This window comes from Capricornis sumatraensis, chromosome 16 (genome assembly GCF_032405125.1).
Source record: "Capricornis sumatraensis isolate serow.1 chromosome 16, serow.2, whole genome shotgun sequence".
Classification (NCBI taxonomy): Eukaryota; Metazoa; Chordata; class Mammalia; order Artiodactyla; family Bovidae; genus Capricornis; species Capricornis sumatraensis.
The window spans coordinates 24,485,773-24,557,861 of NC_091084.1; the positions used below are offsets into that span (position 1 = coordinate 24,485,773).

The window sequence follows — 72,089 nt, forward strand, 5'->3', positions numbered from 1 at the left end:
TCGAGGATTGGTATCTTGTGTAATAGGTTGAAGGTGTAAGGGTTTACAAGTAGAGCAATTATTAATGAGTTTTTTAGCTTGGTGATATGGAATTTTTCATATATGGTGTAAGGAGCCAGCATTATTGTGTAAAAAGCGTGTTGTTTTTTGGGAGTAGCAAAAGAAACAAATTTATCAGCTTGTTCATTATCATGAGTCATAGGGCCGGGGAGGCAAGAATGTGTTCGAATATGTGTAATATAAATGGGAGAAGTGCGTTTTGTAATAATAGATTGTAGTTTGAAAAAAAGTTGTTGAATAACAGGTTGATTGGAGTTTATAGTGGAGGTTTTTATATTTTTTAATACAAAAACTGAATATAAGGAATCAGAGATTATATTAATGGGGTAAGGATGTAGGTGGATAACTTGAATAAGAGCATATAATTTATTTTGTTGAGCAGAATGAAATTTAGTATAAAAGACTTTGCATTCTTTAAGAGACTAGAATGAGGCTTTGGTGTTGTTAGTCCCATCTATATAGAAAACATCAACTTGAGGTATAGGCTATGAGCTGACGATGTGGGAGATAATAAATTCAGTATTTTTGTAGAAATTCTAGAGCTTGTTAGAAGGATAATGAAATGAAATTTTTCTAAAATATTCCAGAAAAGCTATTTGGAAATCAGTAGAAGTTTGTAATGTGTTTTTGAATTGAGATTTATTAATAGGTACAACAATTTTATGTGGATCAGAGCCAATTAATGTCTTAGTTTTATTTCTTTCATTGATAATGATTAAAGTGATTAAATCAAGATAAAGTGTAAGTGATTTTGTCCCTCTAAAATGGGAATAGATCCATTCTATTTGGTGTTTTAGTTGGGCAAGAAGTCTTGTGGGGGAATGAAGAGAGGGGAGTATAAATAATTTTAGAGGTAAATCAAGTCTAATATGTGTAAGAAATTGCTTTTGCAGTTTATTTTGTATTAAATAGAGTTCTACTTGTGTCTCTCATGAAAGTGAATGAGGACTATTTAAATTGGGATCTCCTTTTAAAGTATTAAACAGATTAGTCAGTTGATAATTAGCAATGTCTAAGGAGGATCTCGGAGAAGGCGATGGCACCCCACTCCAGTACTCTTGCCTGGAAAATCCAATGGATGGAGGAGCCTGGTGGGCTGCAATCCATGGGGTCGGGAAGAGTTCGACACAACTGAGCAACTTCACTTTCACTTTTCACTTTCATACATTGGAGAAAGAAATGGCAACCCACCCTAGTGTTCTTGCCTGGAGAATCCCAGGGACGGGGGAGCCTGGTGGGCTGCACAGAGCCAGACACGACTGAAGGGAATTAGCAGCAGCAGCAGCAGCAGCAAGGAGGATCTAATCCAATTTATATCGTCTAAAAGTTTTTGAAAATTATTTAAGGTTGATAATTTATCAGTATGAATCTGTGTCAGTTGAAGAGTAATGTGTTGTCTATTAATAACAAACCCTAAGTAATGGTAAGGTACAGAGGTTTAGATTTTTTCAGGGGCAATAATTAATCCAGTCTTTCAAGCATTGTTGAGCTATGTTAAACATGTGTTGAGTTTTTAAATCAGATGGAGCTGAAAACAATACGTCATCTATATAATGAATAACAAGAAAGTCACGAAATTGTTTTCTTATATGTTTAAGGGCTTTGGCTACATAATATTGACATATGGTAGGAGAATTCATCATTCCTTGAGGTAGTATAGTTCATTGGTATCATTTATGAGGTCCGGTGTGATTAAGGATAAGGAAGAGAGAAAGCAAATTTCTCTCAGTCTAGAGTGTGTAAAGGTATATTAAAAAAGCAATCCCATAAATTTATAATAATAATATGCCAGTTTGGAGGAATAGTGGTAGGTGATGGAATTCCTGGTTGCAATGCATTTATAGGTTTAATAGATGCATTAACTTTTTTAAGGTCTGTTAAGGGATGTCATTTGTTAGATTTCTTTTTTATAACAAAAATGGGAGAGTTCCAAGGGGAATAAGATTCCTCAATATGTTTTCATTTCAGTTGTGGTGTTATGAGTTTCTTAGTAGTCTCCAATTTCTCTTTTGTAAGCGGCCATTGCTCTGTGATCATTTTTCCAAGTTATTTTAATAATTGTATTGTTTGTTAAATGAGCGGTGGCCCTTAGGAAAAATGTGGAATGTATATTTGAGTTTGTCATAGCATAAGTAAATCTTTTTAATTAGATTAAGGGGTGCATTTGTCACATAAGGTTGTAATGTTGCAGGCTGGCCTTTTGGTTCTTCACAAGGATAAATTTGAATGTTTCGATAGACTTCTTGTATTTTGGTTTGAGAAATTTCTGTAATTTGGTAAGAAATTTTCTGTATAGGCCAAGATTTAGGCCATAAGTGTTTAGAAATAATAGTGATATTGGATCTAGTATTGAGGAGACCAGAAAATCTTTTATCATTAATTTTGATATTTATATTTGGTCAGGCATATTTAGATATCAATGATATCCATAAGGATTGTTTTTGATCTTTATTTTTTAATTCATTTGTCTGTATGTCATTAGAGGAGTTAATAGAAATGTAAGGTAAAAGAAGTAATTGGGCAGTTTTGTCTCTCTCTTTTTTTTGAATTGTCATAGTATCTGAGATGACATCATAATTTGAATTTTTTTTTTGTAATCTGAATCAATTATTTTAGGGTGAACAGTAATTGTTTTAGAAGTCAAGCTAGATTGGCCAAGTAAAAGGCCGAAGGTTTGTGGAGGTAGGGGTCTAAAAAGTCTGGTAGGTGTTTTAGAAGGGACTGTTTAAGGAAAAAGAAGAAAATCATTTAGGGCTGGTATATTGATGGCAGCACTGTTGGATGTTGAGGGTTTGAAGGAAAAGATGGAGTTTGTCTCTGTTTTTTGTTGATGGGGACCTGGGGAGTCCCCAGCTTGGAGTTTTTTGAAATAGGCATTTTTTTTTAACATCATATTTAGATTGATATTTTTTGGCCCAATATATCTCTTTATGGCAATGATGGCAGATTTTTGGAGGCTTTTTAATAGTTTTAATTTTTGTTTTAAGTAGTAGCCATTGTTTTAGTTAATATCTGTATTTTTTGAGTTTTTGTTTGTTTTTGTTTATTTTTGTTTTTTTTTTTGATCCTAAATGGTGATAAGCCTTCAAATAATCAATAATAGTCCCAGTCGCATGAATTGAAGTGATAGCTCTTTGACATTCCTGATTTGTATTTTCATAAGTAAGTGGGTTTTTTTTTTTTTGTATTTAACCTCTTTTTTGATAACATTACGGGAAATAGCAGTTTCTAGTCTAGCTAAAAAATCAGCATAGGCTTCATTAGGCCCTTTCTCAAGACACGTATTTTGAGATAACCTTGGTACAAGATTAGCCAGGGAGAACAGGTTCCAGATGTCTTTGGGCAAGATATACTGTTGCTGTGTAATCAGGGGTACAAGTCTTCAGATACAAGTTCCCAGGCAAGGTTTGTTACAATTATAATTATTAACATAGAGCCTAAGAAAAGCATTTCCATGAGTATTGCTGTGTATTAGTTCTGGACCTAAAGAAAGGTCAGTTTTCCGGCAAGATACATTGTTGCACAAGGTTTAAGGAAAGCATGAGTGAGAATGTTAGCTTTCTCTTTATAGGGCCCTGGACTGTCTGTTTAAGCTTTAACTCTTTGATTTCCTCCTGCTTTTAGGAGAATATGATTGTTAGGGAAAGGGGTGGAGAAATCATTCCATAACTTTTCCCTGTTGGAAAGGGGTGTAGACCCTAACTTGTTGAGACAATATATTTTCTTTATCCTCATATTGAAGATCTTTGATCTAAGGGCCCCAAGTAATAGTTGGAAGAGCCTGTGGCAATCATAGGAGCTTGAATAATCATTTGTAACTTAAATGCCTCAAACCTCTTAGATATAAAATTCATTATATAGTTATATATAAAAAGCAAACAGCAAGAATAAGATGATTACAGTTATTACAGTCAAGATAGTTTTCCACCATTTGGAGATAAGCCTCTATTTGCTGATGTCAAACTGAAATTCTTTGAACTTTAAATAAATGATGAAGTAAATTACAAAAATGGTAGGGCTTTCCAGCCGTTTGTCCCATAACCCTGCACTTACCTGACCTCAACAGGTCCCAGTCACTCTGTCCTGAATACCGTGAATTCCAGGTCCCTGTTTGGGTACTACTTGTGGTCTTCTTTACAGACCGGGGCCTGGTGGACCCGAGTTGACAAAAAGAAAGGGAAATGGAGACAGAGAGAGCAGTATCCCTTGGGTTACGTGGAAAACCAATAAAACCCATGCACAGGACTTATACCGCTCACGAAGGCACAGCGTGTCCTCTCAAGGAGATCAAAAGCCCAGGTGAGAAAGTGAGCTCGGCAGGCTTCCATGCTCCAAAGAGAATGTAGACAGAAAGAAGGATGCGGGGGACCCAGGTCTCTAGTGGAGCAAGGGTATTTTATTAGCAGAAATGTGGGCTTATATATCTTTAGTAAAATGATTACTCAGCTATTACAAAGAATGAAATTCCATCAATTGCAACAAAATGGATAGTCTAATACATACAAGGTCACTGACGCTGAAAAGAGTCACTAAAGGGAGTTACTGAAAGGAATCCAAGCAGGTACCCTTTCCCATGATCTCAGTCCTGATAACTGCATGCAGCTCTACTTGTTCCCAGAATAGGAACTGATAAGGAACAGAGAATCCTTGAGAAATGGCACACAAAGGAAGAAAAGTGCAACATATTGGATTCCTTAAAGTTGAACGTCCCCTGACAGTGGATGAAACTGGAGCCGATTATACAGAGTGAAGTAAGCCAGAAAGGAAAACACCAATACAGTATACTAACACATATATATGGAATTTAGAAAGATGGTAATGATAACTCTATATGTGAGACAGTAAAAGAGACACAGATGTATAGAACTGTCTTTTGGACTCTGTGGGAGAGGGCAAGGGTGGGATGATTTGGGAGAATGGCATTGAAACATGTATATTATCATATGTGAAATGAATTGCCAGTCCAGGCTCGATGCATGAGATGGGGTGCTTGGGGTTGGCGCACTGGGATGACCCAGAGGGATGGGCTGGGGAGGGTGGTGGGAGGGGGGTTCAGGATGGGGAACACATGTACACCCATGGCAGATTCATGTCAATGTATGGCAAAACCACTACAATATTGCAAAGTAATTAGCCTCCAATTAAAATAAATAAATTTATATTAAAAAATAAATTATATCCTGTCACTTCCTTCTGGCCTAAAGAGTTTCTTTTGAAAGATTAGCTGTTAGCCTTATGGGCATCCCCTTGTATCTTATTTGTTGCTTTCCCCTTGCCGCTTTTAATATTTGTTCTTGGTGTTTAATTTTCATTAGTTTGATTAATATGTGCCTTGGTGTGCTTCTCTTTGGGTTTATCTTACATTGGATTCTCTGGGTTTCCTGGATTTAGGTGGCTATTCCTTTCCCTTGTTAGGGAAGTTTTAGACTTCAGTTCAGTTCAGTTCAGTTCAGTTGCTCAGTCATGTCGGACTCTTTGTGACCCCATGAATCGCAGCACGCCAGGCCTCCCTGTCCATCACCATCTCCCGGAGTTCACTCAGACTCACGTCCATTGAGTCAGTGATGCCATCCAGCCATCTCATTCTCTGTGGTCCCCTTCTCCTCCTGCCCTCAATCCCTCCCAGCATCAGAGTCTTTTCCAATGAGTCAACTCTTCGCATGAGGTGGCCAAAGTACTGGAGTTTCAGCTTTAGCATCATTCCGTCCAAAGAAATCCCAGGGCTGATCTCCTTCAGAATGGACTGGTTGGATCTCCTTGCAGTCCAAGGGACTCTCAAGAGTCTTCTCCAGCACCACAGTTCAAAAGCATTAATTCTTTGGCGCTCAGCTTTCTTCACAGTCCAACTCTCACATCCATACATGACCCCTGGAAAAACCATAGCCTTGACTAGATGGACCTTTATGGGCAATGTCTCTACTTTTCTATATGCTATCTAGGTTGGTCATAACTTTCCTTCCAAGGAGTAAGTGTCTTTTAATTTAATGGCTGCAGTCACCATCTGCAGTGATTTTGGAGCCCTCCAAAATAAAGTCTGACACTGTTTCCACTGTTTCCCATCTATTTGCCATGAAGTGATGGGACCAGATGCCATGATCTTCGTTTTCTGAATGTGGAGCTTTAAGCCAACCTTTTCACTCTCCTCTTTCACTTTCGTCAAGAGGCTTTTGAGTTCCTCTTCACTTTCTGCCATAAGGGTGGTGTCATCTGCATATCTGAGGTTATTGATATTTCTCCCAGCAATCTTGATTCCAGCTTGTGTTTCTTCCAGCCCAGCGTTTCTCATCATGTACTCTGCATAGAAGTTAAATAAGCAGGGTGACAATATACAGCCTTGATATACTCCTTTTCCTATTTGGAACCAGTCTCTTGTTCCATGTCCAGTTGTAACTGTTGCTTCCTAACCTGCATACAGATTTCTCAAGAGGCAGGTGAGGTGGTCTGGTATTCCCATCTCTTTCAGAATTTTCCACGGTTGATTGTGATCCACACAGTCAAAGGCTTTGGCATAGTCAATAAGGCAGAAATAGATGTTTTTCTGGAACTCTCTTCCTTTTTCCATGATCCAGCGGATGTTGGCAATTTGATCTCTGGTTCCTCTGCCTTTTCTAAAACCAGCTTGAACATCAAGAAGTTCATGGTTCATGTATTGCTGAAGCCTGGCTTGCAGAATTTTGAGCATTACTTTACTAGTGTGTGAGATGAGTGCAATTGTGCAGTAGTTTGAGCATTTTTTGGCATTTCCTTTCTTTGGGATTGGAATGAAAACGGACCTTTTCCAGTCCTGTGGCCACTGCTGAGTTTTCCAAATTTGCTGGCATATTGAGTGCAGCACTTTCACAGCATCATCTTTTAGGATTTCAAATAGCTCAACTGGACTTCCATCGCCTCCACTAGCTTTGTTCGTAGTGATGCTTTCTAAGGCCTACTTGACTTCACATTCCAGGATGTCTGGCTCTAGGTGTGTGATCATACCATCATGATTATCTTGGTCGTGAAGATCTTTTTTGCACAGTTCTTCTGTGTATTCCTGCCACCTCTTCTTAATATCTTCTGCTTCTGTTAGGTCCAGACCATTTCTGTCCTTTATCAAGCCCATCTTTGCATGAAATGTTCCCTTGGTATCTCTAATTTTTTTGAAGAGATCTCTAGTTTTTCCCATTCTGTTCTTTTCCTCTATTTCTTTGCATTGATTGCTGAGGAAGGCTTTCTTATCTCTTCTTGCTATTCTTTGGAACTCTGCATTCAGATGCTTATCAAATATTTTCTCATACCTTTTTTTTCTTCTCCTTCTGAAACTCCTATAATTCGAATGTTTGTATTATTCCAGAGGTCTCTGAGACTGTCCTAATTTGTCTTTATTCTTTTTTCTTTATTCTGCTCTGCTTCAGTTACTTCCAGCATTCTATTTTCCAGCTCATTTATCCAGTCTTCTGCCTCAGTTATTCTGCTATTGGTTCCCTCTGCTGCTGTTGCTAAGTCGCTTTAGTCGTGTCCGACTCTGTGCGACCCCATAGACGGCAGCCCACCAGGCTCCCCCGTCCCTGGGACTCTCCAGGCAAGAACACTGGAGTGGGTTGCCATTTCCTTCTCCAATGGATGAAAGTGAAACGTGAAAGTCAAGTTGCTCAGTCGTGTCTGACTCTTTGCGACCCCATGGACGGCAGCCCACCAGCCTCCTCCGTCCATGGGATTTGCCAGGCAAGAGTACTGGAGTGGGGTGCCATCTAGTGTATTTTTAATCTCAGTTATTGTGTTGTTCTTTGCTGATTGTTCAGTCTTTAATTCATTTAGGTTCTTGTTAAGCATTTCTTGTATCTTCTCGATCCCTGCCTCCAGTCTCTTTATCTGTGCCTCTGTCGTATTTCCAAGACTTTGGATCACCTTTACTACCATTACTTAGAGTTCTTTTTCAGGTAGAATGCTTATTTCCTCTTCATTCGTTTAATCTTTTGGATTTTTACTATGTTCCTTCATCTGCTGCATGTTTGTCTGTTTTTTTCATTTTGTTTAATGTACTGTGTTTGGTGTCTCCCTTCTGCAGGCTGGAAGGTTTTAGTTCCTCTCAATTGTGGAGTCTGCCCTCCATGAGTGGGCTTGGACCAATGCCTTGTGAAAGTCTCCTTGTTTGGGGGACTTGTACCTGTGGTCTGATGAATGGAATTGGATGTGTCTCTCTGAAGGGCAGTGCTGTGTCCAGTAGTATGTTTGGGGTTGTCTGGACTTGATGTGGCTTTGGGCAGCTTTTCTGCTAATGGGCAGGGTTGGGTTACTGTTTTGCTAAAGATTTGGCATGAGACATCCGGCCCTGGAGCTTGTTGGCCTTTGGGTGGGGCTTGTTCTTAGTGTTGAAATGGAGCCCTTTGGGAGAGCTCTCTCCCAGTGGGGTCGGGACTTCTCTCGTGGTCCAAAGTCCTGGACTTGGGTCTCTTACCTCGGGGTTCAGGCCTGACCCCTTACTGTAGCACCAAGACTTCACAGGCCACACAGCACAGAAGAAAAACTCCAAGACTGATGGAGAGAGCAACACCCAACAGCCAAGAACACCCCAAAAAACTCAGACACTTATAAAGAAAAAAGAGGGGGAAAAAGAATAAAAACAGGAGTCAAAAAAGAAGAGAGGAATCAAGTCAATAAACAAATCCCTAAGTGAAAATGAGTACTAAAAACTAGACTAGCAAATATACAAAATCAAAAACATTTAAAAAATGCAATATAACTAAGTGATACTGTAAAAGTAGGAAAAAATGAATTTAAAAAGAAGATGGTTTAAAAATGGGAAAAGTAGGTTATGAAAAATAAAGGAATAATATAGAGAGAATAAAATGAGAATATGAAAAAGAAAAAAGAAGAAATGGGAATGTATATATAGAGAGAGTGGTAGTGAAATAATGATCTTGTGATTCTTTCATTTCCTCTCCACACAGGTTTCTCCAGTCCCTCTGCCTACTCAGAAAGTCCTCCAATATTTCTAGGAAGGTCCTGCTGTTGGCAGTGTGGAATTAGCTCAGACTCAGATCTTACCTTACTCCAGCTTGTGGTGGTGGTGATCTTTAGTCTCTAAGTTGTGTCTGAATCTGTGACCCCATGGACTGTAGCCCACCAGGCTCCTCTGTCCATGGGATTTTCCAGGCAAGAATAGTGGAGTGGGTTGCCATTTCCTCCTCTGAGGGATCTTCCCAACCTAGGGATCTTCCGAAACCCAGAGTCTCCTGCATTGGCAGGCAGAGTCTTTACCACTGAGCCACCAGGGAAGCCCCCACTCCAGCTTGTACTTGCTCCTAAGGTCTACAGTTGCCCCTGAAGCCCACAGTCTCAGGCTGATTGTGGGGATATCATCCCCTGCACCTGTGGCTGCAGGGGCGCTTTTCCCTTCTCTCTTTGGCTCAAGCTTCCCCTGGTGTTCAGTTTTGGTTTGGGGTTCGCCTCTGCCTGTAGGTGGCCCTCAAGACACAGTTAGGGTGTGTGGGGAGCGGGCGGGACCTGGGAGGTCGTCCCAGGCAGAGGCAGATGTGCACTTCCCCAGGGCGGTGGTGTCGGGCTGTGGGCCTCTGGGCAGTGCCAGGCTGCTCAGGAGGATGTGGGCAGTGACCCCTGTGCCTGCTCACAGCTCGTTGGTGGAGACGGTAGGGTCCTCCTGACCTCTGGCACTGGCGGCGGCTTTTCTATCTCTGGAGCTACAGGCTGCAGCCGGCTTGTCCCCCGATGGCTCTCCCAAGGGCACGGGTCCTGCGTCCTGCACCCGCGCAGAGCTAGAGCGTTCCCACAGCAGTGATGCATGTGCCTCTCTGGGAGGCCCGGGCTTTCTCCTGGACTCCCCCAGCTGTGTCGTACCAGCCCTTTGAGACGATCTTCACAGCAGCCAGCCCTGGTCCTCTCCCGGGGGTCCGACCCTTGAAGCCTGAGCCTGAGTACCCAGCCCCCACTCTCTGCCGCGAGGCTGTGTAAGCCGCTTCTCAGCTGGGACGTGCTGCTCGGCAGCGATCTCTGGGCTGAATTCTCTCCATTCTGCCTTCTGAGCACCTGTTGTTGCGCTCCCCTCTGAGGTTCTGAGGCTCCCTCTCCCGTGTCCCCGCCTGTGAGGGAGTTCCCGATTGTGCAGAAACTTTTCCTCCTTCACGTCTCCTTGCCCCGAGGCACAGGTCCCCACCCTGAAATCCTTTCTCTCTCTCTCTCTCTCTTTAATCTTTATCTTTTGCCTTACTTCATTTTGAGGAGATTGGCTTGCCTTTTTGGAAGTCTGAGATCTTCTGTCCGTGTTCAGGTGGTGTTCTGTAGCAGCTGTTCTACGTGCTGAGGAATTCTTGCTGCATCTGTGGAGGGGAAGTTGCTCTCCCCACCTTACTCCTCCGCTATCCTAAGTTTGTCTCCAAATAGGTTAATCTTGATGGAATGGCGATGCAGTGTGAGAGGGTCATGGGAAGTCAGCTTGGAGATACAAAATGCGGACAACTGGAGGAGCCTTGAATATCAGTTTGATTTTTATTCTTTAAGGGCGTTGATTAAAATAGTCAATCAGTTCAGTTCAGTTCAGTTCAGTTGCTCAGTCGTGTCCGACTCTTTGCTACCCCATGAATTGCAGCACACCAGGCCTCCCTGTCCATCACCAACTCCCGGAGTTCACTCAGACTCATGTCCATCGAGTCAGTGATGCCGTCCAGCCATCTCATCCTCTGTCCTCCCCTTCTCCTCCTGCCCCCAATCCCTCCCAGCATCAGAGTCTTTTCCAATGAGTCAACTCTTTGCATGAGGCGGCCAAAGTACTGGAGCTTCAGCTTTAGCATCATTCCATCCAAAGAAATCCCAGGGCTGATCTCCTTCAGAATGGACTGGTTGGATCTCCTTGCAGTCCAAGGGACTCTCAAGAGTCTTCTCCAACACCACAGTTCAAAAGCATCAATTCTTCGGTGCTCAGCCTTCTTCACAGACAATCCATAATAGGAATATGAAAAAATTTCATTTGAGCCAAACTGAGGACCATAGTCCAGAAGACTGCCTCTAGATAACTCTGAGGAACTGTTCCAGAAAAGCACGGTTTTTGGCACAGTTTTATGTCTTGTCAGAATAAAAAACACCAAATAAGTCAGGGGTACATTCCTTCATGGCTTCAAAAAAACCAGATCAGCACATACACAGTGAGTCAGTATGACCTTGGCACCTGGGAAGGGATCTTATCATTGAGGGAGGATCAGCATTGGTGTCCCAGGAAGGGAGATATCTAATCTTTATTTTTAATATGGATATTCTTGTGATCACTACACCCTTTTCTTCAGCAATTAAAGCAGATGTACAATATATATCAGAGAAGGCAATGGCACCCCACTCCAGTACTCTTGCCTGGAAAATCCCATGGACAGAGGAGCCTGGAAGGCTGCAATCCATGGGGCCGCTGAGGGTCGGACACGACTGAGAGACTTCACTTTCACTTTTCACTTTCATGCATTGGAGAAGGAAATGGCAACCCACTGCGGTGTTCTTGCCTGGAGAATCCCAGGGACGGGGGAGCCTGGTGGGCTGCCGTCTATGGGGTCGCCCAGAGTCGGACATGATTGAAGTGACTTAGCAACAATATATATATGAGAAGCCACAAACAGGCTATTTTGGTTATGAGGTGACAGTGTCTTGAGTGTGACGGTGGCCGTGGAAATGGAGTGGCTGGAGAAGTTTGGAACTGACGTGTGTGCTTACTGTGGTGTCAGGCATTTTGCTAATACTTACCTTACCTCTGTTTCCCCTTATAACCACCTTGACCATACTAGTTATTAACTGCTGCATAACACATTACTCCAAACATCGGAGCTTACCAGCAGACATTTATTATCTCACATTGTTCACGCGCCAGAAACCTGGATGTGGCTTAGCTAGGACCCCTGGCTCAGAGTCACTCATAAGGCTGCAGGCATTTCAAAGCTTGACTGGGAAAGATCAGCCTCCTTGCATACTCACATGTTGTTGGCAGGATTCAGTTCCTTTGGACTCAGGTCTCCATTCCTCCCTCCCTTTCTTGCCCTGTAGGCCTCTTCACAGAGCACCTTGCCTCATCAAGGTGAGCAAGTGAGAAGGCAGGGGAGAGTACCAGCGAGAGTGAGAAGAGGGGGTGAGAAGCGAATTAGGGATGGAGCCAAGTGGGGGGAGTGTGAGTGAGAGAGTGAGCACCAGCAGGATGGAAGCCAGAGTCTTGTAACCTAATCACTTTTATGTGTTTTTGTTCCTTAGAAGCAAGTCCCCAGACCCATGTCACACTCATGGGGAGCGGGGTATTAAACATCATCTAGTGTGTAACGTGTTACCAAGACTAGCAGGAGGTGAGGCTGGGCAGGTTGGCAGGGAGTGTGTAGCATGCCCTGTTTGATCCCAAGGGAGTAAAGTACATTTCACTTCGCAAGAGTGAAAAAAGATCTGTGATAAGTGTCCTTTTTATTTTTTAAACCGCAAACTTTTACATTCTTCCTGGAAATGGAATTGTCTTAAAGATGGGAAGCAGACTGTGCTCATTTTGCTTTTGTTACGTCTGGGATATTCCTAGTCTCCCTTGCATATAGAAAAATCCTTGTTAGTTTCACACAATTTAACTATATAACATGATTCTGTTGCAAGACAGACATTTTGGAAAGTGCCCCACATAAACACTTATCTCTCTGGAGAGAACTGCTTTTACCACAAAAGTAGGGTAAAGTGATTCTTGCACTGGAAGATTTTTCAAAGCAGCAGTTATCCTTTCATCAGTTAGTTTTACATCCTTCAAAATCCACCCACTTGCTGCTCCCAATATTCTGTCATCATCTAGACAGAAGTATTAATCATTAGAAAAGAGAATTAGAATTCCTTTCCCCTTCTTTTTCCTTTCCTGGTTGTTGGCTAAAGAAATGACATCTCAGGCATGTATTCTGGTTTTTTTTTTTTTTCTTTTGCTACTTTATTTTTTTAATTGCAGAATAATTGCTTTACAGAATTTTGTGGTTTTCTGTCAAATATCAACAAGAATCAGTCAGGCATGTATTCTTAAAGATACTCAAGAAACAAGTCCTCAGTACGGAAGCCCAAGTTCAGCATCATACAACCATTTACTAGTCAATGAAAATTCCCAATTTTGTATGATAATAAGTTTGGAGATTTCCCTGGTGGTCCAGTGGTTAGACTCCACACTTCCACTGCAGGGGACACAGATTTGATCCCTGTTCAGGGAACTAAGGTCCTATAGCTGTGCTGCTGCTGCTGCTGCTAAGTCGCTTCAGTCGTGTCCGACTCTGTGCGACCCCATAGATGGCAGCCCACCAGGCTCCCCCGTCCCTGGGATTCTCCAGGCAGAAACACTGGAGCGGGTTGCCACAGCCAAAAAACAAAAACAAAAAACAAAAATTAAATTAAAAAACCCTTTTTCACTTTGCACAAATGTCTTAATAAATGTGAGCACTGTCCTGGGGACAGCCTGAAGAAATAGAGCTAGTGTGGGCTTTTACTTTTTAAAGTTTTTATTTCCACAGATAGAACCACATATGGGTAGTTGGATGTCTTGTGGACATCTCAAACTTACATTTCCAAAAGTGAATTTTTAATTTCTCCTTCAGAGTCCCCTCTTTTCCTCCGAATTTGTTTATATGGCTAACTTTGTCTTCCTGGGGATTTTCCATTTCCATTTGTGGGTTAACATTTGTTTTAGTCCTCAGCTACTGATTTAAGTACAGAGAAGCTAGAATTCTGAATCAAAGGTCTTTTAGTAAATTACTTAGCACCCTTCACTCAGGGGATCACCAGGGTATTCCCTTTATGGTAGGATAGACAGTGAAGATTGGTGGGTAGTTATCATCCTGGCTAGTGGAGAGTGGGCTTACTTGTAGGCAGTGAGGTCTCAGCTCGTTTTGCAAAGAATGCCTTTTATCATTTCATCTGTTTAGCCCCTAGGAACAGGGTTCCTTGTGAAGTATAGAGCTAACAGATCCATGGCAACACTGAGGCAATATGTGTCTTTCGGCAAACGAGCTCAATTTGTTGCCACAATAACTTTCAGTAATTCCCTAAAATCAGTGCTGGGGGAACATCAAGGCTCCTCTCGTGAAGGAGAAAACTATGTTTAGAAAAGGAAAAATGCAACCTAACCAGATTGTGGGGTATAACATCGTCCATCCATTCATTTGAGGTTGTGTTGGTGTCTGTGTGGTTAACTAACAGGTTTTTTGTGTTGATTGATTTATTGTGAATTAGCATTATGTCAGCCACAATGTGTCCAGTGTCTCACTCATCAGGCCCTTTAAGGTAGGAGTCAGCCCCAATTTACTGTGAGGAATCTGAGGTTTAAATAGATCGAGTCTTGTTCAAAGACTATTTTATCTCCATAACAACTAAGTAAGTAGAAGGGCTGGGATTTGAACCTAGATTGATTTGGATTGAAAAAAAAAAAAAGGAAAAACTGATTCAACAACTTTCAAAAAGAATCCCAAACTCTTTGCATGTGCTTTATCTACACATTTTATTTTAGCCAAAGACTTTTTGAGTTTGTTGGACTCAAGCATCTGATTCTAAAGTTATTTTTACATATAGGTTATATATGTATGCATCGATAAATATGCAGATATTTTTGCATATGTTAAATTACTTCCCAGTTATATCAGGTATATACATTTAACTTTATTTATATATATATATGGATGTAACTTACATAAAAGCAGGGTTGGGGGTGGTCCTTATGTCCTGATTTCACTGCTGTGCCACATTTAAACAAACAGTCCAGCAATCAGAAGTAAAGTATTTCTGATTTTCACTTGTATCTCTTGAAGGACATTACTAGAACCACTTTGTAACCAAGAGTGTGATGCCGGGGACATATCCCCTAGCCTCTACTTTTAGTCCATAGAGGCTCCAAAGCTTTCTGTCTCAGGCCCTACAATACTTGACCTAAATTTGCCTTTGCTTTCTCTTCCCCCACCCTCTCCCTTGATCCAGATCTCTATTATTTAGGATAATTTAACTCCTTTAGCCATTATTTGGATTCTTTACAAGAAGAGAGAGCCTAGGAGCTGATCCAGAAAGCCAGAAGACATTCTACATAGAAGCCTGGGTGGGGGTGGGGGGTAGGTGTGGAGGTGAAGATGAGGCTGAAGGCAGAAAGATGGTAAAAAGTCAGACATTAGCCATATCTTTTAATAGTTACAAATTAGAAATTTTAGTCCTTGTTATGGGCACCATTTTCACATATTATATTGTTATAATACTTGGCTTTCTTGTACACCAATGTATTATTTGTGATACCCTTTGTGGCATTAAATAATTATATAGTACTTGCTTTGTGCCAGATGCTATTCTGGGTGCTTTATATATATTAACTGATTTAATCTCCATAAGAACCAGTAGGCAGCTACTATTTTTCTCTCTATTTTAGAAATGAAGAAACCAAGGTACAGAAAAGTAACTTACATGAAGTCCCACAACTAATAAGTGGCAAAATGAAATTGAGTCATGCAGTCTGGCTTCAGAATTTATCCTTTAAGACAATTGCCAAAACAACCTCTCTTATGAAATAATATAATTTTACTTAATAATATTTTCAACATTTACTTTAAAAAATAATGTGGGGTTGATAGACAATAAGATACTGTCTAAATTTCCTCACTGTTCTAATCTTTTTCTTGCTTGATGGTTGATATTATAGTTGGACTGTTAACTAGATCTGGGACTTTTCTCATGTGTGGAGGTCTCAGAGGTAATGGGCTTTGAAAGACATTAATTTTCTTTCCTGGGCTTTCCAGGTGGCTCAGTGATAGAGAATCCACTGCCAGTGCAGGAGACGCAGGAGATGCAGGTTCGATCCCTAGTCCAGAAAGATCCCCTGGAGTAGGGAATGGCAACCCACGCCAGTATTCTTGCCTGGAAAATTCTGTGGATGGAGAAGCCTGGCAGGCGGAAGTCCATAGGGTTGCAAAGAGTCAGACATGACTGAGCGCAGCACAGCACAATTTTCTTTCTACTACTTTCTCAGAATGAATAATCACTTCCCTTAAATGCGGAGGCAGTTACTGTTTCTGACACCGGATGAGAATGCACTGAATTTACAAAACATGAAGCTGCAAACAAAGCACGCACATGGAAGAACAGGGTTGGGCAAGGGAGGGTGGGAGCGATAAACTGTCCATCTCTTTCTGTGCATTAAGTGCAGCCTGTGGGCTTCCTTGTCATTGCCTGTGTTTTTTTTTTTCTTTTTGGTGTATCACTTTCCCATTAGTGAGGATCAGGAGTAGCTATTTCTGAGACCGTGAGTGTACATACTCCTTTAATCTTCTGCTGCTTGCGACGTGCTGACCACTTATTGGATTCTCTTAAGGAGTGACCAAGAATGGCAAATACTTGGAGCCTGTTCTGCTTCAATCCCTGCCTCCTGAACCCCAGGAAGATATCACTAGTTGAATATGAAGAATTTTTGATCCTAGATTTTGCTTTGGAATCCTCCACAGTGTTCCCAGCAGCCTCTGCCAATCAGTCAGGTATGACATAAGGTACACCTACTTGGCATCTCTGACTAGACCCTTAGAACTAGTCTGGGTGTGACCAAGAAATCAAAATTGACACTTGGAGGAGGACTGAGATATCACCTGGGGGCCAGCCTTGTATCTAACAGATAAAAAATCTGAGGCAGAAGAAGGTAAAGTGATTTCTTTAAGGTCACATTTCTACTTAGCGGCAGAAGTGGAAATTAATAGGTTTCTTGCCTCCTAATCCAGTGCTCAGATACGTCTGTATTGCTTGTCTGAATTCATCTACACCAGATTTCTTTGAGTCTAAACATTTCCCAGTTTCAGATAGTGTCTTTGCTGAGGCTCCAGTATTTGTCACCTTTCACAGTGAATCTGAGCTGAGGCATCAGGTTGGGCGATGAATGACAAATGTGAAATTCATTCCTAGCTTGTTGGGTTAGGGTTCTACTCACTGCAACTTCTCTTGGAGATGGTGGCAGAGAAGTGGAGGCTCGGAGGGGCACTGCTGGAGCACGCAGCCTGCTTGTTGTGATAGCGAGACACACCCATACCCTCTCCTTGTCATTTGACCCAGGGAAGCTGGTTATTCTGGGGGATCCCAGGTGATGTAGGAGCTGCTCAGGGAGCCCTTAGGGTGTTCTAGGTAAAGGTGCAGGCTCTGAAGTGGGTGTAGCCCACTCTTCAACACCCAGCTTCACTACCTGTTCACTGAGTTACTTTGGGAAAGTTATTTCTCTCTCTCTCTCTGCCTGAGTGTCCTCCTCTGTAGAATGGCTATATCTTATAGGGTTGTTGTGAGGGTTAAGAGAGAAGATGCCACATAAAGTGCATAGTACAGTGCCTGGCAAATACTCATAGTGGCTACCAAGTGGCATCATAGGAAATGGTAGAGGAAGGACCTTGCAGAATTGGTCCCTCCACTGAGAGACCTTCCTTAAGCTAGCAAAATCTGTCAGGGTCAACTTGTTCTGAACTCCAGTTGTTAGGGGAATGCTTAATGAGGAAAGAGGCTGCTAGATTTTGACATAGATGAAAATCTGTCAGGTCACTGGCTGGCCACTGAGATAACAGAAAAGAGACTTCAGTGACCACATTCAGTGACCACATTCAACTGATTTGCAAAATCAGTTTAGAAGACTTACTAGACAAATGGATAATTGCAGCCCTTAACAGCATTCCCTGATAGGCAGAATCTGGCTTCCAGAGTTACTACATTATAATATTCAAAATGTTGTTTTTGACAAAAATTAAAGACATACAAAATGGTAAAGTATGCCCTATTCATAGGGAAAAAGAAGAGATTGACAGAAGCTGTCCCTGAGAAAGGCCAGCTGGAAGCTGGCACCCAGTCACTGAATGTTGGCATCCTGGAATTTAGCATAACTTTTAAAAGAAAATGTGGTTGCTTTTTATTGGAAATGCCATGCTTTTTTTTTTTTTTTTTGGCTTTATATTACATTATGAGTATTATAAACATTTTGCCCTTTTGTCTTAGTGGAAATTACCATGAGGGGAAAAGATGACCAATTTGCACCTGAGAAAAATTAAAATTTTACTCTTTTATCTGGCCTTAAAAACACACATTCTCACCATTCCACTGGGTTTTTAAAAAAATTTTTTATTGGAGTATAGTTGATTTAAAATGTGTTAGTTTCAGGTGTATAGCAAAGTGAATCAGTTTTACATATACATATATCCACTCTGTAAGATTCTTTCCCCATATAGGTCACTGTGGTGTATTGAGTAGGGCTACCTATGCTATACAACCGGTCTTTATTAGTTATCTATTTTAAATCCATTGATTTCCTCTTAATGCTCACATAAGTGAATAAAATTAGATGACATTTTCTGTATTTTCAGTGAATCACTCATTAAAGACATATTTGAATTTAACACATTCATTATTCTTGTTTGAGGTACAGTCTATTTGGTATGACAGAAAAGAATGCCTTTCTATTATCCTTGGCTACTCAGACATGGTACTTTGTTATTTTCTTGCCCTTTAGATGCTACTGGTGTTACATCTAAATAGAAATTTAGATTGGCTAGGGAACTGGCTGCCAGCACGTTTAATGAGGAGCCAGAATTCCAAGTTATACCTAGATCAGGTCTAGGTGACCCTCAGGTCTCCATTTGGATCTGAAGCAGTGGCAGGAGAGTTTTACATCTGAGAGCGCAAATCATTCACAGAGGTCATTCACACAGGTCAGAGCCCTGGGTTGGGACTGAACATAGAAGGGTGCAGCGGAGCCAGGAGCAGTCATTCCCTCCGCTTGCTTCTAGAAGAGGAGTGTGCTGGTGAGAAAGATGAGCAGGATCTGGATGGCCTCTCTCACGGGGCTGAGGAAGGCTCTGTTGGCTGAGCTTTTGTGGGTTGTGGTTAGTTTGGGGTGGAGCGTGTGCTGGGTTGTGGTTGTCTTGGGGAGGGTATTGGTTGTCTTGGGGTGGGTTGTGTTTGTTTTCTCCTGGGCTGTGGTTGGTTTCAGGTGGGGTGGGGTCGGTTTCGGGTGGGGCAGGGTTGGTTTGTGGGTTGCAGTCGTTATGATGTGTTTGGTTGAGACCTGCTTGATGGTCACAGGTGAGGGTGTCCCTGGGGAAAAAAAAAAAAACAACAACAGTGGCATCAGAATCTCTTTTTAGTGATGAGTGGGCCCTAGAGAAAGGAGGCTAATGTGACGGAATGCTGGGACCAGAGTTCATAGGCACAGTTCAATGGCCGCTTCTCAAGGGTGGAGTGTGTGTAGAGGAGAGGGAAGCCAGGGGGTGCAGAATGTCAAGGATCAAAAAATAAACACTCTGACCTTAGGATCTATGGAAGAAGGAATTTATACTGAGCTTATATGACTACCGAAGGAATTTATACTGAACTTACATAACTACCGAATTTGCTATTGGGAAAGTAGTCTGCCCTCAAATGTCCTCATGTCCTTAATATTATATTTGATCAATCAGTACAAATGTTTAATTTTTGCTAATTTCAAAGGTTATAAGAGCTAGACACCATTCCGACCTGAGGATGGCCGACTCTGCTTTCAAGGAAGTGTAAACAAGTCCTGTCCAAACCCATGAATCCGTTTTTGTGGTGTCTGAGGCACTGGTCATTCTCACGGTGATCTGACCACATGTTGGTTCTCTGAGGTTGCCTTGCAAAGAAGCAGAGAAAGCTAGGCCTATATCCCTGGCAGGCTGTCTGCTCCTAGAAAGCTGGAGCTTGGCAATGACACCTCCAACGGTCTGAGTGAACCACGGAAGGGACTCTAAAGAAGGAGGAGCGAAATGCCCAGTAATTTGCTCAGACCTGTATGCATTCTGCCCACCCGGAAGTGCCTTCCAGCTTTGTGGCATTGTCTCTCTCATTTAGCATTTCCTCAGGGCAAATGTTTCTCTAGCACACCACTGAGCCAAAATTCTGAACACAAATGCTTTCTTTTCCTTATTTTTTTAAAATCTTGATTTTATTAGTGTGGAGCTAAGGAGTCCTGGGGGGCTTTCCAGGTGGCTCAGTGATAATCAGCCTGCCAATTCAGGAGACACATGAGACATGGGTTCAATCTCTGGGTCGGGAAGATCCCCTGGAGTAGGAAATGGCAACCCACTCCAGTATTCTTGCCTGAAAAATTCCATGCACAGAGGAGCCTGGCGGGCTATAGTCCATAGAGTCACAAAGAGTCGGACACGACTGAGGAACTGAGCACCAAGGGGTCCTGACTAGAAACAAGCTTTTTTTTTCTTTTCCTTGTATTTATATGAGTGTTCATTTTGAAAATGTCCTGGAAAGAGACTAATATCCCAATCTTTTCACAAAGGGAAGCCACCAAAGAAACAGTTAATGTTTTTGTAACATAGTTTGATTTGGCATGATCACTTTAACATCTGTTGTGGAAAATAGGTATGTCTTTGACCACATTTGCAATGCTTGGCTGACTGGAAAATGGGCAGCATACTAGATGTATTTCAGTGTTCGAGGGCTCCTGGGGAAGACCTGTTATCTGGGCACTGAGAAAGACTAATGTTTCCTGTTCTTGGCTGAAGCTTGTATTTTAAAACTTAATTTTTTAAAAAAGAGTGTATTTATAGTTTTAATGTAAGTTCAAGAAAAGTGGAAAGAAGTATAAGATGTGGAATTTGAGTCCTAGTTTTGTTGTTAGTTTCTGTGTGGCCTTTGGCAAGCTACCTATCTTTTCTGAACCTGTTTCTTGAATTCGTTTTAGCTTCCCAGAGAGAGATAAGAGAGAAGGAAGGGGGCAGAGAAAGGAGAGAATGGGGGCAAGGAGCCTCATGATGGTTTGAAGTTGAGGACGACAGCCTGGTAAATGTAAGTGGAAATTTCTGGTTGTGTTGGAGGCCAGAGGCCACCTTGAGAATTAGTGGCATTATTGGTTCTCATTGTTATCAGCCCTTCTTTATACAAATCCCTCTTCTCCTCCCTTAAACTCTTCAGTAAGGTCTGCTATACCTATGAAGGCTTTGTGCCAGGGGGGATTATTATAGAAACTGAGGAAGGAACATATCCCTGCAGATGTGGAAAGAGCTCCTGAGGAAGCTGGAGTCTGGAGCCACAAGTGACCGTGAGAATAAAAGACCCGCTGGAACCAGCTTTCGTTTTCCACAGGGCACAGGGTTGAGCTTATCTTATGAGATCTCAAGATGCTGAAAGACTCAGCTGGTATCTGGGTAAGGCACAAGTAGACTTTTTTCCTAGGGCACCCGCAAGATTGTTTTCCAGGCTGATGGATTTCACTGCCAGGTATGTAAATAGGCTGCAGAGGAACTTACCATTTCTCGGCAGTATTACGGAAGTAAGTTCACCACGCCTCAGGGAATTGAGAGAGTAGATGCTGCGGAGGGCAAATCGAGGAGAGTTAATGGTGAGGCATTCGCAAGTTCAGCTCACATGGCTGCCTTCCTAGGGGACCCCAACCTCTTAGTTCCTGTTTTGCTCACATACTTTATAAGCACATCACTTTATTTACATCACTTTGCCAACAAAGGTCCGTCTAGTCAAAGCTATGGTTTTTCCAGTAGTCATATATGGATGTAAGAGTTTGTGCTTTTGAACCATGGTGTTGAAGAAGACTGTTGAGAGTCCCTTGAACTGCAAGGAGATCAAGCCAGTCAATCCTATAGGAGATCATCCCTGAATATTCATTGGAGGGACTGAGGCTAAAGCTGGAACTCCAATACTCTGGCCCCCTGATGCAAAGAACTGACTCATTGGAAAAGACCCTGATTCTGGGAAAGATTAAGGGCAAGAGGAGAATGGGATGGCAGAGGATGGGATGGTTGGATACCATTACTGACTCAATGGACATGAGTTTGAGCAAACTCAGGGAGATAGTGAAGGACAGGGAAGCCTGGCATGCTGTCATTCATGGGGTTGCAAAGAGTCATACAGGACTTAGTGACTGGACAACTTTATAGCACATCTAGGAGATCGTTCAGTGGTGATCGTCTCTATATTGGCTTGACTAAGAACCTCCACAATCTTACTCCAGACGAGCTCATGTCCGTTCCTCTCCCTCCCTCTACTCCACCACCCTGTACTCCGCACAGGCTGGTGTACAGTGCAGTCTTTGTTCAGGCCAGTCTTTCTGCTTGTAATACTAGTCCCAGGCACATCTGCCCACAGACGCAACAGTGGCCTCTATGACCTTGCTTTCCCCTGTTGTCATGAACCCAGATAGGTCTGCATCAGGGAGACTGCACAGCCCAGCTGTGTGCCTCTCCTCACACTGGAGGGCCAGCTCCTCAAGGGCCAATCCTGTCATTGACAATGCCTGACACTTAGCATCATGGGGGGTGCTCGGTGTCTGTTAAATGAGCTGTACAGCCTGGTCTCTTGTTCTCATATCAGTGGCTCTGTTGTTATATCAGGCTCTTGTCCATGAGATGGTTGGAGAGCATCACCAACTCGATGGACAAGAGTTTGAGCAAATTCGGTGAGACAGTGAAGGACAGGGAAGCCTGGCGTGCTGCAGTGCATGGGGTCACAAAGAGTAAGAAACGACTCAGTGACTGAACAGCAACAATCTTGTCCAGACATTAACAGTTAAAGACAGTGCACTGCATGCCAACCCCTGTGCTTGGTGCTATGGGGACAGTGGTGAACAGCGCGAACCTGGTTCTTACCCTGGTGGCACTTCGAGTCCCTTCCTTGAGAAAGACTTGGAACAAATAATCGACTGACAAGTAATTGGTCACAGTTGTGACACATGTTTGGATGAAGCAGAGGCAGTGATGAGAGTAAGGAAACTGGGAGCGGGACTTGATGTGGGTCTTCGGGGAATGCTTTCTGAGGAAGTGACGTATGAGCTCAGTCATTACTGTTGCGTAGGCCCTGCCTCCCAAGTCCTTGCTGTAACATTCTGGGCAGGAACCTCCTCCTGTTCCCCTTTGTGCCCTACCCAGCACAGCGGGCTTCCTCTAGCCCAGGTGCTATCTCCCTTCCCTCGTCAGCCTCGCTGCACAGCAAGGCATTGTCAGACAACGCTGCATGTGCACTTCGTAAACCATCTATTGTTGCAGGAAGTGTGGAGGACTTAAGGAGGTGAGATGAAAGGAAAGTCATTGCCCTCATTGGTCCTGGCTGGCTTCTAAAAGGCTGCTGTCCTTGTGAGGCTGGGTGGTAGCAGCTTCCTTTGGATTCTACCCTTGCAAGTCACTCTGTGGACATAACAGTACCCCCTCCAGAGCTCCAGAAACAGCTAGGTTTGACCAGGCCCAGGGTGTGGCAGGAGAGGGTGGAGTAGCCTGATAACACAACCATCATCACTGTCTACAAAAACCTGGGCGTAGTGGACATGGCCTGATGGTCAGACCTGCCCTTTCAGTACAAAAGGGTAGTCTGAAAGTATAAGGACCTCGCCACATTTGGTCCTTGATGAGAACCTGAAAACAAATCCCTAACTGGGAGTGAGAGGAATTTTCTCTTAAACTGTAATGCGAGTCCCTGGTGGCCTCACCTCAGAATCTGTGTCCATTTTGTGGGACACTAGGAAGCCAATTTTATCGTACAGTCATCACACGTTCTGCTAGCAAGCCATTTCCAAAATGCATCTGTTTTCAAAAATGATTCTCTGTGTAGTGGTGAAACTGAGTCCCGCTAAAACTGAGATCCCCTGCTGAGTTTATGACTAACCTCTCTATCCAAAACTTTATTCTCTTTCTTATGCCGACACTTCTGCCTATTCCTATGCCCCTTAGGATTGAGACATATCAAAGAAAAGGGGAGACTAAAACCAAGCAGGACCCTGAGGCCTGCTCTGGTACAAAACCCCCTCCATACTCCCCCATTTCTTGTCAAAAAAGGCTTTAGTTTCCTAGACCCTCCTTGAGTTCCAAAGAGCAGACCCATCAGTAACTAATTAGGGAAGTAAGGAAAGGCAGAAACAAGGGAAAGACAGACAAGAAACCATACTTCAGTGATAAAAGAGTCCTAGTTCTCTTCAAGGGATACACATAACAATATCACACATATCTTTGCGTTGTTCTTCAGAAACTAAGACCACCCTCTGCCCAGGTAGTCATACCTGCTGACCACAGGCACACAGACCCCAGACTGTCTGGAATCAGAAGGCTGATGATTAAGACTCCTGAAACATCACTCTGTTACCTCACCACCACCAGTGAATCAGAAGAAAGTCATGCCCCTTGCAAACTTCACCCCAAATGTGGCCTTTGAAGGACCTTCCCTGAGGGCCATCAGACCAGGTCTTTTGTGCCTGAGCCACCCATTTTCCTCCCTCAGTGCCTGCAGTAAACACTATCCTTTCTTTCATCACAACCCAGTGTCAGTACATCGGCTGCGTTTTGCAGCAGGCAAGTGGAGGGTTTGGTTCAATAACAGTGGGGCTAAGAGCACCCGTCCTGCAGGCTCTTAGCTACAGGCAGCTTCTCTGCACCCTCAGTTTAGCATATCTCCTGAAGGGCTGCACAGGGCTTAGCAGAGAGGGCAGTGCCAAGGTAGCCAGATGATTTCAGGATGAGTGTCTTTATTTTTAACTATTTGCTACTGCCGCCCCCAACCCTGTCTGGCTCTGGAGTTCTGTCAGCCCCAGACTAATAGGAGTGAATTGGGTGGAAGTAGCAGGGGAATATAGAGAGTTTGAAGCAAATTGGGTGCCGATGACATGGATTCTTTCTCAATCCAAACTTTAGTCGGGTTCTAGAACCTTCAACTACCCATCTGTGCACTTCCTTGTAAAATCCAACTTTAGCCAGACTCCTTATAAGTCAATTTAGCAAGAACCTCTCACCCTTGATATCTGATCACCCTTATTATCTGATTGAATTCCTCATCCTCTACTATCCCCAGATGATATCTGATCACCTTGGCCTGCCTTCAGCAGGAATCCTGTTAGGTCAGTTTAGCCAGAGTCCCTCTTACAGGTTTTGATGTTTCCTCTTCCTGATTTTCCATCCGCTCACCCCCTACCCCATTCCCTGGCTATAAATTCACACTTGCCCATGTTGTATTCAGAACTGAGACTGGTTCTATACTGAGTTCTCTTTTCTCGTATTGCAATAGTCCCAAATAAAATCTGTGTTTATTCATCCATTCATTCATTTTGCTTTAACTACTCTCCAGCTCTGGGTTTTTCTTTAACACTAGTTTTTTTTCTGTTTATGTTGAGCATAACTTGTGTGTTTGTGTCTGTGTGTGTGTGTGTTTGTGTGTGTGTATGTGTGTGTGTGATGTATAAACTTTTGCAGATAAAAGGTAGGACAAAGAATGGTGAGGCAGAAAAGGAGTGCAGCTACTGAATTCTTCACATCATATCTGGATCGTATTTTGAATCCTCCAAGGTCAGTATAAAACTGTACAAACCCAATATGAAATTGTAAAGCCCCAGAGCAAATCATTTATGGATCATTTCTTACTTTATCTTGACTGCGGTTATGTCCGTGGAATTAGAAGACATCCATTTTGCCTCGAAGAGCGTGCTGAAATTACCCTTCAAGTCGTACTCAGCTCTGCCTTCACAATAGTGGCTGGGGTTTTGCCAGGAGCCAGTGACTAAGTGGTACTGGTCCCGTGCTTCCAAGACCACAGAGATAATATCGTGACTCACGTGAGTTGACACTAGGAGGAAATACGGAAAGAGTCAGCTGTCTGTGCAGTGAGATGAGAGATGGGGTCACAAAATCAAAATTAAATATGAAAAAGAAAGTTTCATGTATGTAGTATGTAAATAAATAGTAGTATGTAAATAAAGTATGGTCCCATTTTTATCAAATATAAAATAAGTTGAAAAAAATCTGGAAGGAAGTACATCAATATTAGCTAGGAGGATTTCCTGATTGTGCAATTACAGATGATTTTTATTTTCTTCCTAGTTCCCTTTTTGTGTGTTTTCCAAGTTTTCTACAGGAAAAGGTGGACAAAAGAAGACCTGTGCTCTGGTCCTGGCTTTGTTACGTACCAGGGATGAGATCCTGGCTGACTTTTAACCTCTTGAGTCCTGTTCCTATCTGTGAGATGAGAGTTCTGTCCTTTGTGGGTGGGTGAGAGGCATGATAGTGAAGTGGGGGGATTGAAGCTGTAGATGTATGTGAAAAGCTCAAGTGGGCCTCCTGGGAAGTGCTTCAGGAAATAAGGGTCTGTTATTGCCTAGTCAAACAAAACCTATTTGCTGGCTCCAGAAATGCTGATGTTCTTGGACTCTGTTGTGGAGGGTGAGGGAAAGGAGGGGGGGTCTGAGACCCAGAGGCCCTAATCCAAGCACCTAATATCAAATAACCACATAGGGTTCCCTGATCCCCTCTACTCAGTGAATCTTACCTATTGACTTAGCCCAGCGTGTGCCCACAGTGGCGTGGGCCACAGATACTTGTGAATTCCACATACTATTTTCAGCATTCCAAAGTGTATTAGGGAGGGAATTTCAAGAGAGTATTTCAGTGTGTCCATTTCCTCCCTTAGAAGATCCCTTCTGCACAAGTTTCTCAGTCCTAAGGGTATTATTCTCTAGCGCCCTCCCAACCACCCCAAATTCCTTCAACAGCCTCTCCTTTACAAAATAAAGAAAACTGATCATGTAGCATGATAAGAGCAGACAGTCCTGGATCTGAATCCTAGCCCTAGCATTTAAGACCAAGTCACTTCACCTCTGATCCTTGGTTTCTTTTCTGTCCATCATTCACTCCACAAATATCTATGCTTTGCAATAGGCTTGGTTCTAGGTATGAGGACAATGACATTATCTTTCATTGCATGGAGATCATGATACTTTATCTTGAAAGGTTCTTGAGATAGTGAAGAGAGGAATGTAAAAACTTTAGTACTGGTGGGTGTTGGATAAGTTGTCATCGTTATTCTTAGCACGAAACAGTTCTCTGTTCTGTTTGTTTTTGCCAGTCAAGGTTGCTGAGCCAGATCCCCTGGCCCTGACTTGCTCAGCTAGAACCTGATATTTGTCCTTAATACCTATACATGGTGGTGGGGTGGATACTAATGAGCAACAGTGTCATCCAGTCATCATCAAGCCTGTCTTGGTCCTGTTGAGGAGGGTGAGGGAAGGGAGGGGGGCTCTGAGCTTGCCTTTGTCCTTCTGCTTTCTCTCTCTCTCTGGTTTATACCCTTCTTTCATCCCTCCTAGTTATCTGTATTATTCAGGTTCCTGACCTCCATGGCCCCCTCCCTTCAGGCTGCCACCTGAGGACCCACATCTGTCCAAAATCTTCAAAGTGCTTTTCTTTCTAGAGCCTCTAAACAGTTTTGGTTTTATATTTCTGCTTCTGTTCTGTTGTTCCCAACACCCAGCATACAGCTCTCGTGACTGTCATAACCCCACTCACTCTGCTGTTTCTACCCCTCCTCTAGGATAGCGAAGCTTCCTCTGTTCTGCAGATGCACCTGGCTTGCCTGCCGCTCACCTTTGTTCATATCTGGTGCCTGCCTGGAATCTTCCTTCTCATCTCACATCTCACCCCCACTTACTCTCCAAGATCCTGCTCTCTTTCCCTCTCACTCCTGAATCATGTACGCCTTTAACTAGAGAGTTGAGGACTTAATCACATTCTGGCTTGTACTCTGCACTTTAGTTTCACCTGTGGATCTGGGCAATCCAGTGCTGGGTACCTGGAAAGCACTAAGTAGCTGCTCACTGATTTTTCAAAAGCTGTGTATCCGGTGTTGCATAGTACCTTAAAGCTGAAGGTTCCGGAAAAAAAGGCAAGCAAGTTAAATTTCTCTTGCCTGTCAAAGTGAAAACAGAGGCAGATGCTAACCCCGCACATTATAATGTATTATAAGTGCTACTGCCTTACGATTTTCTTTGACTGATATTAAGGCAGACCCAGGGAACCTGTTCTATGATGTTGCATGAGCTGCAACTGCACCGTGAAACCTGCCAAACCGTTTATACATGTCTCACCGATGTTAACACAAACCCTGAAAAAAAAATTTTTTTTTAAAAATAAGGAGAAGCAGTTGGCCTGTGTGGACATTTACTTGGTCTTCCCAAAAGTCCTGGGGATCCCAGTGAGGTCCTGTAATGACACAAGGAAATCATGCAGCCTGTTGTGTAATTCCAGGTGTGGAATCTGATACATCACATATCCAAGGGCATAGGATTTTGACTCTCGACTTAAATCATTCCTACAGTGAGTCAGTTTCTCACAAAGCTTTAGCACATTTCTGTACTGAGAGGAAATCAGATGAAGTTTGGAGAAGTGCATGACACATAGCAGATGTTCAATGAGTCTTAGTTTCTGCTTCTGGTCCCTGATGCCTCGGTAAATGTCATGTCCATCGCATCCGGCACGTTCCCTTGTGGATCGTCTTCCAGATCATCTTTCGATTCTTCTTTCTCCTGTGTTCCTACTTTCAGAAGGTTTCTCTGCCACCCCCATCTCTAACTGCCCCACCCACACCCTTCGCGTCTTCACAAGATAGTGTTCTTTCTCTTCCATTTCAACAGCAAGATTCCTCACCTCGTGATGTGTTTGTTGTCTTAAGTCAGAGATCTCTGACCACCCAGATCCTTCCCTGTATGCAAGCTCCCACTCTTCCCCGTACACAAGGCCGCGCCTGCTGGGCCTCATCTTGAATCACAGGGTCATCCTCCCTGCCTTGGTTAGAACAGGATCCACTGCCCGAGGGAGTCAGACATAGGGAGCCTTGCCACAGCTGAGGCACCTAGTGACAGTCCCCAAGGGAAAGGAAAAAAGAAACCAAACAGGAAAAAGGACTAGCCAGAATGAGTGTGTGGAGGCAGGCGACAGTCATTCTGCTCAAGCCTAGAATCTGTGGATCGTGGGTGTGGGACCACCCCCGTGTTCTCTGCAAAATTTGGTGAGAGTTCTAACAGAGGCGAGGTAACATGATAGCTGAGGAGGCAGACTCTGAAGCTGGACAGCCGGACTGGACAAAGGAGGACAACTCCTGGCTATTATTTAGGTTCGAATATTAGTGGTACAATCTACTAGTGACCTTGGGTAAAACTTTAACTCCCCTGTGCCTCAGTTCTCATCTGTAAAATGCAGATGATACTAGCGTTTCCTCTTAGATCAGTACTCAGAACACAGGAAGATGTCTTAGCTCTCGCTCCCGTAATTGAGGGGTATGTAGGGTTGTGATTAAGAGAAGGGTCTCTGAAGCTAGAAAGCTCAAGTTCAGATCCCAGGTCCATCATTTAAGTAGCTCTGTGACCTGAGTGATTCCCTGGCATCTCCGCCTGTTTTCTCATTTACAAACAGGGGATGACAACAGCATCTACTCAGCAGGTCGTTGTGAGGGCTAAATGTATTGGTACACGTAAACAACCATATTAAATTCATTGTTAGTATGAAAGTTGTATTAGAGAGCACTTGCCTTGACTTGTAGGTCTGACTGATCCCCAAAGGGATGTTTATATAATAGTTTTAGGCACACCAAGGAAAAGCGCTGGATTCAGAATGAAAAGACTAAGATTCAAGAGGCAGTTCTGCCACTTACTAGCTGTGAGACCCTGAGCAAGTCATTTAACTTCTCTCAGCTTCAGACTCCTCATTTATCAGGTGGGGCAGTAGCGCTTTCCCTGTCTAACTCACTAGATGTTCTGCCCATACACTGAATGTGAACAGTGTTTCCTGGAGTTGCACAGTATACAATCATCCATGGTGGCATTGTTTTATCAAGTGGATGGGAAAAGACTACAAACTGAGGGGCAATTATTGCTTCTTAAAATAATAAAAATGCCTCCCCCTCCCAAATACAGTTTAAATCCAGTTTATTTAAGTGAGAGAAATTGTTGCAGTTGTGCTCTTGCTGCAACCCACTTAACCTGAGTGTTGGGGCATCCTGACTCTCGTGGCTCAGCTTCACAGAGGGGACGTGCAGGAAGTGTCCCAGCCAGTCCACCCATTCCCACATTCTCATTCTCCCTTCTTCTGCAATCGACTCCTAGCCAGGTCAAAGACACATGCTTTGTGTGTGTCACTGAGCAGGGATGGAGGGGTATATCTTGCAGTTCTGGCTTGATCTCCCTTCAGAGAACAAAGGAAAGCAGAGAGAACGGCTTCTACTTACCCGTGTAGAGTGTGTTGCTCTTATAGACATCTGGGTTGATGTGGATTACTGAGGGTTTCTTGGCGGTGACCCACGAGAATGGCTTGCATTGGGTAGAGGGATTTGTACAGCTGGCTGGAGAACACAGAAGCCAGAGGCAAAGAAGCAACCCCAGTGGCAGAAGCGGGGACCTCAGGATCGCCATGGTTTCAATCTGCTTGCAAACTGCTGAGCCTGGAACTAGGTAAAAGCGACAACTCACCTGTTTATATGCTCTGGGGCTGGATCTTCCGGGCGGTGTCATACATGCAAATGTCCTGCCCACTCCTCCCTTGGGCTTCTGGAATTTGGCGCAAGATATCACCAGGAACGAATCTCTCCTAGTTTCTGTGACCCTTTACTAGTTCCATTTTCACTCAAGAAGGGGAATGTACTGATCATGATTTATTTTGCATCTCATTCACCTCAGCCTCTGATATGTGAAGGAAGCTATGGGAAGGAGTTAATACCGGCAAAGTGAGATTCGGAGTTGAGTAATCATAACCTACCTGGCCCATGTAGAAACTACATTCTTCTCTGTGTAGGAAACTCAGGCATTAAAGCACTTTTTTTAAAAATCGAATATTACATACCGTTTCCAATACTCCTGAATCGAACATATCCTCCTGACCCAGTTCATTTTCTGACTATCACAGAACTGGAAAGACTGTACTTCTGGATTTATATTTGTTTCTTTGAAAAGAAACAGCTTTCTCTTACCTAACACTTTCCTCTATAACACAAGGAAACTACTGAAAAAAAAAATCAGAAAATGTGTTTTTTCATATCTATTCTCTGATTTTAATTCACTCACTGAAGGAGAAAAGAGGAAAGATGTATTTTATTGTGTGAGTAGAAGGAAAACAAAACATGTAGACTTGAATCAAAGAGATACTTATCCATGTTTCTTCAGGAGACATACTTACAAAATGGTGGAGCAAGGACCTCTGAAAAACCCCCTCCTCCATAAAAGTGATAAGCAAAAACAAATTCAACTTTTTCAGAACTCTGGAAATCACCAAAACTTGCAGCAATTCAAGGAGCATTTGTTTAAGAAAAATGGCTAAATCTTATCAAGCACAGTGAGCATCATGACATTTTAACTTGCCTTGTTCGCATCCCTCTCACCCCACCTCTTTAGGTAACCTTAGAAACCAACAACCTTGCAACTGTGATAGCCATGAGGACCAGCAAATTAGCGGTCAAGAGGGAGGGGAAAGAATGGGTTTGGAGTGCTCCAAAAAGCTTCATTTTCAGAGAGTTGTCACTATGTGACCTATTTGCAAATTGTCTATAAAGATGAATTCTCAGAGCTTTCAGAACTTTCTCTGTGCAAACAACCTTATTGCTAGGATATTTGTTGAAAATAGTCAGTGGAAAGTTTTTTTTTTAAGAAATTAATAATTATTATTAATACAATTTAATTATGATGCTATGAATTTTAAAAGTATTTTATGACTTCCCAGGCATTTTCATTTTATTCTCATCAAAGACTGATGAGTAAATGATGTTCCCGTATATTTACTAAGTAATATAATCAGGTTGAAAAAACATTTTCTGAAACCCAATCTGACCATCTTTCAGCTATATTGCTGTTACATAAATTTTGGTGTTTTGCACATATGTTAAGAAAATCATTGCTTGTATTTGGAACTTCATTTATTTAAATCAGGTATTTCTACACTTTCTTTAACATAGACTTTATCCAGGTATTACAGAGTTTCCAAAATGGTGAACATCAGTCTGAACTAAACCTGGAAATGTCCTTTGTTCTTTGCACTGTTTATTATTTTAAAATAGGGAACAAAGTCTAGATTACTAGCTTCTTTTGAAAAGAGGGAATACTGAGCGAAAAAGTTTCATTGAATAGCGCTAAAGAGTTGCTGTCCCCTTGACATAAGATATTCTGTTTTCAGTAAAACAGAAATAACCCAGTAAACTCAGTAGAATCTTTGTGTCTTCCTGACACAGCGTCACATGCAGAACTAAGAACAAAATACGTTGACACTATATTACCAAATTTTTTTTTCATGAGCTCAGTTTTCTCTTTTGTGTTATGAGTCCTGACTACTTTAGGCTATTGATTTGTGACCTTTATCGAGTCACTTAATTCCTACTTTTATGGGCTTCCCAGGTGGCACAGTGCTGAAGAATCTGCCTGCCAATGCGGGAGACACGAGTTCAACCCCTGGCTCAGAAAGATCCCCTGGGAAAGGAAATGGCAACCCACTCCAGTATTCTTGCCTGGAAAATTCCATGGATAGAGGAGTCTGATGGGCTACAGTCCCTGGGGTCACAAAGAGTTGGACATGACTGGGTGACATGCACGACAATGCCTACTTTTGGGTTGTTTACTCTGAGTTCTTATTTAACATTCTTTATCATTGGAAAGTTCTTTTTTAACATTGAAGCTGCCTGAGGCAGTGGTTGCAACTAACAAGGAACTGAGCAAAAATGTAAAAGAAAAAACTGGAGAATGAGATTTTGACTAGGGGCCTTGGCAAGCTCTGACAAATACCTGGGAATCTAAAAGGCCACCTGCACAAACAGAGCTATGCACAGGCCTGGAAAAGATCTGAGAAAGCCCTTATCTCTCCTCTGTGGCTGACCTTGAGGATCTATACAAGTAAGAAAAATGCAGCTAAGGCAGAGTTGTAAAATGCTTATTCCACCAGTGAATTCATGCTTTAAAATGCACACAGAGGAAGCTGAGAGGAAGCTGGCAAAGGTTGAGAGACTTATTGGTTCAAGATGTTTAGGAAATCTCTGTCTATTCATTAACTGACCACTAAGCTAACTGAGGGCTTCCCCTGTGGCTCAGTAATAAACAATCTGCCTACAAAATAGGATACCCAGTTTCGATCCCTGGGTTGGGAAAATTCCCTGGAGAAGGAAATGACAACTCACTCCAGTATTCTTGCCTGTGAAATCCCATGGACAGAGGAACCTGGTGGGATACAATCTATGGAGTTGCAAAGAGTTGGATTTAGCAGCTAAACAACAACAAGCTAACTGAGCAGAGACTTCAGTGGCCACACGTAATAAGGAATATTGACTTTAGAGAATGAATTCAGAAAAGTTGCTAAACAGACAGCAGCTGATAACCAACAGCTGCTGCTGCTAAGTTACTTCAGTCGTGTCCGACTCTGTGCGACCCCATAGAAGGCAGCCCACCAGGCTCCCCTGTCCCTGAGATTCTTCAGGCAAGAACATTGGAGTGGGTTGCCATTTCCTTCTCCAATGCATGAAAGTGAAAAGTGAAAGTGAAGTCGCTCAGTCGTGTCTGACTCTTAGTGACCCCATGGACTGTAGCCTACCAGGCTCCTCCGTCCATGGGATCTTCCAGGCAAGAGTACTGGAGTGGGATGCCATTGCCTTCTCCAAAAGGAACTACAACAAATCCTAGGAAGGAGGGGAACTGGGTGTACAGAATGCTCAATGGTCATGTTGTATATTTTAGATGTTCAATTTTCAACAAAAAATTGTGAAGCATACAAATGAAAAAAAGTACGTTCTGTTTATAGAAAAAAAAAAATCCCAGCCAATAGAAACTGTCCTTGAAGAAGTCCAGATGTTGGATTTACTAGACAGAAATATTAATTCAATTATTATAAATATGCTCAAAGAACTAACAGAAGCCATGTTTAAAGAATAAAAGAAAAGTATAAGAATGATGTCTTAACAAAAAAGGAATAGTAATAAAGAGAAAGAAATGATAAAAAGAACCAAACAGAAAATTTGTAGTTGAAAAGTAAAACTGAAAGGAAAAATTCACTAGAAGGACTTAAGAACAGATTTTAACTGGCAGAAGAAAGTATCAATAAACTTGAAGGTATTCAGTAAAGATATTCAATATATTTAAGAAAAGAAATGCAAGATTATATACTGAAAACTACAACAAGGAACTCGTAAGAGCCAAAATGATCTTGAAACAATAACAACAACAATGTTGGAGAACTCACACTTACCAATTTCAAAACTATGAAGGTATTGTAATCAAGACAGTGTGGAAAGATGGTGGAGTAGAAGGACAATAAACTCACCTCCTCTCATGGGCACCCAAAATTGCAACTATGTGTACAGCAACTATTGATGAGAAAGACTGGTTTCTACCAGAAAAGATCTACAAGTAAAGACAGAGAAGGAGCCACAAGGAGACAAGTAAGAGGTGAGGAGTTGTCAAGACCCATACCCCTGAGAAAATAATGACGATTTCAGAGGTTCCCCCCGAGGAATAAGGGATCTAAGCCCCACATCAAGCTCACCAGCCTGGCGGTCTTGCCCTGGAAAAACAAGCCCTTAGAATGTTTGGCTTTGATGGCCAGCAGAGCTTAATTTTGGGAGAACTACAGGGCTGGGGGAAATAGGGACTCCACTCTTAAAGCATGCATACGAAATCTCACATGCTCCAGGACCCAGGGCAGAAGCAGTAATGTGAAAGGAACCTGGATCAGACCCACCTGCTGATCTTGGAGAGTCTCCTGGAGAGGCAAGAGGAAACTGGGGCTCATCCCAGGGATATAAACACTGGCAGCAGCCATTCCTCGGAGCTCAATCTGCCACAGGACACTGATGCTGCAAGTGTCTTTTTTAAAAATCCTTCCTCTAGCTTACTGGTGCCAGGACTCAGCCCTACCCACCAGGCTTTTGACACCAATAATGGGACACCTCAGGCCAAGCAACTACCCGGGGTGGGGCACAGCACCGCCTACCAGCAGACTGGCTGCCTTAATACCCCCAGAGCCCAGGGCCACTACCGGACAAGGCCCTTCCACTAGAAGGCCCAGGACTTGTCCCCACACTCCAGTGTACAGGCACTAGACCTGGAACCCCCAGAGATCCCAGGGTCCAAGGTAGGACCCAAATCAATAAAATCAGATAAAAAGCAGAAGTTAAACCAATGCCACAGAAATACAATGGTGCCTAAGAGACTACTCAAATAACTATAATAAAATGGACTACCTAGAAGCCATAGGCAAATTCCTAGAAATGTGCAATCTCCCAAGCCTGAACCAAGATGAAACAGAAAATATGAAGAGACCAATTACAGGTAGTGATATTGAATCAGTAATAAAATAAAACTCCCAACAAACCAAAGTCCAGAACTAGATAGCTTCACAGGTGAATTCTACCAAACATTTAGAAAAGACTTACTTATCCTTCTTAAACTATTCCAAAGAATTCCAAGACAACGGCACTGAACTCATTCAACAAAGCCAGCATCACCTTGATACTGAAACCTGACAAAGATATCACAGAAAAAGAAAATTATAGGCAAATATCATGGATGAGAGCTTCCCAGGTGGTGCCAGTGGTAAAGAACATGCCTGCCAATGCAGGAGACATAAGAGACGTGGTTCAATCCCTGGGTGGGGAAGATCTCCTGGGGAAGGGCATGGGAACCCACTCCAGTATTCTTGCCTGGAGAATCCCATGAACAGAGGAGGCTGTCGGGCTATGATCCATAGGGTCACAAAGACCGAAGTGACCTAGCACGCACACACACATCATGGATGATCATAGACATAGATCATAGACATAGACAAAAACCCTCAACAAGATGTTAGGAAATCAAATCATTACGTTAACAATATTAAAAGGATCCTACACCTTGGTCAAGGGGGATTTATCCCAGGGAGGCAAGAATAATTTAGTATCTGCACATCAGTCAATGTGATACACCACATTAAAAAATTGAAGACTAGGGGCTGGCGGCTCAGTGGTAAGGAATCTGCCTGCCAAGACATGGGTTTGATCTGTGGTCTGGGAAGATCTCACATGCTGCCGAGCAGCTAAGCCTGTGTGCCACAACTATTGAACATGTGCTGTGGAGCCCAGGAGCCACAGTTGCTGAGCCCTCACACCACAGCTACTGAAGCCCATGTGCCCTACCGCCCATGCTCCACAACAGGAGAAGCCACCGCAGTGAGAAGCTTGTGCTCTGCACCTCGGGTGCGGCCCCCACTCACTCTAACTAGAGAAAAGCCCACGAGGCAGTGAAGACCCTGCATGCTGCTGCTGCTAAGTCCCGGCAGTCGTGTCCGACTCTGTGAAGACCCTGCATAGCCAGTAGACAAATGAATTTTAAAAAGACTTTAAAAGGTCAGAGAATAAACATCATATAATCATCTCAATAGATACAGGAAAAGATTTGGACAAACTTCAACATTCAACTAATCTATGACTTTTGGCCAATTAATCTATGACAAAGTAGGCAATAATATACAATGGGAAAGGACAGTCTCTTCAATAAGTGGTGCTGGAAAAAATCAACCACATGTAAAAGAAAGAGATTAGAATATTTTCTCACGCTGTATACGACCATAAACTCAAAATAGATTAAAGACCACAGTGTAAACCTGGAAAAGTCCTGGAAGAAAACACAGGCAAAACACTCTTTGACATAAATTGTAGCAATATTTTTTGGAATCTTTCTTTTAGGGAAAAGGAAACTAACTAAAATGTACACACACACACACAAAAAAAACATACATGCATAATGGCCTATTACTCCAACACAAGAGGGAATAAAATTCTGTCATTCGCAACAATATGCATGGACTTAGAGATTATTATGTTTAGTGAAATAAGTCATACAGAGAAAGACAAAGACTGTATGTTGTCATTTATATGTGGAATCTGAAATATAAAACAAATGAACACAAATAATAAAATGAAACAGACCTACAGATACAGAGAATAAACTAGTCATTATCAGTAAAGAGATCCATAGAGATAGAAAGTGGTTTTTAGGGGCCTGGCAGACAAGGAGAATGGAGAATGACTGCTAGTTGGTTTGGGGTTTCTCTTTGGGGTGATGGAAATGTTCTGGGATTAGATAATGGGGATAGCCTCAAAATCTTGTGAATATACTAAAAAACCACTGAATTGCATTTTATGGTATCTGAATTATGTTTCAGCAAACTCTTTACATTCTATTCTGTGCAGGCAAGTTGGGGTAGTAGAAAGAACGAGACTGAACTTTATTTTTTATTTATTCATCTTTTTAACAAGAGAAAAGTATACAAATTTACATGTTTGAAGTGACATGGGAGCCATCACAAGGAAATGAAGACATGAAGAAATGAGTAAACCCAAGTGATTTTTTTTCAACTATATTTTTTTCAGCTATATTGAGATATAATTGACATATAACATTGTGCAAGTGTAAAGTGTACAACAGGCACTTCCTGTTGAGTGGATAGGAATCTGCCTGCCAATGCAGGGGATACAGGATTGTTCTCTGGTGCGGGAATTTCCACCTGTCACAGAACAACTAAGCCCACGGGCCACGACTACTGAACCTGTGTGCCCCAACTACTGAAGCCTACGCTCAGCAGCTAGAGGGGCCACCGCAAGTAGAAGCCTGAGCACCATAATGAAGAGCCACCCCTCTTGCTGCAACTAGAGAAAGCCCATGCAAAAGCAATGAAGACCCAGAGCAGCCAAAAATAAATAAATATTTTAAAAAATTAAGTGTACAGAATACTGATAACACTTTTATCTTGCTATATGACTACTACCACAGTGTTAGCTGACACCTCCAGTAATGGGGAGATTAAAAAAATAATAGTTTATTTTGTAGTTTGGCTGCGGTGGGTCTTCATTGCTGGGCACGTGGGCTTACTGCAGTTGTGGTGCGTGGTGCAGTGGGGTGGCTTCTCACGTTGTGGAGCACAGGCCCTAGGACGTGCGGCCTTCAGTAGTTGCGGCACGTGGGCTCAGTAGTTACGGCTCCCAGGCTCTAGAGCACAAGCTCAACAGTTGTGGCCCACGGACTTAGTTGCTCCACGGCCTGTAGGATCCTCTGGGACCAGGGGTCAAGCCTCTGTCTCGTGCTGTTGCCCTTGGCAGGTGGAGTCTTTGCCATCAGCCACCAGGGAAGTCAGGGAGGTGTTGACTAAGGGTATAAATCCGAGTGTTTTTATGGAAAGACTGAAAAGTCGTGGAAAGGTGTCATAGGAAAAAGGTGAGCAAGTGTAGTAAACAGGAAGGGGAGAGATGTGATTAGCAAGGCCAATTCATTCAGATTCCTCTCAAGACAGAACGTTAGTGTTAGGAGAATTTTAACCTATGTGAACTTTAGTCTCCACTGCTGAAAATTGAGACATTAATACCAATTTTATGTATTTTTATGCATATTTAGTGAGAAATATATGCAAACCATTTAGGGGGGGTGAGATGGGTCTGACTCACAGTAGGGGAGTTAATGTTAATTTGTTTTCTTCCTTCTTTCCTTCCTCTCTCCCTCCTTCTCTGTTTTCCTCCCTTCCTTTCCTCCGTTCTTCTTTCCTTTATACCAGATTAAGGCACTGAATCTGGAGAAAAGGAAATACAGGGGTCCTGCTGTTGACATGGAAATAAAAGTCTGATCCTCCCTATGAACTGGGGGCAGAATCATTGTCCCTATGATTGGGGCAATGGGGGACGGCTCAGAGAAAAGCTCTGATTTAAGCAGAATTCTTCCATGCATTCATTGCGGTGTGGCGCTGAGCCCGAGAGAGGGCCTGTAGAAGTCATCAGCATTGCCCCCTGGGAGGAGGGAGCTGTCTGTTGGCTACAGGGGCAATTGTTGGCCAAACAAAGCTGTTCTTTGATTCCAGCCAGAAATGGCTTGATTTTTCCAGAGGACTAGGGACCACAAGAAAACTAGTTTTTAAAATCATACATTTCTTTGGGCTTCCCTCTCCTCCACCCTTTTCTTTGGAATTTTGGACCTTAGTTCCTGGACATACACACATTTAAAAATCTGCATAGGTGATTCTAAAACAGTGTGTTTTTTTTTTTTTTAACTTTAACATTCATTCAAGTCACATAGAGGATATCTCTAACATGCAGTTTCTGATTCACGGGTCTGGTGTGGAGCCTGAGACCCCTCCTTTCTAACAGGCTCCCATATAAAGCCAAACTGTTGCTTATCCATGGACCACACCTTGAACAGGAGAGGTTTAGCAGCTGATCCGCATAAAACAGATTGAATGTTAAACTAATTGTTAAAGTTGAAAAAGCTGGGTTCTATGATTACTGTGCACCTCAAACTAGTCAACCTGCCTAGAGTTTATCTGATGAAATGCTTCATGGTGGAGAAAGTGGGCACTTCAATACCTGGCTGGTCTCTCTGGAAAGGAGCGCTATCAGAGAGGAGAGGGCAGCTGCTCTTCTAAGGTCAAAGTCTGAGGGGAGGGTCCCTGAAATTCACCAGAAGCGACCACTGGCGACTGCAGGCTGCAGGGATTATCAGCCTGAATTTCTCGGCGTTTTGACCCAGTGTCATGGGTGTGTCAAAGGTGTTTGGGATGCAGTTTGGCTACCATGGGGGTATAAGCACAGACTTTGGCGTCAGAGGGGCCTCAGACCTCTTTGTAGCCTCAGATTGTACTTGACTTATGAAAAAGAGAACTGTCTAAGCCACAGTTCTCTTATTCATATAGTGGAAAAAATAATACCAGCCTTGCATGATTGTGTCAAGGTTTAAGAAATAATGCAGGTGACTGCCTGCCATGGCCAACGCTCTTTAAGTAGGGGTTCTTAGCCACTGATGGCAGGTCAGTGCAAATCTAAGAAAAGGGCCACTGGGGGGAGGGAGGGGCCCTGAGAATGTTTACTCTCATCTGTCTCCTCACAGTGGGTGCTTCAGTCAACATGGGTTGATTCAGGGACTGATTGGCTTGTACCCTTTGGCTCTTTGGTTTAGAGTGGTGGATGTTATGTTTTTGAGGCTCCCATAGCGTAGACTCTTTTGCTTTAGGAGAAGGCAATGGCACCCCACTCCAGTACTCTTGCCTGGAAAATCCCATGGACGGAGGAGCCTAGAAGGCTGCAGTCCATGGGGTCGCAAAGAGTCGGACACAACTGAGCGACTTCACTTTCACTTTTCACTTTCATGCATTGGAGAAGGAAATGGCAGCCCACTCCAGTGTTCTTGCCTGGAGAATCCCAGGGACAGGGGAGCCTGGTGGGCTGCCGTCTATGGGATCGCACAGAGTCGGACATGACTGAAGTGACTTAGCAGCAGCAGCAGTGGTCAGTTGCTCAGAAGATGTATACTGTCCTTCTCATTCCCTGAAGCTGACACATTTTCAGAGAGATGACAAACTATTGTGCACGACAATAAGAATTTTCAAGCTGAACTGGCCCTAATCATTTTAACCAAGCTCCCTCACTTATGTCTGAGAAAACTGAACATAGATTAAACTTGCCTAAGGCTACAAAAGCTGGGCCTAGAACACCATTCCACCCCACCCCTACCAGCTCCTGGCTGGGTGTTTCTGCACTGTTCTGTTCTAATGTCTAGTTAATACCTGCTTGTTCCTACTTGGCATTTTAGATCCAGATGGGACAAAGTCAAGGTATAGTATGTTTTAATTTTAACGTGCCAGGCGTGTACATCCAGGACTCTTGCTCAGTCTGTTTTCATTTTATAGAATTTGGAGAGAAGTTTACTATTGCAATAGTTCATTATTCTATCTTTGCTCAAGACTTTTTATCGGTCACATCTGTGGCTTTAATCCTGAACTGTGTGTCCAGAGAACAGTTGGAATGGCACAGTACTTTGGCCACATGGCCTCATTTGCATCTTCAGTTGCTGGGATTAGGGTTGGGGGTATCAAAATAAGTTGCTCAAGGTCACACAGCTTTCAGGAAAAGCAATCCCTGTCTTATACTCAGTTGTTGCCAAATTCCAGGCTGATGACAGTCTCGATCAACACACACTTGTCAAAGGAATGAGAGAAATTAAGAGTAAAATGATGAGACTTTAAAAAGAGAACATAAAAATTTATTAACAGTCCTGCTTTTTATTCTAATTTTATAGCATTTTGACATTTTATAATTAAAATGTCCTTTTTAAAATGAAAGTGTGGTCCTTGTAGATTATAGATAGTAGATCCCTCTCCCACTCATTGGTTTACTTTTTAAAATGTTTTTATTTGGCAAAATGAGAAAAAATTGGTCTTCTCTGGAACAATTAGCATTCTATCTAGGTTCCTGAAATCCAAAATCTGGATACCAGGGGTCTATAAAGACTTTGCATCATAACTTTCCAAAATGCTTTGTGTTACTGTGGCAAGGAGCCAAGATTGTTGGCATTTAAGTAGGAGTCGGAAAATTGTCTCAGGGTGTGTTCAAAGATCTTTTTCTCATTGAGAGGGAGGCTGAACCTTTTAAGTGCCTCCTTCCAACATTAGAATCCATAGCTCCCCCCAGCTGAAAATTGATTTCATTCTTTTTTTTTTAGGCAGAAATAAAAGCATTGAGGGCACTTCATGGTCTGGGTTGGTGGGTGAAGGACTGAAATGAGACAAGAATAGAACTCTGCGCTCGCTACTCCCCAAACCCCAACAGAAAAAGAACTCGAAACTGCACCCCCAACGTGGGGAGGAGGAAGCTTTGGACATCCTTTTCATGTGACCGGCTAGCATGGCTTTGAAACCACGCCCCACAGCTTTAACAGAAACTGGTGACTATCAGAAATTCTTGAGCTTATCTTACAGAACAGCAGGTAAGGGAAAAGCTTTTTAAAACTTCCTTCTGCGTATAGCCTGCCCTACTTGAGCAAGTGCAAGCTCGCCTTTAATCACTTTGTTGCCGATTGCGTGTCCTCGTAGATTCACATAGCCTAGGAATTTGGAATCAGCTCTTGCCCAGTTTGAACCAGCTGAGACTATTTGGGATCATTGACTCTAAAACTGGACCTGAGTAGAACACCGATTACCTGACCTTTTCCCTGCCTCCACTCATCTTTCTGAATGCCTCTCTGCTTCTTTAACCTGTAAATATTTCAAGCCCCTTGACTTTGACAAGGCAGATCTCAGAGTTCTTCCCTATCTTCTCATTTGGCTGCTTCATGAATAAACCATTTCTCTGTTGCAAACCTCATCATCGCAGCATTTACCTTGCTGAGCATCATACAAAGGAACCTGGCTTGGTAACTGGTTTCGCCTTTGAGAGGCAAGAACTCGGCCTGAGAGGAGGTGGATTGCAAGGTGCTTGGGGAGAGTTTAGCAAGCCCTGGTCAATTACCTCTGCAAAAAGTTGGCTTTCTGATTAGTTTCTGTTATTGTTGTTGTTTAGTTGCTAAGTCATGTCTGACTCGGAGAAGGCAATGGCGCCCCACTCCAGTACTCTTGCCTGGAAATTCCCATGGACGGAGGAGCGTGGTGGGCTGCTGTCTATGGGGTCGCACAGAGTTGGACATGACTGAAGTGACTTAGCAGCAGCAGCATGTCCCACTCTTTTGACCCCATGGACTGTAGCCCGCCAGGCTCCTCTGTCCATAGGATTTCCCAGGCAAGAATACTTGAGTGGGTTTCCATTTCCTTCTCTAGGGGATCTTCCTGACCCAGGAATCAGATCCTTGTCTTCTGCATTTCAGGTGGATTCTTTACTGCTGAGCCACAGGGAAGCCTTTAATTTCCATTAATTAGACTTTAAAAGTACTTTGGAGGGTGAAGCACTTATCAAGAAATTCAAATGCTTGTTTCTACTATTTAACTGGACAGCTCAATAGTGAAAAGATAGAGGATGGTTTAATCAGTGAGGCATGCCTTGGAACTCCCAGGATGAGCCATGGTTTGGTGTGTTGGTCTAATGAGAAAATGATGGAGACAACTCTCCAGAGGTAAAATTAAAAAAAAAAAAAAGATGCCACATATGAGAATTCCCTTACAGCCTGTTCTTTCAAAGTGTATTGATTTTCTAGGGACTTCCCTGGTGGTCCAGGGGTGAAGAATCCGTCTTTCAATGCAGGGGATGAGGGTTCGATCCATGGTCAGGGAACTAAGATCCACATGCCTTGGGGCAACTAAGCCCTCTCACTACTGAGCCCACATGCCGTGACTAGAGAAGCCCCGGTGCTTCAGCAAAGACCCAGCACAGTAAAAAAACAAAAACAAAAACAGAAAATAGGTATATTGATTTTCTAAAATCCTACTTTATTCATGTGGGTTTAAGGTAGCTAACAGAAATACAAGATTTAAAAAGCAAAAAGTTAAGGATATAAGGATAATAAGAGTAGAAGGAATAAGATGATTACGAGGAAGGTGAGGCTCATCATTCAGAAATGCTGGGTGACTGTCTCTCTGAGTTTGGTACTGTTTAGGGCACTGAGGAAATAAGACAAACCCCTGCTCCAATAGAGTTTATGATGTTTTCATGTAATGGACAACAACTCTATTGAAATGCAGACCTGAATCCAGCCCATACATTTCCCTTTTCAATATCATTCCATTAGTTGAGTCCCAGGGACATCCTTTAATTCATTTAATTCTCTTAGACACTACTGACTTCTGCCATTAATTGTGAACTGTGATTTTTTTTTCCCCCTTTTGCACTGATTTGATACAATGTGGCAACATTTTAAACATCATTACTGCATATTGTAGCTTCTTATCTTTCCTAAAAACAAATAACAGTATCTATTTTCCTGATAACATATAGGCTCTATTTCTAGCCTTGTGTACAAATGCATTTTTTTGTCACATGCAACTTGTTATTGATAAAATAATTTCAGATTATTTGTAGCACTGTTTCCTGAAACTTTGAGAATCATCAACTGAAGAAGTTAAAGTCTTATTCAAACATATCTTTCAATTAAGAATGACCAATTCAAAGATGCTTTGTAAAAAATAACATATAGGCTTTCCCTGGTTGTCCAGTGGTTAAGAATCTGTCTTGCAATGCAAGGGATACCAGTTCAGTCCCTGGCCTGGGAAAATCCTGCATGCCGCAGGCAACCGAGCTGATGAGCTGCAATGACTGAGCCTGTTCGCCTAGAGCCTGTGCTCTGCAATGAGAAGCCACCACAATGAGAAGCCGGCATGCCACAACTAGAGATTAGCCCCTGGTCTCTGCAACTAGAGAAAGCCCGGGTATCGCAACAAAGACCCGACACAGCCAATAAAATAAATAAAGAAATATTAAAAAATAAAAGTAACACATAAAATATGTTTAAATTTTTAAACATATAGATTTTAAAATAAAATCTATTTTAAAGTTTTTATTGGAGTATAGTTGACTTACAGTATTGTTAAGTTTCAGTTATACAGCATTGTGGTGGTTATATATATAGGCTTTCCTGGGGGCTCAGATGGTAAAGAATCTGCCTGCAATGCAGGAGACCTGGGTTCAATCCCTAGGTCGGGAAGGTCCCCTGGAGAAGAGAATGCCAATATTCTTGCCTTGCGAATTCCATGGACAGAGGAGCCTGGCAGGCTGTAGTCCATGGGGTCACAGAGTCAGGCATGGCTGAGCGACTTATACACACAAACATACACACACACACACACACACACACACACACACACACACACACACACAATTCTTTCCCCACAAAAGTGATTACAAAATATTGAGTAGGGTCTCCCATGCTATAGACCAGGTCCTTGTTGGTTATCTATTTTATATATAGTATTAAAAGTCACTTAGTTGTGTCCAACTCTTTTGTGACCCCCATGGACTACAGCCTGCCAGGCTCCTCTGTCCATGGGATTTCCCAGGCAAGAATACTGGAGTGGGTAGCTGTTCCCTTCTCCAGGGATCTTCCCAAACCAGGGATTAAACCCAGGTCTCTCACACTGCAGGCAGATTCTTTACTGTCTGAGCCACCAGAGAAACCCACAGCGGAAGTGAAAGTGTTAGTTGCTCAGTTGTGTCCAACTCTTTGCAATCCCATGAACTGTAGCCCACCGGCTCCTCTGTTCATGGGATTCTCCACGCAAGAATACTGGAGTGTTCTTGAACCATTCCCTTCTCCAGGGGATCTTCCTGACCCAGAGATTGAACCCTGGTCTCCTGCATTGCAGGCAGATTCTTTACCATCTGAGCCCCCAGGGAAGCCCATATATAGTAGTATGTATATGTTAGTCCCAAGCTCCCAATTTATCTATCCTCCCCCAACTATAAGGGGATCTTATAAATGATCTTTGAAATTAAACTGATCTTTGAAATTTAAAACATAGAATGATCTTTGAAATTAAAACATAGAATCTAAAAATGCTGATGAAACACATGGATACTAAAGATAAAATAGATGTGGAAAAGAGAATGGCAACCCACCCTGGTATTCTTGCCTGGGAAATCCCATGGACGGAGGAACCTGACAAATTACAGCCTATGGCGTCACAAAAGAGTTGGAGATGACTGAGGCACTAAACGAAAATAACAACAGTCATGATGCTCTGAAGAGCTGGTGACAAGGGAGACAGGGAAAAGAGCGACTATTTTGAAGCCCCCTGAGGCAGACCTTGGTAGATAGTTGCTTTCCATCTGTTTTATTTAATCGTCACAACAATCCATAAGCTGCTGCTGCCACTGCTGTTGCTAAGTCGCTTCAGTCATGTCCGACTCTGTGCGACCCCATAGACGGCAGCCCACCAGGCTCCCCCGTCCCTGGGATTCTCCAGGCAAGAACACTGGGGTGGGTTGCCTTTTCCTTCTCCAGTGCAGGAAAGTGAAAAGCGAAAGTGAAGTTGCTGAGTCATGTCTGACTCTTTGCCTACCAGGCTCTTCCGTCCATGGGATTCTTCAGGCAAGAGTACTGGAGCAGGGTGCCATTGCCTTCTCCCATTTCATAATCTAGGAACCAACAACTCCCTTCTTATAGGAACTGAGACCCAGTGATACTGAATTGACCAAGTGAAGGAGCTGAGATTTACAAACATTTATGTCTACTCCATCTTGTTACAAAAATTGATTTGGGACTACAAGCTGAGGTTTGAAACCAGGCCTTTCCTTTTTTGATTATGGGTTCCCATAGCTTGACATGCCATTGCAAAAGATTCTACTAGTTGAAAATGACTTGGTTCAGGCATAACAGAAACATTATCTTGATCTTCTGAAATTGGTGCTCTGGGGCTGTTATTTAATAAGCACTTCTCAGGAACTCTCACATTTATTATCTATGAGTAATAAGAGTGCTGTTTTATCATAGGTGGAAATAAGCTTTCTTGCAGTTTTACACTAAGAGAATAAATGCCATCATCTTTATATGCTTATTCTAGAGTAATAATTCCCAACTGGGAGTGATTTTGCCACCCGGAGGATATTTGGCAATGTCTAGAGGCATTTTTGTTGCTACAACTAGTGAAGGGGGTGCTACTGGGGAGTAGTAGAAGCCAGGCTGCTGCAAAATGTTCTACAATGCACAGCATGGCCCCCACGACAAACAGTTGTCCAGCCCCGAATGTCAACAGTGCTGAGGTTGTGAAACCCTGCTCTAGAGGAAAGGCATTACCTGGTATGTGAAATATTTGTGGCTTTTAATAACAACTGATAAATACCAGTTATTAAACATCCATGGTGGACTTCCCTGGCAGTCCAATGGTTAAGAATTCACCTGCCAATCCAGGGGCACAGGTTCCATCCTTGGTGTGAGAAGATCCCATATGACATGGGGCAACTTAGCCCGTGCACCACAGCTTACTGAAGCCCGCATGCCTAGAGCTTGAGAGCTGCAGCTACTGAAGCCTGTGGACCCAAAGCCACCGCAATGGGAAGCGCAGGCATCACAACAAAGAGGAGCCCCTGCTTGCCACAACTAGAGCAAGTCTGTGTGCAGCAACGAAGGCCCAGAGGAACCATTGACAAATAAATAACTAAACAAACAAAACCAACAAAAATCCGCGGTGTCTGAACACTTCAAATGATCAGTCAATACTTATGTTCCTGGTATCACTTCCAAATCACTTCCAAAAAATGATTTTCATATATGGGAAACTGTAATGGGAAGCCAAGAAGTTATGAAAATTTGGGCAGCTACCAAAAGGGATAAATCGTAGTCAGTCCATACAATGAAAAAGAGCTATACACAGGGGCAAGGAAGATGGTCCCTTCAGTGTGGGTGGTTAAGAGCAGGATTTTTGAAGTGGGGAAGAAAGATCTTTTTTTGTCTTCCTGATTTGACCTTCGCCATCCAGGTGACCTCAGAACAATATATTGCATTGCTCTAACAATTCATCTTCCATAAAATGGGGATAATGGTAGCACCCAGGTCATAAGGTGTCTGGGAGCTTTTTAATGAGATAATATGTGTGGCACACAATGCCTGGCACAGAGAGACACTCAGTAAAGTCTTGCTTCCCTAGTTGTTATTATTCTTGGAGAGAGTCCACTGAGGTGGGGCCTGGGAGCTGCCCACAGTTCCTCCAGAGGGGAGCTCCTCCTTGAGCAACTACTGTTGAGTCAGAGCCGTGGGTGCTTCACGCAGGTTCCAGGACACAGCCTGTCCAGCTAGTCATGAGCTGTTCATCACCGCAGCTGAGCCGGGGTGGAACTGCGCTTGATTGACTGCAGGGTGGGGGGTGGGGGGCGGAAGAAGTAGGAAAGAGGATGGAGAGCAAGTTCCTTTTTCCCGTGAAACTTCCTGAACTGAGCACCTTCATCTCGATCTGCAGAGCAGAAGCAGCATGCTGAGTGGAGTGTGAAAGTCTCCATCTGTGAATGATACATAAGGTTTAGAGCTGGGGCTGCCCCAGACTCCTTCCCCAGACAGGATGCGAGCTCTCTAGAACCCTCCAGGGCAGGTGATAGGCTGGCTTGGCCCCCAGGCGTTCGGGTGAGGACAGAGGGCTGGGTGTTCTTGCCCTGGATACCTGCCAGGTTCTTGCTCATGAGGTCGTTTGGGCTCTTCGCTTTTGTCTGACGTGGATTTTACCAGGGAACAGCACTCTGTTTTCATCTTTGGTTATCCACACCGACTGCCGCCTTTTCCTGTGCTTTGTAGACCGAGATATTTTTAGTTTTCTTTCTCTGGTATTGTTCCAGCCCCATGCCCTTGTGACTTCCTGGTCCAGGGCAGTCATCCTGCAGGGTCCGGAGGGTTGTGTTCTGATCGTGCAGGTGTGGGGCCTTTAGCTACATCTAACAGCCCCCCTTGTTGACTGCTGTCTCGGAATATTGCCTTCATTCTGTGTGGTCATGGACTTGAGCTCTCCTCAGCTTATATCAGCCTCTACCACTTGACTCCTTTGGTTGGTGGCCTTATGCTTCAGGTCGTGGGTGCAGGCTGCTGGAAAGAGATGGGGAACTCCCTTGGAAAGAGCGAGGGACACAGCAGCTCTTGTTTGCACAGGTCCACTTTTATTTATCTTCTCATAATTTTTGCATATTTAAGTTTTTCTTAAAAAGTGTATTTGTTTATTTGGCTGTGCCAGGTCTTAGTTGAGGCAGGCTGGATGGTTAGTAGTGGCACGTGAACTCTTAGTTGCAGCCTGTGGGATCTAGTTCCCTGATCAGGGTTTGAACCTGGGCTGTCAGCATTGACAGCATGGAGCCTTAAGCCACTGGACCACCAGGGAGTCCTTGGATATTCTCTGTCTTGATCTACACTAGGAACTTCCTGGAGGCTTGTGTCCAAGAGAGGGGGGCAAGTGCAGGACTTAGAAGATGGCCGTGAAGCACCAACTTGAGTGTTGGTGGGGACACTGGCTGCCTCAGGCCCAGCATCTGGATTTATCTACCTGGTAGCTCAGACAGTTTATCACATCAGGGTTCTCCTTAGAACCAGCAACCCCAGGGTCTCAGGACTATATGCTTCTGCCCACAGAATTGTGCCCACCTTCCCTAGTTTGCTCACATATAGCATCACTCCTAGGCTGGTACCCCGACCCACCATTCTCATCTCCATCTCCACACTTAGCTTATGGTCTTCAGGTTGTGCTTGAAGGAGCACAGACCTTAAAGTTGGTTTCAAGTTGCTGCTCTCCCACCTACTAGTAGTATGTGACTAGCTATTCGAGTCTGAGTATATTTGTTTGCACCAGGCTCATTGCCCTGCTGTGACAATCAATTCAATAATTGTTATTTGAGTGCCTAGTATGTGTCAGACACTGTGCTCAGTATGGAAGGGCACAAAGACCAGTACCCAGAACTCGATTCCTGATCTTTTTTTAAAGATGCATATGTTTAAAAAATCTGTTTATTTATTTGGCTGCACCAGGCCTCAGTTGCAGCATGAGGGATCTTTAGTTGTGGCATGTGGGATCCAGATCCCTGACCAGGGAACAAACCCAGGCCCCTTGCTTCAGGAGCATGGAATCTTAGCCACTGGACCATCAAGCAAGTCTTTCAATCGCTCATTTTGAATTTGGTTTAGTGTTGGGAGGTAGGGCCAAAACCAGATAACTTCAAAATAATGGGTAAATGCTAAGATAGGGGTAAACACAGGGTGATTTAGGAGTACAAATGAAAGGCAAAATTGCTTTTTGGAGTAAACAGTGGATGAGCTGTTTTTAAGAATGGGGGGATATGACCCAGGCAAGTGGGTGAAGTTGAGCTACATGCTCCTGGAAGACAGAAGTGGGGAAGATGAAATGACGTGATGGAAGCAGGGGATTACTAAAAGTTAATGTTCAAGACAAAGATTGATGGGGCTGATGCTGGAGAGTGAATAGCGGCTACGTAGTGGGAGGCCTTATAGGTCACACCAAGAATTTAGAACTCCATCCTATAGGCAAGGGGTCTTAAAGCAGGAGAGTGACATGGCCAGATCTGGGTTTGGACCAGTCACTTTAGCAATTATGTTGGGAACGGATATGAGAGTGAAATCTCTGGAATCAGGAATCCAGGTAGGAGGCTGTTGCAATAGTCCAGGTGAGTGATGATAAATTACCACACAATTCATCATCAGCAGGTGCAGGGTATAGAGGAGAGGGATCAGATGTTAAAAATCAGGACGATAAAAAGAGCAGATCCTAGAGGCAGGTTGCTGAGGGGAGGGTGGGGTTAAGGATGACTCCGGGTGTCCGGCTTACCTGGGACGGGTGGAGGATGTGCCATTGACTAATGGGGGTCACAGGAGGAGCCGGTTTGGGATAAGAGTAGAGACGATGAGTTCAGCTTTAGACAGGTCTAGTTTGAGGTGCCTGTGAAATGTCCCAGTGGAGATGCCTAGCACACAGTGTATACACAAATCTGATTTCGGAAAGGAAATCCAGGCTGGGGTATAGATTTGTGAGTTGCCTGAACATAGATGATAATGAAAACTCCCACAGTGGATGCTATTGTCCAAGAGCACTGTGTGGAATGGGAAAAGTACTGGTTCAAGGGCTGACTGACAGGAAACGCCAGTGACTAAGTGGTGGGTGAAGAAAGGGTCCAAAGCAGAAACTCATACCTGCGTGGAGAGGATGCTGTTACAGTCACGAGGGAGTAGATGGTTTCAAGAAAGAGAGAGTGAGTAATAGAGTCAAGTGCATCAATAATAAAAGTATAGAAAACTCCCCACTGAATTTGGCAATAGGCAGGTATTGATGGTTTTCCGCTGAGGAGTGGACTAGGGGACCAGAGAGTGCAGTGAATTGAGTTGGGGAGGGGAGGAAGTGGGAAGAGTTGTACAGGTTTCAGTAAAGGAGGAATAAGGAAGACAAAGCGGGGCTGAGAGACCCAAGTGAAGGAAGGTTTTTGTTTGCTTTTATTTATTTATTTATTTTTTATTATGTCTACAACCCCCATTTTATATATTAACTTTTTATTTTGTATTGGAGTATAGCTGATTAACAATATTGTGATAGTTTCAGGTGGACAGCAAAGGGACTCAGCCATACATATGCATGTATCCTTTCTCCTCCAAACTCCCTTCCCCTTCAGGCTGCCACATAACACTGAGCAAAGTTCCCTGTGCTGTCCAGTAGGTCCTTGTTGGTGATCCATTTTAGATATAGCAATGTGTTATGTCCATTCCCGGCTCCCTAACTATCCCTTCCTCCCATCCTCCCCTCGTCCCCAGCAACCACATATTCGTTCTCTTTTAAAATGTTGCAAAATTTCAGCATATTTATAGTATCAGGGGCAGGAAAATATTAGAGAAGGGGAGGCTGAAAGACAGGGAGTGAATACAACCGTCTCAGACTGTCCTGATATCTGTGACGCGAAACTCCAACAAGTTCAGACAAGCAGGCTTCCTTCTGCAAGTCATTTTTCACAGTTAAACTGTAAGCCTTCCCTTTTCACCCAGCAACAGAGTCCACTAGTCTTTGTGTCTCAGTCTGCAGCATCTCAAATTCCAGCTTTCTCTACGGACCCAAGTCATTATTCGATCATCCAACGTGAACAATACTTGGCTGAGCAACAAGGCTTCCAAGCAGGTTTTCTCAGCCTACTTCAGTTCAGCTGATTCCAGCACTTACTTATGCACCCCTGCCTCCAGCCCTACTGTCTGGGTGCCAGACCTGCTGTTTCCCAGGCTCAGAAATTACTTAGCTTTCACTTCAACCATAGAAATCTCAGCCAACCTTTATGCATAGCAGTCTATCCCCACCATCTGTGGCCCTTCCTGGTACTGCCATCCACAACTTTCCAGCTGTCCAACACCAGGAACCTGCCAATTGGATCTTGCCTTTCAACAAACTTCAAATATGCAGACTATTCCTGTATTATATGAGCATCAGCTGAGCCAGGCAACAGGACTAGAAGGTTCTCAACTGATTGACACACATCTTCTCCAGGCTAGAGTGGATCCTACCAGACTTCAAATCTTTATTCTGGACAAGTAAAATAGCCTGGTCAGACAAATTTTTATAACACTGCCCAGGAATTGGGGCTCTCCAACAGATTACATTACCTTTATCAGCATCCCAGTTTTTTTTTTTTTTTTTTTTTGGCCTAATTTTGGATCTAAAGGGCAGGCTTTAATTGCTCTGCCTCAGACTCTTCAGATGCTACTTGGCATCTCCTTTCTTCCATGAAACTCTCCCCATTCAGACATGACAGATTTGGTAAAATATTAGTTAGGCGGAGTCTTGCTTGCCTCCACTCAAGTCATCTTTGTATGAATCCAATGGTTGTTTTGTGTTGTTTTTCTAAATGGATTTTAGCTGACGTTCATGAAGAGCAGTGAGTACCTATAACTGTGCTGCTAAATAAAGGAAGGAAATCCGAGAAGGTGCATTTCTGGGCCAGAGCTGTGTCACAGCCATCCCTCAGGTCCTCTGCTGGAAACGCAGAATCAAGTCTCAAATAATGCATTTAAAAATTGTATCCATGGTTTTATACATGTGGGACAGCACTGTACCCTGGGCTTTCCTAATAGCTCAGTGGGTAAGGAGTCCACCGGCAGTGCAGGAGCCACAGGAGATGTGAGTTCAGTCCCTGGGTCGGGAAGATCCCCTGAAGTAGGAAATGGCAACCCACTCCAGTATTCTTGCCTGGAGAATCCCAGGGACAGAGGAGCCTGGCGGGCTACAGTCCGCAGGATCACAAAGACCAGGACACGACTGAGTGACTGAGCATGCCTGCACTGTATCCTACCTCTGTGAATATAAAATATCTTGTGCCTATGTAGCAGTGACTATGCTTTATCAGAGCTGTTAATTAATATTATTATTATTTGGCTGTGTGGCTTAAGGGATCTTAGTTCCCTGACCAGACCATGGATTGAACCCAGGCCCCCAGAAGTGGAAGCATGGACTCCTAATCACTGGACCGCCAGGGAAGTCCAAGACATTTTTTTTTTCCCTCTCTCTCTATTTTAAAGATAATTTTTACAACTGTATTTTATTTTTTAAATAATTTTATTTATTAATCTATTTATTTTGGGCTGTGCTACATCTTGCCGCGCGAGCGCGAGGTTTTCTCTATTTGCAGTGAGCAGGGCAGCCCACACCCTGGCAGTGTGCAGGCTTCTCATTGCAGTGTTGCTCCTCTTGTTGGGAGTTGGGACTCTAGGGTATGTGGGCTACAGGAGTTGCAGCTCCTGGGCTCTAGAGCACAGGCTCAGTAGTTCTGGCGCATGGGCTTGGTTACCCCAAGGCATGTGGATTCTTCTCGGACCAGGTAAGATTCCCATTGGCAGGAGGATGCTTTACCACTGAGCCACCAGGAAGGTCCCTCCCCAACACCCCCACTCCAGCTGTTTTTAATGAGGTTATTCTATTCTAGAGTGTTTTCTTTCCAGATGATGATTGAGAAACTAATAAAGAAATAATGCAGGATACTACAACAAAAACAGACCTTGGCTGTTTTCTGGGGTTTTGTCCTAAGAAGAGGTGGCAAGAATACACGGAAGAACTGTACAAAAAAGATCTTTATGACCCAGATAATCATGATGATGTGATCACTAATCTAGAACCAGACATCTTGGAATGTGAAGTCAAGTGGGCCTTAGAAAGCATCACTACGAACAAAGCTAGAGGAGGTGATGGAATTCCAATTGAGCTGTTTCAAATCCTGAGAGATGATGCTGTGAAAGTGCTGCACTCAATATGCCAGCAAATTTGGAAAACTCAGCAGTGGCCACAGGACTGGAAAAGGTCAGTTTTCATTCCAATTCCAAAGAAAGGCAATGCCAAAGAATGTTCAAACTACTGCACAATTGCACTCATCTCACATGCTAGTAAAGTAATGCTCAAAATTCTGCAAGCCAGGCTTCAGCAATACATGAACCATGAACTCCCTGATGTTCAAGCTGGTTTTAGAAAAGGCAGAGGAACCAGAAATCAAATTGCCAACAACCGCTGGATCATGGAAAAAGGAAGAGAGTTCCAGAAAAACATCTATTTCTGCTTTATTGACTATGCCAAAGCCTTTGACTGTGTGGATCACAATCAACTGTGGAAAATTCTGAAAGAGATGGGAATACCAGACCACCTCACCTGCCTCTTGAGAAATCTGTATGCAGGTCAGGAAACAACAGTTAGAACTGGACATGGAACAACAGACCGGTTCCAAATAGAAAAAGGAGTACATCAAGGCTGTATATTGTCACCCTGCTTGTTTAACTTCTATGCAGAGTACATCATGAGAAACACTGGACTGGAAGAAACACGAGCTGGAATCAAGACTGCCAGGAGAAATATCAATAACCTCAGATATGCAGATGACACCACCCTTATGGCAGAAAGTGAAGAGGAACTAAAAAGCCTCTTGACGAAAGTGAAAGAGGAGAGTGAAAAAGTTGGCTTAAAGCTCAACGTTCAGAAAACGAAGATCATGGCATCCGGTCCCATCACTTCTTGGGAAATAGATGGGAAACAGTAGAAACAGTGTCAGACTTTATTTTTTGGGGCTCCAGATTCACTGCAGATGGTGATTGCAGCCATGAAATTAAAAGAGGCTTCCTCCTTGGAAGAAAAGTTATGACCAACCTAGATAGCCTGTTCAAAAGCAGAGACATTACTTTGCCGACTAAGGTCCATCTAGTCAAGGCTATGGTTTTTCCTGTGGTCATGTATGGATGTGAGTGTTGGACTGTGAAGAAGGCTGAGTGCCAAAGAATTGATGCTTTTGAACTGTGGTGTTGGAGAAGACTCTTGAGAGTCCCTTGACTGCAAGGAGATCCAACCAGTCCATTCTGAAGGAGATCAACCCTGGGATTTCTTTGGAAGGAATGATGCTAAAGCTGAAGCTCCAGTACTTTGGCCACCTCATGAGAAGAGTTGACTCATTGGAAAAGACTCTGATGCTGGGAGGGATTGGGGGCAGGAGGAGAAGGGGACGACCGAGGATGAGATGGCTGGATGGCATCACTGACTTGATGTACTTGAGTCTGAGTGAACTCCGGGAGATGCTGATGAACAGGGAGGCCTGGTGTGCTGTGATTCATGGGGTCGCAAAGAGTCGGACACGACTGAGCGACTGAACTGACTGAACTGATTTATTTATTGATGGAGGAAAGTCTCATTTATTTCACTAGGATCTCTTGGTTTTAGCATTGTTTTTCCAGTATGCTTATTTAAAAAAAAATTTTAACTGGAGGATGATTACTTTACTATATTGAGATGGTTTCTGCCATACATCAACATGAATCAGCCATAGGTAGACACATGTCCTCTCCCTCTTAAGCGTCCCTCCCTCCTCCCACCCCTTCCCACCATTCTAGGTTGTCACAGAACACCAGCTTTGGATTCCTTTGCCATACAGCAAATTCCCATTGGCTATCTACCTTATATATGGTAATATATATGTTTTAGTGCTACTCTCTCAAATCATCCCACTTTTTCTCTCCCTCACTGTGCCCAAAACTCTATTCTCACTACTGTCTTGTAAATAGGTTCATCACTACCATCTTCCTAGATTTCATATATATGCTTTAATATGCAATGTTTGTCTCTTTCTTTCTGAATCACTTCACTCTGTATAATAGGCTCTAGGTTGGTCCGCCTCATTAGAACTGACTCAAATGTATTCCTTTTTATGGCTGAATAATATTGCATTGTGGATATGTATCACAACTTCTTTGTTCATTCATCTATTGATGGACATCTATGTTGCTTCCATGTCCTGGCTATTGTAAATAGTGCTGCAATGAACAGTGGGGTACATCTGTCTTTTTCAGTTATGGTTTCCTCAGGGTATATGCCCATCAGGTCATATGGTAGTTTTGTTCATGGCAAATATATGGGAAAACAATAGAAACAGTGAGAGACTTTATTTTGAGGGGGCTCCAAAATCACTGCAAATGGTGACTGCAGCCATGAAATTAAAAGACACTTGCTCCTTGGAAGAAAAGCTATGACAAATCTAGACAGCATATTAAAAAGCAGAGACATTACTTTGCTGACAAAGGTCCATCTAGTCAAACCTATGGTTTTTCCAGTAGTCATGTATGGGTGTGAGAGTTGGACTATAAAGAAAGCTGAGGGCCAAAGAATTGATGCTTTTGAACTGTGGTGTTGGAGAAGACTCTTGAGAGTCCCTTGGACTGCAAGGAGATCCAACCAGTCCATCCTAAAGGAAATCAGTCCTAAATATTCACTGGAAGGACTGATGCTGAAGCTGAAGCTCTAATACTTTAGCTACCTGATGTGAAGAACTGACTCATTGGAAAAGACTCTGATGCTGGAAAAGATTGAAGGCAGAAGGAGAAGGGGAGGACAGAGGATGAGATGGTTGGATGGCATCACCTACTCGATGGACATGAGTTTGAGCTAGCTCCATGAGTTGGTGATGGACAGGGAAGCCTGGTGTGATGCAGTCCATGGGGTTGTAAAGTCGGGCATGACTAAGTGACTGAACTGATACAGATGGTAGCTTTATTCCTAGTTTTTAAAAGAATCTCCATACTTCTCTCCATAGTCTTTTTAAAATTATTATTATTATTTTTAAATGGATATGACTGCAAAACCTGGAAATGCTGTTACTGCTATTAATGCATAATGTATCAATATGTTCTCTCTCTCTTTGTATATAAACTCATATTTTATATACAGCAAATCCACTACATATAAACACGTTCCATTCTGGGAGCATGTTCATAAGTCCAACTTGTTCATCCAATAAAGTTATCCTAGGTACCCAGCTTTTATAGCTAACACCAGACACATGAACTACCTTATGTGATTGGATGTGTGAATGCATGTTCCTATGTTTGTAAGTTCTCAACTTGAAGGTTCATATGTAGGGGGCCTACTGTATATAAAATTTGAAGTTTTGGAAATATTAACAGTGCTCTCAACTTTGGAAACAGTATCCCAGTTATAACATATTTGGTTGGCGTTATACAGAAATTAACAGTCTCCTGGTCTAGACCCATTGAACATTTTTTTTTCCTACTTGTATAGAGGTAACACATTGTATTTGGAGAAGGCAATGGCACCCCACTCCAGTACTCTTGCCTGGAAAATCCCATGGATGGAGGAGCCTGGTAGGCTGCAGTCCATGAGGTCGCTAAGAGTCAGACACGACTGAGCGACTTCCCTTTCACTTTTCACTTTCATGCATTGGAGAAGGAAATGGCAACCCACTCCATTGTTCTTGCCTGGAGAATCCCAGGGACGGGGGAGTCTGGTGGGCTGCCATCTATGGGGTTGCACAGAGTCGGACACGACTGAAGCGACTTAGCAGCAGTAGCAGCAGCAGCAACACATTGTATTAAACATGTAAGGTCTTATCTACATAGGTTTGACTACAGAAGTTAATGAAGTATCCTCCAAATGAAAAGACGATAAGGCGTGAAAATTGATAAAGACAGGTTCTAAAGGTAGAGAATGCAGATGGAGGGACTGGCCTAGGGTAGGAGGAAGGACTCTCACCCCTGCGGGAGAGGGAAAAGGAAAAGTGACGATGGATAAGGGTGTGGATGGGGGCTGGAAAGTTAATGAAGCTCTCATCTTAGGGCTTCCGTTTTCTCATTAAGATCGGAAGAGCTGTTGTCTGCTGAGATGGAGGGGCTTTGGGGTTGGGTGGGTGGGTGGCTTGAAGAGGGCTGTGGAGGCTGGAACAATTTCTGAGGAGAATGGGAGAGATCACCTGCAAAGCGCAAGGGCAAGGATCCTTGACCTGTGACACTCAGAACCCAGTTGATATGGGAGCCCCTGTTGCCGTGATGGAATTGTGTGCTTTCCTTCAACGGCAGAGGAGAGTTGAGGCAGGTCATGGCATGCGTTAGGTATCCTCAGAAGAATGAGGCAGAAGGTAGCTGCTTGTGAGATTTGGGTTCAGGTCAGCTGTGTGGTCTAGGCTGGGTGGGCAGAAAATGAAGGACTCGAGGTAGGCATTTGTGAGGCTGAGGGGCAGATGTAGTGAGTGAGAACAGGGGAGAAGTGCATGGCAAAAGGGTTGCTGTTTGAGACTGGGCTACTGGAGCTTGCGATTTCTGATATGAGGCAGTTCTGATAAGGTTCTTGGATGTGGGGGAAACTGAAGGGAGTGGAAACAAAACCATGGGATTGGGGAGGTTTGTGCATGGTGTCTATGAGCTACAGACATCCAAGTTTCCCAGCAAGATGGCGGACGTGGAGGAGAGAGAAGGGGTGTTGGGCCTGAGTGTGAGGTTAGATGTTGAAAGGTAGAGGAATGGCAGAGGCTCATGGAACCTCAGGGAAAAGGCTCTTTTTCAGGAAAAGGAAGAGCAAAGGTTTGGACATGGCCCTGGGGAGTGAGGAGGAGAACACCCCCTCTTCCTGACCTTGGGTCCAGTGGGAGTGGGGAGTAGAGCGATCTCCATGAAGGGCTACAGGGAAGCTGTCAGACTGGAGTCTGTACAGTTTGCACTCTGTCCAAGGAGGGGAGGGACCGAAACCAGTAGTCACACTCTAAGTCCTCAGGGGCTGGACTGCCTAGGGGGTACTTTTAACCAATGTGACCTTCTAAACCAGAGGAGCCACCTTCTAATTTGCCCAAGGTTCAGAAGGGCTAGCGGTGGCCTTGGGGAGTGCTGTCCTCAGCAGAGAGCTGGGTTTCATCAGAGATCGCAGAGTGTAGAGAATGGATCAAAGATGTCATGGAGTTCACTAGGCAGTCGGGGCTTCAAATGGCCCAGAGGGAAGGCTGGTGAGAGAAGCATGGAGATGGGGAGGAGAGGGCGGCGGACGGAGGATGGAGCAGCCCTGAAGTGTCCTGTGGAGGAGGGGTGTCTGGAGGGGCTTTCCCCAGGGAGGAGGGGCTCTGAAGCATGAACAGACTGGCTGATTCCAAGGGTCCAAAAAAAAAAAAAAAAAAAAAGCCACTAGCCTCCCAGGGCCCGGCTGGAGCTCCAGAACGATCCCATTTGGATATACCAGCATAGTCCTCAGGACATCTACATTGGTGTCAGTATGCTTGTTAAAAATGCATGCTTCTGGACCCCACCCAAGATTTGAAGACGTGACGCCTTGGTGTGCCATTATGCTCTGCTCCAAGGTGATTTTTAAGCATGTCAAAGTTTGAGAACCTCTGCCTGGCAGTCTCGATGGTCCTGGGTGCATACCGCCTAGTGGTATTCAGTGGGGGTAATATCGATTCAGCACCTGGTGCAGGGCGTGTCTGGACAATGACAGGCTTTACGCACAACCCCGGGGTTGTATTGGTGACATGGGAGGGGCGTAGGAGCCCGCAGAGAGTTGACTGTCAGCTGATACACATGCCATCCAGGGCGTGGGCAGAATATTGCTTCACTTTTCCCTTTACAACACCTCTTGGTCACACCTCTGGGGATCCCCCTTCTTGCTCTCGTCTCCCCCTTTTTCTCTTCCACAGGCCTCTTGGTCTTTCCTATCCACAGCCTCTCTCACGGCTCTGCTGCAAGTAGGGGCCCCAGGTCATTCCTGAGGCTGGTGTGTGGACCGTGAGCAAGGCAGCTGTACTGACAGCCTCCCCTCACTTCCTTCAGTACTGTGCCTTGCTGACAATTTACCTCTTTTCTCTGTGTCATGAAGGCTCCTCAGAAGTGGGGGGAGGAGGAAAGGAAAGCATGGGGTGCAAGGACCCCTGCCCCCTTGTCCCCTGAATCTTACACTTTACGTGGGTTCCCGTCCCGCCTTGGCAGCCAGTTCTCTCCAACACCTCCAGCCCACAACTGAACTGGAACTCTCTTGAAATTCTAAGCAGAATTTGAATTAATTCAGTTCCAATTCAACATCAGAATCTGAGTAAAGCAAATGTCTATTTAGTTGGGAAGCTTTGGGCTTCCCAGGTGGCTCACTAGTTAAGAATCCACCTGCCAACCCAGGAGATGCAAGAGGTGTGGGTGCAATCCCTGGGCCGGAAAGATCCCGTGGAGTAGAAAATGGCAACCCACTCCAATATTCTTGCCTGGAAAATCCCATCGATACAGGAGTCTTGTGTGTTACAGTCCACGGGGTCACAAACAGTCAGACAGAACTGAGCACATGCGCAAGTGCAAGCTAGATGCTTTGGCAATACGGATGATACACATCAGCGAATGGCAGAGGGAAAACTCTTGCGCCCTAGGGGACAGAGAAAAGAGCCCTGGCAGGGCTGGGTTTGAAACTGCCAAAAGTGGGGAAAAGGGATGGGCCGGACATAGCGCAGCAGGTGAAAGGATAAAAAACAAGTCAGTAGGGCTTGTGAAATGAAATTTGCTCAGCTTAGGTGTAGAGGGGCTGATTTCTTGAGTCAGATGTTTAGGAGATGATCATGTGGCCTATGGGACCTGCGGACATCAGTAAGGTATGAGTAAGTGAAAAACAAGCAAGCAAGCATGCAAACAAATCCCAGACCCCTGAACCCCCCTACGTGTACACTCCCCCCCTTGTAAATGAACGGACAGAGGAAAACCTTAGGATCTGGTGGTAGAAGGGAGTGTGGCAGTTATTTAATCAAACCGACCGTGTCATTCGGGTGGGTTTGGTTTCATGCTAATTTAATGAATATTGCCACACCCTTGTAGATCAGTGCTTGCCTGTGCTTCTGAGGTTCTCAGACCTAACTGGACTAATGGGGATGGGGGTGGGCTGTGGGGAGAGGACATGGCAACCTGCCACTCTTTTACAACAATGAATACTGAATTGTGTAGGGATTATGAAATCATTCACTGACATGATGTGACAAGCGTGAGTAACACCATCCCAGCCTCTGGGGCTCTCAGGCAACCCAGGAAGAGAATCATATGGACTTGTAGCAAGAGTTTACGATGAATCCCCAAAGACCTGTTGGATGTGGAAAGACAGTTCCACAAAAGAACAGGAAAAGGAAGAATTAAACTCAGAATGCCTTTATGTATGTCGCTTTTTTCCCCTCCCCAACAAGACTGCAAGTTCTGGGAAGGTAAATATTGTACAAGTTCCCTACATGCGAACGAGCTCTGTTCTGAGACTGTGTTCATAAGTCCAATTTGTTCGTAAGTCCAACCCAGTTAGCCAAGGTACCCAACTAACACAGTCAGCTATACAGAACTGTATGGTAATAGGTTTATAATACTTTTCACATAAATAATGCATCAAAACAAACACAAAAAATAGAAAACATTTAATCTTACAGTAAAGTACCTTGGAAGGTATGGTCGTACAGGACAACAGCTGGCATACAGGGACTGGCATCAAGTGAACAGGCACGAAGAGTTACTGACTGGAGGAGAGAAAGGAGAGGGGAGATGGAGCTGGAGGAAGGTCAGCATAAGAGATGGAGGGCAAGCTGCAATGTCACTCATGCCTGACGTTGATGGATCGCACGTTCCCATCTTTGAAAGTCCACAACATGAAGCTTCGTGTGTAGGGGACTTACTGTGACCCCCTTAGTGTCTCCATGATTCTCAGCATGCCTGGGGTTGAGCATGGAGTAGGCGCTCAATATTTGCTCCTTCTTATCCATTTCAGTGACTTTAGGGCTTACACCATGATCTGCATGTGTTAGGTACTTGGTTTTCTGAAACGAATAAAATTAATTTTCCCTGTCTTCCACCTCATCCCTTCATTTCTCCCCTGTCTTCCAAGGATTTATGCAAGAAACCATTATTAAGATGAATCATGAAGTGGTCAGTGATATTAAAGTTCAGCTTCATTGATGAGAAATTATATCAGCAGAGATGAATGAAAGTAATTCCCAACATTAATGAGGCCGCAGGTAAATGAAACTTCTATAAATGGTTAATGGGGGAGTACTTGTTCAGTTTTTTTGAGAAGGCAAACTGATGCTCTGTCGATAGCCTTAAGATGCACATATCTCTACATATTTACCCTAAGGAGAAAAATTACTGTGGAGAGGATAAAGATAAACAGCATTCTTCATGCTAGTGAAAGTGGAAAACATCTTCGGACTGTGTGATTAGCATCTTCAAGCAACCTATAATAATGTGGTAGAAATGTATTTGAAAAAATGGGAGCATATTAAAGATGGATTAACTTTTTTAAAAAATAAAAAGCACCGGCTCAGAAAGCGAGAGCGAAAGGCATTCTGGAATTCTGGTCGGTCCCTTACTGGCTGTGTGGCCTCAGGAAAGTTACTTGACCTCTTTTGCCCTTTGATTTTCTCTTCTGTGAAATGGAGCCGTGGTTCTCCGCTTTGCAGGGTTGCTGTAAGGACTGTTGACGTATACACAGAACAATAGAACACTTGGTTCTGAGACTGATGTGTATTGGATGCTCAATCAACAGTGGCTTTTATTACCCAATTTCTGCTTTATAAAAAGATATGTATTTGCACATGTGAAAGAAAAACCAGTAGAATTTACAGCAAGATGTTACCAGTGTTATCCCTGACTGGTGAAACTATGGTGATTTTTCTTTCCTTCCTTGGATTTTTCTCTTTTATCAAATTTTCCACAGCGAACATTGTAGAAATGATATTAATATTATAATCCAAATCAGTACTTAGAAAAGAAGCAGTCCTGGACTTGTACTAAAACATGAGGGAAACGGAGATGAACTAGTGACTTATCTATGCTAGGTTATAAGAGGCCTTAGGGAGCGTTTGTTTAATTTCATTGTACAGCTGAGGAAACTGAGGCACCAAGAGAGAAATGTATCAGGTTAAATATGAATTAGTAGTGAGCATCATTGTTTCCTGAGCCAGTACTTTTTCTTGTTTTCCTTTTCTTTTTCTATTGGAGTATAACTGCTTTACAGTGTGGTGTTAGTTTCTGTGGTACAATGAAGTGAATCAGCCTGGTGTATACATATATCCCCTTCTTCTTAAGCCTCCCTCCCACCACCCCCATCCCAGCCGGCTAGGTTATCACAGAGTACTGAGCTGAGCGCTTTGTGCTATGTTAGCTGGCTCCCACTAACTAGCTATTTTACACAGTGCATATTATATATAGGATTTCCTTGATGGCTCAGTGGCAAAGAATCCGCCAGCCAATGCAGGCGATGTGAGTTCAATCTCTGAGTCAGAAAGATCCCCTGGAGAAGGGCATGGCAACCCCCTCCAGTATTCTTGCCTGGGAAACTCCATGGACAGAGGAGCCTGGAGAGCTACAAGTCCATGGAGTTGCGAAAGGGTCAGACATGACTTAGCGATTAAACAACAAGTGCATATGCGTCAATCCCAACCTCCCAGTCCCTCCCACCCTCCCCTCCCCTCACTGTGCCCCTCACCCAGTGCTTTCTCAACTGCACTCATCTGTCTTTGAGGATTTGGGGCTCAAGAAACGGGTGACTTTAGCCCTGGATATTCCCCCAACCTCTGGAGTCACCAGAAGAATCTCGAATCTCTAGAATCTTCTGGATCTCCTGGGGGAGAGACTTCTGCGTCCTTTCCTCTCTCCGGGAAGGGCAGTGTCGGGTAGGGTCCATTTCTGGAATCTGCTACTTTCTACCGTCCAAGTGTGAGCAAGTTCCTTCTCCAATTTTGTTTTTTAATTCATTAAATGGAGACAGCAACGTCACTGGAAATCTTTGGCATGACTTCTGAGCCAGGTCACTCTCCCGGGAGGGCAGAGTCACCTGCTGACCAGCACATGCATGTTCCGAGAGCACATCCAACCCCTCGTGTCTAAAAGGGACTTGTCTAACCTCCCGAACCTGTTGCTCCTCCTGTAGTCCACCTTGGAAAAAGGCAACACCAGAATCCATGATGCCATCCTCCACATCGCCTTCTTTTTTTAAATTATTTAACTTTAATTTTATTGGCGTATAGTTGATTTACAACGTTGTATTAGTTTCAGGTGGACAACAAAGCGATTCTGTTATACAAACACATGTATTCATTAGGGTTTTTTGAGATTCTTTTCTCATCTAGGTTATCACAGAATATTGAGTTGAGTTCCCTGTGCTATTCAGTAGGTCCTTGTTAGTTCCTTACCTTGTATACAGCAGTGTGTGTGTGTCCACCCCAAGCTCCTGACCTGTCCCTCCCTTCCCCGCCACATTTCCCCGTTGGTAACCAAAAGTTTGTTTTCAATCTCTGTAAGTCTGTTTCTGTTTTGTAAATAAGCTCACTTATATCTTAAAAAAATTAGATTCCATGTACGAGTGATATCATATGCTGCTTGTCTCTCTCTGTCTGACTTTACTCAGTATGACCGTCTCTAGGTCCACCCATGTTGCGGCAAATGGCATGATCTCATTCTTTTTTATGGCTGAATGATGTTCATTATTCAGTGAACATTATACGATGGAGCAATGTCCATTGTGTATATGTACCACATCTTTATCCATTCTTCTGTCAGTGGATGTCTAGGTTGCTTCCATGTCTTGGCTAGTGTAAATAGTGTCACCGTGAACACTGGGGTGCGAGTATCTTTTTGAATCAAGGTTTTCTCTGGATAGATGCCCAGGAGAGGGATTGCTAGATCACATCTTCTGATCCCTAATCGACTAGTTGCTAAGACTTGCTGAGTAGCCTATAAACAACTCACATTCATGCAATCAGTATTGATTAGCACAAGGCACTCTCCATCTGGAAAGTGGGAGGGTAGGAGGAAACACAAGAATGAATCAAACTGTCCTGGAGGAGCTTATCCTTGGGAGAGGGTTTCAGGGACATAAACAGCAGTAAAATCAGGTAGAGAGGGATAATCACCATAAGCAAAGGACCGCTAATGAGATGTGGGGCTTGAGATGAAGGAGAGATTAGTTCTAGTGGGGCTTGGTGGAGGAGAAGAGCACTCAATTGACCTGGACCTTGAGGGTGGTGTAGGGATTTGGATGTGCATGAAGGCTTTGGGAAGGAAGGCCCAGGGATGACCAAGGAGGAGGAGAGCCTCGTGGGCGAGGGGAGGAGGGGGGGAGGAGGTGTGGGAAGCAGGTGAGGTCAGCAGGGCTGGTGTGAGCGGAAGGCCTTGACCTCACATTCAGTCTTCCTAACCACAGAGCCGACGGTCTCAGTGACAAGGAAGAGAAGATTCCAAGGACATCATTGTCACTCCTCAGGGATGCTGGTGCTATATATTTAATCCATTCTGTGAGATTCACTGAGTCCTACTCTGGGACAAGTACCAGGCTAGGTGGTGAGCAAGACATCACTGGCCCCATGGACCGTACAGTTTAGTGGTGCAGGCAGGCCATTAAGAAGCAGACACCTTAATTGCAAACTATGATATATGTCAGCAGAAGCAGATTTACCCAAAGCTAATGGAGTTTACCCTTCAAGGTCTCTACCTTGCACGTGGGCCTAGCTGTTTTGAATTTGTGATTTTGTGACCTTCTTTTTAAAATTATTTATTTGCCTGCGTTGGGATTTAGTTGATGCAGGATGTAGTTTCCGGACCAAGGATCGAACCTGAGCCCCCTGCATTGGGAGCATGGTGTCTCAGCTGCTGGACTGCCAGGGAAGTCCCTGTATAACCTTCTTCTTAGAGTCAGCCTTCAGCAGGGCATGAGCTTCAGGTCCCATAGAACCTGGAGGTACCTGGTGCTCTGGATGGAGATCCAGGAGGCGGGAAGGAAGCCTGCTCAGATGGGCATGTCACCAAGAATCTCAGCGCAGGCTGCTCTCACAGGCCGGCCTGTGTCACATTTTACACTATATCCTGCACCTGTGACATCATCTGTCTCCCTCTTCTTCCCGTGGCTGTGCTTCGGCTGCAGGGCCCTCTTCTCTGTTCCTCCAAGACTTTTCTCAGCTCAAGGCCTTTCACAAGCTTCCACCTAGAAGTCTTTCCCTCAATTTCTTGCACTGAAGGCTCCTTCTTGATTTTGTTTCAGGTCTCCGGGTTAAACGTCCCACTGTCAGTGGTGATGGGAGGTGCTCCGCAGCCTTGCTAATATTTGGAATCCTCATACTTTAATGTTTTGAAAATTTGGTATGAAGCAGTATCTCATTGTTTGAAGGAATATTTCCTTTATAGAACAGTTATAGAGTGGCCCTTTTGACTTTCTCTTTGCTCATTTCTCTATTTGGTTGCTTGCCATTTTCTTATTGGTTTGTAGGAGTTCTTTACAATACTGGGGACTGAACATTTTTGGTTATATGTACTATATTGCTCCTCAAAATATGGGCTTGTCATTTACCTTTCTTTGTGGTGTGTTTTGTTAAGCATGCATTTTTCATTTTAACATAGTCGCAGTTATGGGGCTTCCCTGGTGGCTCAGCGGTAAAGAATCTGCCTGCAATGCAGGAGATGTAGGAGATATGGGTTCAATCCCAGGTTGGGAAGATCCCCTCAAGGAGGAAATGGTAACCCACTCTAGTATTCTTGCCTGGAGAATCCCATGGACAGAGGAGCCTGGCGGGCTAGAATCCATGGGGTCGCAAAGAGCGGGAGATGACTGTGTGAGCATGCATACACTTTTATAATCTTTTATGGGCAGTTTTTTTTTTTTTTGAGTCTTTTGAAAAGAACCTTCTCCTTTCATGAAGTAGTAAAAAGATATCTTTCTTTTAAGTATTAAAAAGATATATTTTCTTCTGAAGTTGGGAAGATTTACACGTCACCTTTGGGTCTTTAATTTACCGGAGATCTATTTTTGTGGCTAGAGGAGATAAGAATAGAATGTGTCCCCCATGTAGCTAATCAGTTACATCAAAAGCATTCCATCTCCACGGATCTGTAATGCCGGTGATGAGTGTGGGGTGGGGTGTTTAGATAGAAAGATACGGAAGCCCTCTTTGATAAGGGAACTTTGAGCTTAGAAGAGAGAAAAACAAACACAGAAGCCCTGGGGTGAGACACCCTCAGTGTCGGAGCAATGGCCAGGAGTAGTGTCGTGGTCAAGAGGCTGGAATGGCACGCTCACTGCCGGCCAGGTCATGAAGGAACTTGAAGGTCACAGTAAAGGCTTCAGATTTTGGCAGCTGCTGGAGGGCTTTAAGCAGGGAATGACGTCAGATTTACGTCTTGTGATGACCACGTTGACCGCTGCATGAAGATAACACTGTCATGGGGCTAGATATTAGTTAAGAAGCAAGAGATCATGGCAGTAGGAACAGGGAGGGTGGGAATTCAAATCCAGGGTGTATCTTGAAGGTTGAGTGAAGAGAACCTGCTGGTAGATTGAATGTAGGGTGTGAGAGAAAGAGGCTAAGACCTCGTCACTATTCTTCGCACCCTCTTCTTCTGCATCTCCTCATTGAATGTTTGCTAGATCCTCTTGGTCCATCTGCTATCTTAGCTAATCTGTGTATCTTTCATCTCTTTGAGCTCCAGCTGCATTCTTGGCAAATCTAAGGTCAGCCAGTTCAGTCACTTAGTCGTGTCCGACTCTTCGCAACCCCATGAATCGCAGCACACCAGGCCTCCCTGTCCATCACCAACTCCTGGAGTTCATTCAGACTCATGTCCATCAAGTCGAGGATCCCATCCAGCCATCTCATCCTCTGTCATCCCCTTCTCCTCCTGGCCTCAATCCCTCCCAGCATCAGGCTCTTTTCCATCGAGTCAACTCTTCGCATGAGGTGGCCAAAGTACTGGAGTTTCAGCCTCAGCATCAGTCCTTCCAATGAACACCCAGAGCTGATCTTTAGGATGGACTGGTTGGATTTCCTTGCAGTCCAAGGGACTATCAAGAGTCTTCTCCAACACCGCAGTTCAAAAGCATCAATTCTTCGGCACTCAGCTTTCATCACAGTCCAACTCTCACATCCATACACGACCGCTGGAAAAACCATAGCCTTGACTAGATGGACCTTAGTCGGCAAAGTAATATCTCTGCTTTTCAATATGCTATCTAGGTTGGTCATAACTCTTCTTCCAAGGAGTAAGCGTCCTTTAATTTCAGGGCTGCAATCACCATCTGCAGTGATTTTGGAGCCCCCCAAAATAAAATCTGACACTGTTTCTACTGTTTCCCCATCTATTTGCCATGAAGTGATGGGACCAGATGCCATGATCTTCGTTTTCTGAATGTTGAGCTTTAAGCCAACTTTTTCACTCTCCTCTTTCACTTTCATCAAGAGGCTTTTTAGCTCCTCTTCACTTTCTGCCATAAGGGTGGTGTCATCTGCATATCTGAGGTTATTGATATTTCTCCAGGCAATCTTGATTCCAGCTTGTGCTTCTTCCAGCCCAGCGTTTCTCATGATGTACTCTGCATAGAAGTTAAATAAGCAGGGTGACAGTATACAGCCTTGACGTACTCCTTTTCCTATATGGAACCAGTCTGTTGTTCCATGTCCAGTTCTAACTGTTGCTTCCTGGCCTGCATATAGGTTTCTCAAGAGGCAGGTGAGGTGGTCTGGTATTCCCATCTCTTTCAGAATTTTCCACAGTTGATTGTGATCCACACAGTCAAAGGCTTTGGCATAGTCAATAAAGCAGAAATAGATGTTTTTCTGGAACTCTTTTCCTTTTTCCATGATCCAGCAGATGTTGGCAATTTGATCTCTGGTTCCTCTGCCTTTTCTAAAACCAGCTTGAACATCAGGAAGTTCATGGTTCACATATTGCTGAAGCCTGGCTTGGAGAATTTTGAGCATTACTTTACTAGCATGTGAGTTGAGTGCAATTGTACAGTAGTTTGAGCATTCTTTGGCATTGCCTTTCTTTGGGATTGGAAAGAAAACCGACCATTTCCAGTCCTGTGGCCACTGCTGAGTTTTCCAAATTTTTTGGCATATTGAGTGCAGCACTTTCACAGCATCATCTTTCAGGATTTGAAATAGCTCAACTGGAATTCCTTCACCTCCACTAGCTTTGTTCATAGTGATGCTTTCTAAGGCCCACTTGACTTCACATTCCAGGATGTCTGGCTCTAGGTGAGTAATCACACCATCGTGATTATCTGGGTCTTGAAGATCTTTTTTGTACAGTTCTTCTGTGTATTCTTGCCACCTCTTCTTAATATCTTCTGCTTCTGTTGGGTCCCTACCGTTTCTGTCCTTTATCGAGCCCATCTTTGCATGAAATGTTCCCTTGGTGTCTCTAATTTTCTTGAAGAGATCTCTAGTCTTCCCCATTCTGTTGTTTTCCTCTATTTCTTTGCATTGATCACTAAGGAAGGCTTTCTTATCTCTTCCTGCTATTCTTTGGAACTCTGCATTCAGAAGCTTATATCTTTCCTTTTCTCCTTTGTTTTTCGCCTCTCTTCTTTTCACAGCTATTTGTAAGGCCTCCCCAGACAGCCATTTGCTTTTTTTGCATTTCTTTTCCATGGGGATGGTCCTGATCCCTGTCTCCTGTACAATGTCACGAACCTCCATCCATAGTTCATCAAGCACTCTATCAGATCTAGTCCCTTAAATCTATTTCTCACAGCCACTGTATAATCATAAGGGATTTAATTTAAGTCATACCTGAATGGTCTAGTGGTTTTCCCTACTTTCTTCAATTTAAGTCTGAATTTGGCTATAAGGAGTTCATGATCTGAGCCACAGTCAGCTCCCAGTCTTGTTTTTGCTGACTGTATAGAGCTTCTCCATCTTTGGCTGCAAAGAATATAATCAATCTGATTTCGGTGTTGACCATCTGGTGATGTCCATGTGTAGAGTCTTCTCTTGTGTTGTTGGAAGAGGGTGTTTGGTATGACCAGTGTGTTCTCTTAGCAAAACTCTATTAGCCTTTGCCCTGCTTCATTACGCATTCCAAGGCCAAATTTGCCTGTTAGCCCAGGTGTTTCTTGACTTCCTATGTGGGCCAAGAGGGCTGAGAGGAGCTACTCTATGTTCAAGATCAGGAGGGGTGGCTGTGAGGAGATATCCCTCCTCCAAGGTAAGGTGCAGCGGCTGTGCTTTGTTGGAGCAGCCCTGAAGAGATACCCCATGTCCAAGGTAAGAGAAACCCAAGTAAGATGGTAGGTGTTGCGAGAGGCATCAGAGGGCAGAGACCCAAACCATAATCACAGAAAACTAGGCAATCTAATCACAAGGACCACAGCCTTGTCTTAACTCAATGAAACTAAGCCATGCTGTGTGGGGCCACCCAAGATGGATGGGTCATGGTGGAGAGGTCTGACAGTATGTGGTCCACTGGAGAAGGGAATGGCAAACCACTTCAGTATTCTTGCCTTGAGAACTCCATGAACAATATGAAAAGGCAAAATGATAGGATACTGAAAGAGGAACTCTGCAGGTCGGTAAGTGCCCAATATGCTACTGGAGATCAGTGGAGAAATAACTCCAGAAAGAATGAAGGGATGGAGCCAAAGCAAAAACAATACCCAGCTGTGGATGGGACTGGTGATAGAAGCAAGGTCTAATGCTGTAAAGAGCAATATTGCATAGGAACCTGGAATGTCAGGTCCATGAATCAAGGCAAATTGGAAGTAGTGAAACAGAAGATGGCAAGAGTGAACGTCGATATTCTAGGAATCAACGAACTAAAATGGACTTGAATGGGTGAATTTAACTCAGGTGACCATTATATCTACTACTGTGGGCAGGAATCCCTTAGAAGAAATGGAGTAGCCATCATGGTCAACAAAAGAGTCTGAAATGCAGTACTTGGATGCAATCTCAAAAATGACAGAATGATCTCTGTTCATTTCCAAGGCAAACCATTCAATATCACAGTAATCCAAGTCGATGCCCCAACCAGTAACACTGAAGAAGCTGAAGTTGAACGGTTCTATGAAGACCTACAAGACCTTTTAGAACTAACACCCAAAAAAGATGTCCTTTTCATTACAGGGAACTGGAATGCAAAAGTAGAAGGTCAGATTGTAAGGTGCCTTCTTTCAAATACTAATTATTGCTCTGACTGTGACTAGTGCAGAGATTCTTGTGACTCCTGAATTCTAAATTCGATGAGTATATTTTTCCATTTCCAAGGTGAAAAAAATTTATAGCTAATTGTTTTGGTTTCATAATTTTTTTGTTCTCTTTGAAGTAGACATTGAGGTAAAAAGGTGTCTATGGCAGATAAGACTGTGGGAGCTTGAGAACAGAATATTTTCCCATGTCGATAACCAGTTACATCAAAAGCATTCCATTTCCATGGATCTGTAATGCCAGTGATGGGCATGGGGTGGAGACTGATCCCCCACAGATGGGCTCCCCAGAAATGAAGTTGATGTCCTGTGGGAATCCTGGGGAACTGTCCTACGTGCTTCCTGGCTATCAGCCCTCCACCTCCACTCCCTCATGCTTGGAAACGGGGGCTGGTTCTTCCCCAGCCATGAATCCTCACCACTAAGGTGCTAAGTCATTGAGCTGCAACCATTAGGCTTGGATGAGTCTCAACCACAAGGCATTGGATTGGTACTTCTTCCCACCGGGAACACCGAGCCTGGATTCTGTCACATTGTACTGCTCTTACATCCCAGCCAACGATTAAGTTACATCTGACTCTTTGTGATCCCATGGATTACAGCACACCAGGCTCCTCTGTCCCCCACTATCTCCCAGAGTTTGCTCAAATTCATGCTCACTGAGTCAGTGATGCTATCTAACCATCTCATCCTCTGCCACCCCCTTCTCCTTTTGTCTTCAATCTTTCCCAGCATCAGGTTCTTTTCTAATGAGTCGACTCTTTGCATCAGGTGGCCAGAGTATTGGAGCTTCAGCTTCAGGATCAGTTCTTCAATGAATATTCAGGGTTGATCTCCTTTAGGATTGACTAGTTTGATCTCCTCGCAGTTCAAGGGACTCCCAAGAGTCTTCTCTAGCACCACAATTTGAAAGCAACATTTCTTCAGCGTTCAGCCTTCTTTACGGTCCAACTCTGACATCCATACATGATTATGGGAAAAAGCATAGCTTTGACTATATGGACCTTTGTCTGCTAAGTTATGTCTCTGCTTTTTAATATGCTGTCTAGGTTTGTCATAGCTTTTCTTCCCAGGAGCCAGCGTCTTTGAATTTCATAGCTGCCGTCACCGTTCGCAGTGATTTTGGAGCCTGAGAAAAAATCTGGGACTGCTTCCACTTTCCCCTTCTATTTGGCACGCAGGCTTCTCTAGTGCTCAGATCTAGTGTTGTCAGTCTGAGAGTCAGGGCCCCTCTCCCACAGTCTGGACTTCTGTGCTGGACTTCCCTGAGCTGCCCTAAGAGCAAAAGACTCGAGACCTGCTCCTCTCTGTGGTTCCCCCAGTGGGTGTGGCCCTAACAGCCAGGGCCTGGGCTCCTTGGTCCTTGCTTTTATTTGCCAGGTGGACATTGCACCTTCGTTTATCTCCCAACTTTCTTCAAAGTACTTCCATAAGTCTATTATGCTGCTCCCTAAAACTGACTTCATTCGGATGGGGTCGCATGTGGATTATTGATGTGTTTGCCTCTTATTCTTAGCATTCAATTTCTACTTGCGTTTCATAGTTTTTGATATGCAGGCTCATTTGGAATTGGAAGCTTTGGGATTTTCTTTTTTCTCTTTTTCTTCCTATGTGTCCAGCCCTACCTGTTTCAAGCTGTTGCAGTTGGTTCCTCACTGCCCCCTGAAGCTCTGGTCTGGGAACAGGCCTTATGCTGCTGGCTGGTGGTTGAGGTGGGATGGCACAGTAGGCTCTTTTAACTTGGTTCCCAGAAGAAAGGCTTGGTCCTCCAGCTCGCTGGGCCCACAGCTTCCTAGGAAGCTGTCACCCTGGGCTGCACTGGGCCACAGGGTTTTCAGCTTCCTTTCTGGATTACGGGTGACC

General features: G+C 43.8%; 1 protein-coding gene across 1 annotated transcript; it reads right to left on the minus strand.

Annotated features, from left to right (window-relative positions):
• Positions 1–18,805: 18,805 nt before the first annotated feature.
• PLET1 (placenta expressed transcript 1) lies at positions 18,806–30,250 on the minus strand. The gene is made up of 4 exons (XM_068988102.1): positions 30,037–30,250; positions 25,407–25,608; positions 21,303–21,364; positions 18,806–19,116 (listed from the first exon to the last, which is right to left on the minus strand). Exons 1-4 carry the CDS (start codon positions 30,218–30,220, stop codon positions 18,806–18,808), a joined length of 759 nt encoding a protein of 252 aa, XP_068844203.1. The 5' UTR covers positions 30,221–30,250.
• Positions 30,251–72,089: the final 41,839 nt, after the last annotated feature.

Bases quoted from the DNA above. Each gene is read 5' to 3' on its own strand.
- PLET1 (XM_068988102.1), bottom strand. From the start codon at position 30,220: ATGGCGATCCTGAGGTCCCCGCTTCTGCCACTGGGGTTGCTTCTTTGC. The intron at 21,365-25,406 runs GTAAGAAATGAT...TGCCCTCCGCAG, and splicing joins ATAACCGCAGTCAAGATAAA to CATCTACTCTCTCAATTCCC. The intron at 19,117-21,302 runs GTAAGTTCCTCT...TTTTTTCCCCAG, and splicing joins CGTAATACTGCCGAGAAATG to GGACACCCTCACCTGTGACC.